At 37.5% G+C, this 60,948-nt stretch overlaps 1 protein-coding gene across 2 annotated transcripts; it reads right to left on the bottom strand.

Annotated features, from left to right (window-relative positions):
- Positions 1-513: 513 nt before the first annotated feature.
- On the bottom strand, positions 514-50,825 carry LOC108677890 (putative uncharacterized protein DDB_G0277255). 2 transcript variants are annotated; one of them, XM_047881156.1, is made up of 7 exons: positions 50,658-50,825; positions 11,832-12,016; positions 9,179-10,392; positions 7,743-7,825; positions 5,419-6,778; positions 4,398-4,550; positions 514-4,197 (listed from the first exon to the last, which is right to left on the bottom strand). In XM_047881156.1, the coding sequence occupies exons 3-6, from the start codon at positions 9,212-9,214 to the stop codon at positions 4,398-4,400; spliced, it is 1,632 nt and encodes a 543-aa protein (XP_047737112.1). In that variant the 5' UTR covers positions 9,215-10,392; positions 11,832-12,016; positions 50,658-50,825; the 3' UTR covers positions 514-4,197. The 2 variants fall into 2 exon arrangements, with proteins under 2 accessions (XP_047737112.1, XP_018021683.1); XM_018166194.2 differs by having other exon boundaries at positions 514-4,550.
- Between the last annotated feature and the right edge of the window lie 10,123 nt (positions 50,826-60,948).

Raw genomic sequence — 60,948 nt, 5'->3', positions numbered from 1 at the left:
ATTTTAAACAATTACGTCACAATTTAATCATCTTTGTTGAACTTGAAATAGAGTATATATGCTGGTTTGAGCACTCGCTCTTTTTGAGTTTCTTCGTCACTTTGCTTGTCACTGTGTTAAGCAATCACACGCAATGCAAGGGACCTAAATTACAACTTTAATTGATTTAACTCTAAGAAATTAGCACAGATAATCTAGAGTTTGTTGGATTAGTTGATAAAATCTCTTCTCTTTCATCTACGTTTGGAGCTATGAACCGTTAAAAGTCGATATTCAATGTTCGTGTTGATTTAGCTTCAAACTTTTTGGCAATTAAAGCAATTATGAACAATCAAGTCCCATTTTACAAGCGTATTGTGGACAATATTATCAATCAATTGAGTTCGTTGTAAGGCGACGCGTGCACTCTTAGTTTGGCAAAGCTTCGCATTTACAAAAATTCTCTAATTAAAAAAAATTTGATAGACCAACCAATTGAATTCCGCCATATAGTTAGGGTATTTATAGTAAAAAGTTGATTTAGGTTTAATAGAGAATCATCGAGCAAAAAAAATGTTATGCTTTTAAAGGCTTAAATCTAGTTTAAAAGCTAAAACGATTCTCAACTGCCAGATATACAGAACATAAATGTACAAGTTTCTTAGCACGACCTCGATATACAGAGGATGTCAGAGGGCTCGTTTAGTTAAGCTTAAATTAAGCCTACAGTATTGCGTTGAAACTATGATTTTATACGAGCAAGAGCACCAGTAAATCTCGTTGCTAATATTAAATGCTACTCACAATCTAATGAGAGCATCGTAACAATAGTCGGTTATTTATAAAATATTTTCTAGCAATAATATAATATTAATGTTTTAGAATAGAGGCAACGATTGTGCATAACTAATTTTGTTCATTTACTAATAAATTCTATGGAATTTCTGAGAATATATCGAGTTTTTGAATTTCTGTTGCGCCACGCGAGGAAAAATGGACAGCCTGAGATGAACAGAGGATGATTGTCTATTTGTCAGCATAAGAGGTGGCAAAATCCTATGTATTAGCGATTGCAGCTAATATGATCATGAATAGCGATGGACCGAAATTACAAGTAACATAAAGAATTTGTCTTTGGCCTCTAAGAACACACCTGTGCAGAGTAAAGGCAAGAAGTGAAGCCAATAAGGTAATCAGCATCACTAACATCGACAATTATTTCTGAGGAAGGTAATTGTCTGAGGAAGGTAGAGCATCAATTTGATTGCTTTTCAAGCCAGGGCACGGAGAATTGGCAGTAATTAAAAATTGTAAAAACAGGGAGAGAAGATGAAACGAAACAAGTATTACATATATCTTATTTATTTTGATCATTTCAAAACTAAATATTCGGCTGTACTAAAATCAAGCTTATGTTGCCCTCTAGTTATCCTGCCAAAATGTATAATAAGAATCTACTTTACGTTGCCGATAAGTGTAGAAGTAAACTTAATGAGATTTCAATAAAGACTCTAAAGGTAAAGTAAGGTCGAAGCGAACAGAATTATTCCCCATTCTGTAAAAATATGCTAAAATCAAAAGTATATTCAAATAATTATTTAGACGATTTTTATGTTTAAAAATTAGAAATTACCAACAAAATTCTTATCAAAAACTCTGTGATTATCGCTGGAGTTTCTTAAAAACAATGTTGGTCATATAAATGAGGCAGGAGCATTGAGGTAGACATGGTGAAGCTAGAACTGAGTCAAACTTAGTACCCGGAGGATGAACATCAGACGTTCAGAACCAACCGTCTTGTTGAGAAGTTTTATTTGTCGCTCGTATCTTCGGATGGAGCAGACTGAATGTACCTTGAAACCATACTTTTAAACTAAGAAGTCAAAGAAACTACCAACATTAACTCTTTTGAGATATTACAGTTTCGTGATAGCCTGGCTATCGTCTGCATCATCTTATGTCGTCTGCACTATCGTCCGTCGCCTGTGCTACCGTTAGTTGCCTGCACAGATACTATCGTCTACGCCGTCACCGATTGTCAATGATTTTCTGTAAATTAAGTTCAGCTCTGCTTTGATACAGAGCGATTCACGGAAATTTCCTATTTTAAATTTGACGCCAAGCAGTCAAATGTTGTAGGAAAAGGACGAAAAATATTTCGTCTGAGAGGCAAGGTTATGACGTTTGTGTCCTACCTAGACAGTTGCCAATATGCATTGGACAAGTGAGCAGCGTGCGTTTGCTGTCGAGGCATACTTTCTTGTGGCCATTCCATTATCGCTACTCAACGAGCATTCCGCATTCGATTCCGTCTTCGTCTTTCAGGTCGGGTTCCTGATCGGAAATCGAGGAAATCGATTGTTAAGTGGGTGAACACATTTAAGGGCAAGTGAAGTGTGAACGCAAGAGGATCTGGAGGTCATCGGACTGCCACAACACTCGAAAACGTAGAGAGAATTAGAGAGGCGTTTCTGCGTTCTCCACACCGTTAAGCACATGAACACGCTTTTATTCACCTTATCTCCTTGAGAGGCGACTCTTCATTGGCCGGCCCGATACCCCGATTGGGCTACATGTGATTTTTTAAAGGGTTATCTTAAAATAATTGTTTATAATGACTGTCTAAGGACCCTACCTCATTTGAGAAACAGAATATGCCAAGCCATCGCCAACATACCCGTCAAAAAGCTACGGCGAATTGAACGAAACTTCATAAATCGACTAACTAAATGCATCAACAATGTGGGCCATCATCTGACCGTTGTCATTTTTAGAACTTAGTGATACAAATTTTATTTAATGTATTTTTTAACAAAGTTCATATCGAAAAGATATCTTTACAACGAGTAGTTCTTTTCTTATTGTGTTTTCAAATTAGGAAGTTACCGTGAATCACTATATAGTAAGCTAAGTATTTGTCAGCGCGGGAATTCTTTTTCAACGTTAGACAAATTACTGATTGTATCCCGTCCTTTCTATGCGGCCTGCAATGGCTTTTCGATGCCTTGCCACCGCTTCTCCAAGCGCGCCCTGCGGTTTGTATATAAAAATAAAATGCTTCTTAAATACCATTAACTTGTGCAATATTTCAACTCAAAGTTGTTTATCAAGTTCATAAGAGTTGTCATGTACGAGTTGAATTGAAATTTCGGTCACTCAAGTTAACATTGCCTCCCATTTTTCTCCGTGTGTAAGTTTGTAAGCGGCCACAACTTCAAGTTGTGGGCTTGGAAGTTTTTATTGCGTCTCTGGAATTAAACTAGAGCGCTTGTGTTACCAACATTACTACCAAGTGAATGAGTGAAATTTTTAATCAATTATTTTGAGAAATATAGTTCCAATTCAGTGAATTTGCTAATTCGTTTAACATGGTTTTCGTCCACAGGTTGTAATGTGACAGTTCGAATTATTACCGAAATGAGTGCAGTGTACACATGGAAGTGCTATCCTGCTGGTTTAAAGCTTCCAGTATTGATACAAATTAGACGTACATTTAAGGTAAATTAAAAGAATTCGGCGCTGAAAAACACTCCTCACAACATATTACCTTCCATTAAACAAATCGAAAATTAATTCAATAAAAAACTGAATTTTTGTAGCTAGGAAAAAATACAATTTTCCAATAACTTCCACCCGAATAGTTACCATTCAGGAGAAATCAAATACAATAGTAAAGTGAGTTAAAAATTTGGTGGCATTATTACAAGGGCAAGAAAAATCAGCCACATAACCCTCAAATAAAATCAAAATGTGATAAGTTAGTGACATGAAGCAGATTCACGCGCTATGTCAAGAAACGTGGTGCCAATTTTGTTATACCCATGGTCAAATATTGTATTCAAAATCCAAAACCCTGTTATTGTTATAAGTGTCAAACGAGGGCTTGTAAATTTTTTTACGTAATATGAACGTGTTTCAAGAATAAAGTACATTTCCTTGAGAGATTGCTTCAAGTAAATAAATGCATAGTATAAACGGTACACATATCTTTGGTCAACATGGACTATAAGATTGAACCGTTTACTTCCTAATGCACCTCTCAGTTTAACATCAGAATTTCTGAGGATTAACAGATATAGCGTTTCCATTGAATATCTGCATATATTCCTCAGAGCGTATGATAAGAAATCAATCACCTATTACCACGTAAATGGTCTTGCTTTAATATAATAACCATTTGCAGTCATAATAATGAGATTATTCAGACGTTGATTGCACTTAGTTTCTTGCAAGTGCCGAGGCGGAGTGATTCCTGGCGCTTGTCAACAGATACTGTATATCGTTTCCGTTGAATATCTGTATTATTCCTCAGAGTGTATGATAAGAAATCAATCACCTATTACCGCGTAATTGGTTTTGATTCAATACAATAAAGATAGGCAGTCATAATAATGAGATTATTCAGACGTTGGTTGCACTTAGTTTCTTGCAAGTGCCGAGGCGGAGTTATTCCTGGCGCCAGAGTCTCTGTCGGGGCTGGCGTCGAGGCTGACCTGACAGGAGCAGCCGCTGCTCACCTCTACGTAGTCCAGCGACCAGTCGTCGGTCGTGGCGTAGCGGCGCACCAACGCCTGAAAACGTCATAACGTTATCATTAAAATGGTATAAACCAGTGGCTACAAATATTTATTTAATCCATGATAAAAAAGATGAGTCGCCCTATAGTATAGTGGACAGTTGTCTGTTGTATCCGTAGCGGCGCACCAACGCCTGAAAATGTCATGACGTTATCATTAAAATGGTATAAACCACTGTCTACATATATTTTTTTATTCCATGATAAAAAGATGAGTCGCCCTATAGTATGGTGGACAGTTGTCTGTTGTATCCGTAGCGTCGCACCAGCGCTTGAAAACGTCATAACGCCATCATAAAAGTGGGCCAGTGGCATATATACTCGTACTATCGGCTGCAAACTTTTTAATTAATGACATTCTATGATGACGACAATAAGTCTCCATATAGTGTAGTGACCTGTTTTTGTTTTGCGTTTTTGAGGTGTAGCATCACACCAACGATTGAAAACATCATAACGGTCCAATAAAAAAATTCACTCTTTCAGCCAGCGGTTTGTGATCCCATTCAATAATCAGTAACAATGTTTAACACCACGTGGTTACAAGAACTGCCATCGGTCGTGGCGAAACGAAACTTTGATACCGTGATGAGTCATCAAATAGTATAGCGACAAGTCGTCTTTTCTACGCACCGTCGCACCAATACCAGTAAATGTTATGATGCTACGTGAATAAAATAGTCGCATCTAGCTTTCAGCTATTTTAGTTCAAGCTAATATTGAAATTAATAAGAAAATCTAGTTATAAAATTCAACAAGAAACCTAATTATGCTGAAAACTTAAAATATTTGACAGTCAGTCCATTTAGCTGTTGTGAACACAATGCAACGAAAACTGTCTCTGAATACATCACATGACTCACTTGTGAATATGAATATGTTGGAGCGCAGCGAGTTTTAACCCAGGATTTGACGGCTCTGGAAGGAAAAATACATTCCGAGCCTTCAAATTGATCTAAACAGACGCGTTCGTAGAAGTATTGAGAGTCGGGATGCAGCTCGACTGCATGGTTGTCCCGTGCTTTGCCCACTTGCTTCTCCACGACCACCAATTTAGAAGGGCAGCAATCCAGGAAAGATTCTCCTTCCACGTCGTGTATTGTCAAACTGTGCTCTTTTATTAACGCCTCCAATCGCCTTCGATTTCCTTTCTTCTTCTTTCTCTTTTGGTTTCGATTTCGCTGGTTTCGGTTTCTGTTCTTTTTAGACTTATCTCTCCTGTGATGCCTTCCTTTATTCGCCGGTTGTTCTTCTCTTTGGCTGGTCTGGCGATCTAGAGTTGATGTCAGCGCAGTTTCGAGTTCATCTGCTCGACTATTTCTATTTGAATTTGAGGAAGACGATTTCTGCACAACTCCTGCATCGAGCCCATTAATTTTTCGGGAGACATCAGTTTCCCCATTAGAAATCTCACGCGTTTTGCTTTGTCTGGACTGGATAATCTCATCTATTCTGCGAGTTAGAGTGTCCTCGTCTTCCATTGTTGGATCCGAGTTGGACTTTTGCTGCTCAATTCTCGTATCGGTTAGATGAGGAGAGTTAGAGACTAGAGGAGAAGATTGACTTTGCAAGTTGTGCGATAAATTATTTTGGACATATTGATTTCTATTGCTATTGCTAAAATTGTGTGAGGAGCGCCCGTCGGGCTTATCTAATACTGAACTTCCATCTCGGTGGAGATCAGGCCTCGTTAAAGGTGATGCTACTCGAGGGCTGCCATAGGGTGAACTTGATGAGGAATAATGTGGTCGAGTTCTGATTCTCGAATAAGGCTCATTAATAACTGAATGACGGCTTCTTCCTAAATCTGCCACTTCCTGGCGGTTTTGACTGTTATGTCGAGAACCTTCATCAGCTGGGCTTCGCGCAACGCTTGAAGTTCTATGGTGAAAATTATTATGAGATGGATGGAACGAAGATGAGTTCAAGTATTGACTTGCCGAGGGCTGCCATCTTGAATTAAGCTCAGCTCTATTCGTTCTTTCATCTCGTTCGTTTCCGTCTCTCCTCGTCGAAGAGACTCGTTTCGAATGTTCTACGTCGGTAGCGCTCTGGCTATAAGTATTGTGTATACGATTTGCCCGTAAGCTGTAGTCCGCGGTAGAGCCGCCGTACCGCTGTAAGTGACCCTCGTGTCGCAAGCGCATTACGTTCGTACTGAGATGTGAGGTCGGATCGGCGCTGAGATCTCTTGCTGGCTTGTTTGGTGAACGGTCCACGATCCTGCACAATTATTTCAAGTCGGTATGACATAAAATAATGATAATGGGGACCAGTATCTTATCGGAGAAAGTTGTGATCATATCAGCGGTTTGCATAATTTAAAGTGATAAATATCCGTAAAGTATTGCCAATTAATTTTTCAGATCCACATTGCAGTTGTTGTATTTAAAATAAAAGTCATAAAATAAATAAGATAAAATAAATTTCAGTGGTTTTAAAATAAAAATCTTAAAAACACTCATACATTAAAGAGACTCGAGTCTGTAACACATCGTACAACGGTCCCAAGAATGCTGTCATACACTGTTAGAAAAAACGGTGAAAAAACGGCCCCCCTGGCGTTCTAGTGGCCGGTCGCACCGTGGAAATAAACTGTTTCGCCGTTTTTATCAGATGTTTTACGGATTTCTAGTGTCAAATTAGAATAAAAACGGCGACATGGCGTTTCTTTTCACGTGCCGACCGGCCACTGAAACGCCGGTAATACCGTTAACGGTAATTTTTCTAACAGTGTATTTATCCAAGATTTTAATCAGGAAAAATGTCCCTTATGCTAGTTGTCTAGAAGCTGCTGCTTGATTTACTGATTTCACAAGCATGGGGAAAAAGAAATTTCAAACTGCAATACTTAATTGGATGCTTTGAACATTAATAATTTAATAAGTCAACGATAAATTTAATCAATATATATAATAAAATGACCTGATTAAATAATAAACTTGCACTGAAACTGTTTTATTTTTCTCTTCTTTGAAACTCCCGTCAGTAATTGGTTTCACACATTTAACGTCATCTAAGAATATTTGCATGCGCGAATTGCACAAATGGCACATTATTTTTAAATATTTGATCTGATGATTTAATTTTGAAAATCATCATTTATCATCTTTATTCTTAAATTACGATCATCATGTCATGAACAAAGCTCAATATTTACGTTAAAATTTCATGATAGTTAACTTACTGTCGCATATGTTGATCACTTCTTAGGGCATCACTTCTCTGTGTCTGACTAGCGTCAGTGAGGAGCAGCAAGAGCAGCGCCACCTGTAAGGTTTAATTACAACTGCACAACTTGGATTAAATTTAATTACAATTTAATCTCAAATAAGGATAAAAAATATAACTCAGTACTCACTGCAGTGAGTGACAGAGGGCGCATTTTCTCGTCGACGAAAACGTGAAGTCACGGACGGACGGACGGACGGACGGACGGACAGACAGACGGACATGGCGAGCATAATAATGCATTTTTTCCATAAATGAGAAAATGCGCTAAAAATGTCATATCGGAGAAGCGAGAAATGAGTCAAGTCTTATATATGATTCAAGTTTATATTTTACAATTTGAATTCAAAATTCTGGTTTGTAATTCTATTCTGGTTCGAGGTTTCAATTCTGCACAAATTCTGGTTTGAAGTCAGTACGAAAATAGTAGAAAATATTAAGATAAAAATATTCATTTTATAATTAAATCAATTTCTGATCATAATATTTCAACAGAAAATATCTTAGCAGAGTTTCAAAGGGTTTTGAGTCTCGCAAAACTTTTTGATTATGTGTCTACACTGCCCTATTATATGATTATTTGCATGCAGCATCAAACAAATTTTATGTTTGCACATTAAAAGTTTCAGACGCAGCTTTGCTAAGAATTCGATCTCGATATCTTTCAATAATGAAATATTTAGTGAATTATAACCTATCACATTTGCGAGTCACTGGTAAGAATTCAATAATATTGATTAATATTCAGTGGCATTGATTAATTTGCAAAACTATTTTAATGATATATTTTTGTTGAGAAAGAACGTATAAATTCGCACACTCGAAATAACTGAACTAAATGATCTTGGTGAATTCAAAGTTAAAAAAAATTCTCGAACAAGTAACGCAAATAATTACAGAACATAACTTTGCAACTCATACTCCAAACTGCAGCTGCCAGCTTTCATATCATTCTTTCATGTATTTTGTGGATTTTTTCATAAAATGAACTTCCGTTCTATTAAGAACTTCCTTTTGCTCAATAATTAAAAAAGTTATTCTGAGCTGAAGACCGAATTGTTCCCATATCAGTATTCGGTATTCATTCATTAATTTATTACACCAAATTCTTTATTCATTGAACTCAGTGTAATTGTGAGTGTAAAGATTAAATTTTATGAGGAAAGATACGAAGTGGCAATGCCATATTAATTTGCATTGTTTTGCGAAATAAATTCTGTGTGGTAAACACGCTGGACGGGTTGAGCAAATTTAAAACTCATTACGTAGAAAAATTAATACACTATAGCAATCACCCGGCAAAAGAATATAGCTTAATGCTTCTTGCTTATCATGTCATGTATCAATATTAAGTATTAATATACATTATAAATATATTAATAATATGTTTACTATAGCGAGTCGGGAAGTAGGCAGGCTCCGCAGCATACTCGGCAGCCCAGCGGGCCCAGCCGTGCACAGCTGGGGCCAGACGACAAGACGGGCCCAGCAGTGCAGAGTCCCAGTCAGCTGAGGGACCCAGTCTTCTGAAGACCCAGTCAGCTGAAGGACCCAGGCTTCTGAAGACCCAGTCAGCTGGGGGACCCAGTCTTCTGAAGACCCAGTCAGTTGTAGACCCAGTCAGTTGGAGACCCAGTCAGTTGGAGATCCAGTTAGTTGGAGACCCAATTAGTTGGAGACCCTATCAGTTGGAGACCCAGGCAGTTGGAGACCCAGTCAGTTGGAGACCCAGGCAGTTGGAGACCCAGTCAGTTGGAGACCCAGGCAGTTGGTGACCCAGTCAGTTGGAGACCCAGTCAGCTGGAGACCCAGGCAGTTGGAGACCCAGTCAGTTGTAGACCCCGGTCAGTTGGAGACCAAAGCAGTTGGAGACCCAGTCAGTTGGAGACCCAGTCAGTTGGAGACCCAGTCAGCTGGAGACCCAGTCAGTTGGAGGCCCAGTCAGTTGGAGACCCAGTCAGCTGGAGACCAAGTCAGCTGGAGACCCAGTCAGTTGGAGACCCAGTTAGCTGGAGACCCAGTCAGTTGGAGATCCAGTCAGTTGGAGGCCCAGTCAGTTGAAGACCCAGTCAGTTGGAGACCCAGTCAGTTGGAGGCCCAGTCAGTTGGAGGCCCAGTCAGTTGGAGACCCAGTCACTTGGAGACCCAGTCAGTTAGAGACCCGTGTAGTTGGAGGCCCAGTCAGCTGGAGACCCAGTCAGTTGGAGACCAAAGCAGTTGGAGACCCAGTCAGTTGGAGACCAAAGCAGTTGGAGACCCAGTCAGTTGGAGACCCAGTCAGTTGGAGATCCAGTTAGCTGGAGACCCAGTCAGTTAAAGACCCAGTCAGCAGGAGACCCAGTCAGTTGGAGACCCAGTTAGCTGGAGACCAAGTCAGTTGGAGACCCAGTCAGCTGGAGACCTAGTCAGTTGGAGACCCAGTTAGCTAAAGTCCCAGTCAGTTGGAGACCCAGTCAGCTGGCGACCCAGTTAGTTGGAGACCCAGTCAGCTGGAGACCCAGTTAGCTGGAGACCCAGTCAGTTGGAGACCCAGTCAGCTAAGCAACCAGCAGCAGTTCAGGCCGCGGCGCACCAGCATTCCATCAGCGACAAAACTCTCGGCGCAGCTGATGGGAAGAAACAAAATCATGACTAAATTATTCATACATCATGCAAAATTAAGTTCAAAATATTTCACGAGCTATTATAAAGTCAATCGTTTTAGTTCTTATTTATAGCTTATGTTACGATCGGAGTCCGGCGTTGGGCGGGATGGATATAACACCCTGTTAAAATTGCTACATTTTCCATGGGATTGAAATGCGATCTTCAAGCAATGTTAATTAACGATAGACCTAAATATTTGCCGACTAAAATCGTTAACTCATTTCTGAAATTGGATTGAAATTGTAAAGCATCTTTTGTGAATAAAGTTTTAGAATGTAAGTTCGTCTATTTATTATTTATCCATCTGTCAGTAAACCCCTCGTTAAACAATGTCATCACATAATATCAAAATACACCGCCGGCCAATATCCGATCGGCAGTGCGGATAGCCGCTCGATCAGTCTTATTTATTCCGAGGGTCAGAATTCGTAAACCTCGTAAGCCCACGCAAAAAAAAACATAAATACATAGTATATACTAACAAGCCATGTATTGCCCTGTTCAGATAATCCCTATAATATAAGAATCCCCATTAGTTTGAATCCGCCATCCCGAATCCCGTTTTCCTAAGACCGCCAACCTGAATACCGTTATTGTGAATCCATTTAACAATTTCAAAAAGGGGATACTTTAAAAACGCATTAAAACTCACATTTATAACGGACCTGCAATTTCACTCATGTTATTTTGCTAATGTATAAGCAACACTAATTGTTTACTCTGATGAAATTTACACTTGCCGAAAATAATCATATTTAGATGTTTAAATCTAACTTTGACCCCATTCTCAATGTTTGACCCATTTTTTCCACAGTAAAAAATTGTTCACAGGTAAATTCTGACGGGATAAATATCATAGACCTGAACGTACAGACCCTAAACGCGTTTACAGTGCCATGCTTCGAACAAATAAACTATCACAATCTTAAATATATTTGTCAAGGTTGTCTGAATGTTTTTTGGTGTGTGTTTCTTAGAAGAATTAAGTGGTCTAATTTTATAATTCCGAGGAATTTTTTTATTGGTCCTCTTTCGTACGAATATTTTTTACTTAAAAATTTAATTAGCAGATCAAATAATCACATGATTGCTTGCAACAATAAATTAACGTAATAAATTGAAGTAGGAGACCATATGGAACCTCAAATACTCAAGGGAAAACTCTCCTCTACAAACTCTCCTCATTGACAACGTCATATGCGTCAATCGATGAATAATATTTATGAATCAATGCAAACATTTACTAAGTAAAATGCTTATGCCTTGATCGTGAGACAAGCTCTGTTTGCATTGAAATAAATACAATTATTGGAGCTACCTGAGAGTTAAACACAATATCTCAGAAAACGTTCACTTCTAGCATATGTACATGTCACCTGCAGAGGCATAATCTTCGTACCTCTTTCTGTTCCGTTCGATTAATTTGTTCGTGTCTCCCGCAACTCCGGCAAGTGTGAAAATTTTCGAAATTCGAAAATTTTCAAAATTTTCGGTGGCGTGCAAATTTCGATTTTCCGCTGCAGCAGAAGCGACTCCGGCGTCATCACGTCCGGCAGCCTCAGCCCGTAATGTGCGACTCAAGCTCTGAAATATTTTACAATTTTAATACCTCAATTGAATATTAAATGAAATTAATATACGTATCTTTAAAAATGCATCATTTTATTTAACTTATAAATAATTTAAATCGTTAGTTAGTGGCTAAGGAGGTTTTTTACTTCAAACTCCTAGCAAAAAAAAACTCGTGAGCCTTCATTGCGGTTGGGTCCTTTCCTGTCGACAATTTCCAATGCTGGAAAGTGAAAGTTAAATGAAATTGAAAGATAGCAACGAGAATCAGAGTTACACAAAAAATTAAAACTCAGTACTCACTGCAGTGAGTGACAGAGCGCATTTTCTAGTCGACGAAACCATGAATTCACGGACGGACGGACGGACGGACGGACAGACATGACGAGCACAATAGCGCCTTTTTAGCGCATTTTCTCATTTATGGAAAAATGCCCTATTGTGCTCGTCATGTCCGTCTGTCTGTCCGTCTGTCTGTCCGTCTGTCTGTCTGTGCGTGACCACGTTTTCGACGACGAGAAAATGCGCTCTCTGTCACTCACTGCAGTGAGTACTGAGTTATATTTTTTTAATAATTAAGAAAATGCGGCGCTAAAAAGTAAGCCTTAAAATAATTATCCTTGCAAAATAAATTTGTATAAATGGTTAATTGGAGAGATTTAGGCATTTATAAGTAGTAAAGTAGACAAACCAAATCAATTATTAAAATCTTGTCGGATACGCAGGACCCTAGGAAAATTATTTCCGGTCAACTTATATTTAATTTACGTGCGTTTAGCTGCACATATTATATATTTGCATGATCTCTCCCACCAAAAGGCTACACGACATTTACTAATAATTTCTTGTTGTAATATTTATTTCAATTAACCGAAAAAATAACCACGAGACAAATAAAATAGCTAATTCTTTACTTCTAACACACTGGGTAAAATAACAATTTAAATGTTTGAATGGCTTTTATGAACTTTTTTACTCACCAGCCGATAACATGAATAAATTTCTTTGCGTGACAGAATTTATCGCATGCAAAACAGTTGAGGAAATTGCCGCATTGTGGCTGAAATTTTCTAAACGAAGTAACATCCTTACGTTTTATTTCCAGTTGACGAGTATGTACCTTATCTTAACTATTCATAAGTTTTAACAGAACATTCCATTGTTAATTTTACAACAATACGGTATTAATTACTGATTCACTCCATTTCCTTGTAGCCAATTGTAAGCCTCTTATGAACTATTCATGCCTTTATTTATACAAAAATTCCCACAGTTAACAGTGCGAATTTTCATTTATGACCAGACCTCCCACTCCCAATCAACGCCGTGTACAAATGACCGTGCAAAGAGAATCAATTATCTCTGTGGTTTCACAAATTTGTGTTGTTCATGGGCCCGTTTCGAGCGTAGCTGTAAAATTTAAAACAGAATAAACACTTTATGAGACCGTTAGGCAGGCAAAATCAACAGAAATCATCAATAAATATTCATTGTCAACTTTACATTCGCATATGAGGAAATAGCTAAAATTTTTAATAAAGCATAATAGATATAGCGATAGATTGACTCCACCAAATGCGACTCTAACGCTACAAAAATTCAAGAAAATCAATACCTACAAAAAAATATAAAAAATTGTCCGGTGAGAAACATTTCCCACTTTTAACAAAGCCAATTAAGCCTTCCACGAAACATCACAAGCATTATATAAACCTCGACTTCTGGAACACCAAGGAAAATGTGGCCTCGAATCCACATTTTTCACGCTCTCACTTTGAGGCCAAACACGAGGCTCGCCTGGCACAACTGAGGCCAAACATGCGGCCCGTCTGGCACTCATTAGCATGAAGTTGTTTAGGCGCGTGCCGACAGATTTCCACCTGCACGAGGCTTTACCGGCGCCACGAAAGCGCAAACTTTGCCTTCAGATCACGGGACCCATGAAGATGCAAGCATAAATTCAACTACCACATCACCTGATCACGAGTAAACATCGGAGAGATTTTTGTCGCTCAAAATCATCAGAGGTTCCAAGAGATTCTTTTTTTAGCATCAGAGATTAAAACAGAAAGATTGAGAACTCTTTAATTAAGACTTTAATTGTGCTTAGGTTTCATTGGTTTATGTTACTCTTCTAATGGGAAAACCCAGGATATATGAAAGTAAGAAAGAATGAGTCCGAACCTTTCTAGTATCGGGAAAGCTATGCATGATTGCAAAAAGCGATCACGATATCGATGTTGATCTATATTTAGCAGGCCATGAAGGTCACCCAACAGCAAATTTACCCTAATGGCATGCAATCATATCGACGCTCAATCGCGTCTTTAGCAACTCATGCACTCATGAGAGGCGCTCAAGGAATGGATACAAACAAGCCAACGCTATGTTGAACTTTGCGTCGAGCTTGGTAACTCCGACCGCTCTCACAAGGTATGACTCAATAATGAGAGGTCGAGGCGCGCGTGATGCCTGGCACGTGCGCGTTCTAGATCATCCATTGAAATGCAACCCACATCACGTAGGCAGTGTGAACGTTCTCTACTGATAACAAATCTATGCTGTTCCTATGACTGATGCATTTAGATGTTCACTGAGATCATCGTTAAGCGGGACCGGTTGCTGCGTGTCATCGTCACGCTAGCTGAATCATCTGATAACCAAATAAATTCTAATCTATCAATGACACACGCGGAAGTGACTAAAATTCATAGAATCAAATTACTGCTGTCCATTTATTATATATTGAAGGCGATAACGATCTCTAACTCACGATATGGACTAAATTTTGCCAAATTAATCAGATAATTATTTGGGTAAGAAATGAAATCGTGAGAATGTAATTCGATCGTCTGTAAGCAAAGCCTAGTTTATGAACAAGATCCCACGTAACCCAAATGACAGAAATCATAACAAAAGTAGATTTAAACAAAGTCAAATCTACTACAATCAAACTAGTGTTTTATTGTGCTTGAGGCTAGAAAAAGAATAAAATATATAAAAAATCTCTGACTCCCGAAGACACGTTTCTGGTTTCTCAACGGTTGAATGCCTTTCCCTTTCTTCCTATGAAATGCATCGTCAAGACACAACATAGTCATTACAAGTTTATATCATGTCCTAAAAACTATGGCCGAAAATAAATATGAATATAACATGGCTCGCGATTACATTCTCTTGGTAATTCTCACTTGTCGCTAGAAGTTGATAAAAATCCATCCATTCAAATTACTAAAAAAAATGACGCTTTAAATTACTCAAAGGATAATAACGTTTCAAGGAGCTGAAGTATTATCTTTGATTCTAAAACATTGCTCTCGATTTCGGCTGCCATGAGGTAGCGAAGCCTTGAAAAAAAACGGAATGTATTCCCTCGTTAATGACTGTTGACGCGTCGTGAGCGAAGTCTTATGGCCAGTTTTCATTAACGTGATCTCCGGCGCACTAACATATCAGTGGCAGACGTGATAAAAGGCCAGAGAGCATCGGCGTAGCATTTAACAGCTGTGCAAATCGTGCCATAGCTCTAGCAGCTGTAAAAGCATCTTCTTCGCCCTGCCAATGTCAAGACGAAGGCAAAAACTCGGTGAAGACAACACTTTTGGTGCCATTCGAACGCGGGCGAGCGTGGGCCTGTGACAGGTCAGTATTGCTGTACTAGACGATCTCGACGTGACGCCTCTAGGGATTTTCTCTTGAAGAAATTTCTAAAATAGGTAACAAGCGATTTAATAATAGGGTGTTTTCATACATTTGGTTTTCATATTGATGAAGAAACTGATGTTAAGTTAAATTCAGTATTCAGTAGTTTGTCTGTATTTTAACAGGCTAAATGAAATTTTTTACTCAAAGCATGGTAACATTCTGCTGTTAAAATATTAATTATTAAATGTGGAATCGAAAAAGACCATGATAAATTTAAGTTGAGTGAGTTGTCAGCTCAATTAATGGATATTTATGGGGGTTAATTGTAGGGTGGGTTATAAATGATTTTCTTGCAAGCTCAATTAATGGATATTTATGTGGGTTAATTGGAAGATGGGTTATAAATGATTTTATTGAAATGTTTTTATGCGTTTATCGACTGATGGTAAGAAGCAAGCTCGTCTGAAGCGTCTGCTATCTTGAGTAAACGCTCCCATATGAACGCACCGATATGGAAGGATTGATTTTATCTCTAATGGGGACCAATTTTTAAACGAACAAATAAATTTTCTCATAAAAAAGGCTAACTAGCAATCAAACAAATGGAAGGTTGCGGGTGAATGAACACTGACAAATAAAAGTCTGTTATTCAAAATGATATTTGACGTTCTTAAGCCTACATGCGTAAAAGACAATATATTACGCGAGTAAAAGAAAAATGTTCGCCACAAGAGGAATTGCTTGATTTTTTAATTGAAATACCGAGAACATTATGCGACTCATTCACAAATTTAGACGAAAAATCATCAAAATATTAGATTCAATTTCTTACAAATCCTAATAAGAACATATGGTTTATATACTAACTGAATAAGAACTGAGTATAAAGATAGTTAGAACAAGATAACTAACTAATGGTTAACTAATATAATATAATAATACAAATGAATAGAATCAGGAATGTGTATACAGTATAAGGAAATTTTAGCATCAAAGTTACCTGAACTTTTCTAATTCATACAATTCTAATGTAATTGTTAACTCACGGCAAGCGAAAAGAGCTTCTGTTGCTCTGATTAAAACACCTAACTTGCATTCAGCGAACTGAATCATCAGCTTAACATAAATTTCTGTGAACTCATTGGAAGATCATAGGTAAGTATTATGAGCGTTGACAACAATGGACAGAATATCGAGGTGAACATTTGTAAATCAAATGTAATGATGTAGCGTTTAAAAACTAATATGAATTCACGCATCAATCGTCATTATCAGAAGTTGGGCATTTACAATTAGAAAAAATCTCATTTAGCTGAAATGAAAATTTTGATATTTGCAGCACGCTAAATGAATGAATATCTTTACATCATGGAGTGTGATAATCCTGAGTGTGATATTCTCTTTGTCAGTCTTCTTTGAGTGAAGCGATCAACTTGCTTCCAATAACCGGATGATATTGCATCATGCCTATAGTGACGCAATAATTCAAAATGGCTGATACTTTAATCAAGCAGCATCATTTCTAACGGATCTGTTTTTAGCGTAAAGGTTTCGCATGAGCATCACTTCTCATCCATTACAGCTGTCAAAAAAGTCCATTTATAAGTTCAAAAAGTTTTAATTTATTAAACATTTACAGAATATCAGAAGGAAATAAATCTTCATTTATCTACTAACCGTGCAATAACCGTTTTACATCCAGCCTGCAGTATATGAAATTATCCCCGTTAAGAAACTGGATAAACGAATCGAAATCTTTAACAAACACAAAAATTTTGTACAAATTTTCTTGGTGAATACGGATATTACGAACTATTTTCAGTATATATCAATGTTTAATCTGCAAACAGCATCGCAGGTAGTAAAAATTTCAATGTTCACGCCAGAAATTTCATCGATATAAGGATATAAAAACAATTTTGAGAACAAAGTACTCAAGCTTTATGGGACGCACACTTGACCTGACCGAGCTGTGGACATCGGTCAACATCATCGGTTGGATCTCGACGGGATCGAGTCGGTAGTTGTTATATTGTGATTTGTTCCAAAAAATTCCATGAGAAAACCATCGGAACATCTGCGTGACTCCATGTTTAACCCTAATGGTCAAAGGTTGATCACGCACCACTGAATGCAAGATTATCACAGATTAGATTGTCGAACCGAAACAAAACACATCACAGGTTATCACCTCAGCGCGAATTTGATGCAGGACAGAACACGTAGCACAGCCACCGATGCAGGCGCTAGGATAAGACAGTCACAGGGGACAGTTCGAGACACTCTGCTAGACGTCATTAGCGCACGAGCTTATTTGGATGAGTGTCACGAGGCTGAGCTCTAATGTGTGTGGTGGAGCGCGTGCAACACTTCCTCTTCCCACCTACAACAACTTCATCTTATTCTTTTGTGTTATAACTTTCGTTCTAGCTTGCATGCGCTTCTTTTTGCTTCCACTTAAATGATTTATGAGCAGTTTAAATTTGATAAAATTCTCTTATGCGTGCATTTGTTACTAAGCTTGCATGCGGAATGTGTTTTTTGTATCTCTTCCTTGTACGACTTTATTTCCGTTATAAAAATGTCAAGCCTCAATTTAAAAAAAGTAAGACATGTATTGTACTACATTATTCAGGATCAAAGTCATTGTGTCTTCAAATTCCAGCTGAGGTTAAAATCGGATAAATAAAAATAAATAAGATAAATACTGTTGAAGTAAGACTTTTATGCTGTGAGTGAGAAACGTGGATCTGTCGAAATAAACTTTCAACAATATGTTACTGGCCAACTGAAGCTGGCAAATAATGAATTATACCACATTCATAAAATTATTTCCTCAATATCATGTTGAAATCTATCCGATATATGATGACTGTATGAAGAGAAATGAAAAGAGAGCGGTGATGGATTGAACCTTTCAACCACATTTCATAATATATTAAACAATTAATGTAGTTGAATTTCATTTTTCAGCAATTAGGCTGCTTTGAGGGCGTACGGTGTATGTACCCAAAGCTGACCGACTTCTTTTCTTTTTTTATTGACACTTAAGTCTATTTTCTTTATAAAGCCGACAGCCAGCTTCTAATTAGAATTCAAATTAGTCTGATTGTCGATCCATTTAAATATCGAAGAACCTATACGATTGCATTAGCCGAATAATTTACAAAAGAGTATACAGGAACTAGTATATGGCAATGCTAAACTTTTAATTTATCGATCACAGGTTTCAATTTTTTCGGAAAAATGTCTTCAATCGAGTACGGGATGGAAAATTTGATTATTTTATTAGTGCGAAGCGAAAGTACTAACGAAAGGGACGCTATATAAAATTTCATACTGTATAAATCATACCATTTAAAATCACCGTCTATGAAAAACTGGCTTGCACATTATCGAAAAAAATAGATAGCTTTACCTTGGGCTTCAGTCAGGTTTGTCAAACAATGTCGGTTGACGGAAAAAAGGACCGTATTGATGAAGGACCCAATGATGGGACCGTCTATACCGAGAAATGCGAGTGTTGTACATACATAGTATATATAAATGGAATTGCTAGAAAGGGTCTCGAGAGAAGGCGCTCTTTACAGACCTCTTTGCAGCGCTCTTTATAAGGTGTGTCAGGCAATCTAGCACAGAAATTAGAGACTGGCAGCTTGGCAGACGCAGGTTCTTTGACCTGAAGGCATGTAGCAACGGCCTCCTTTGACTCCCATCATGTATCAAAAGACCTGCTAAATTGAGTGATTATATATTCGAAGTTTTGTTCATGAATAACTGGTCTCGGGATCATGAGGAATGCATATAAGGACGCATGAATGTTTGTGACAATTGCAAGTCCTTGAATATACAATTGATTTGGCCTTCTAATCAGCCTGTTCTTTAATCAAAGCAATTTCGTTTTTGCATCCCTCGTCAATTGGCGATGGAAACAGAAAAATAATGTGGCAGCATTTCAATAATTTTATAAAACCATAAAATGGAAATGATTTAGATGCCTAAAATGCATTAAATTCTCCAATGTGCGCAATGAGGAATAGAGCAAACTTTACTCTTACATTTTTTATTATGTATTTATTTTTATTTATTATCATGCAATGTGGAAACGTTCGTTCGTACTATAATTGAAACTTCAGTCAAACAACTTAGCCTCACTTGAATATTTATCTTCAAAAAATACGCCAACCAATATTAATGAATGTTTCAATACCATATGAAAAATATAACAATTTTAGCTTTTTCGCGCAATTAACGCTTCAGTTAGTGATTCCAAATCTAAGCCCATGGCTGGGACTCGAAATGAATGTATCGAAATGAAGTTGAAGAGCCAGATTCTACCCGGGAAATCGTACAGCTAAGTGCGAGATCACGACGCGGTGCCTTTCTTTCACCCAACATTCCATCTTTCTTCGTGACCGTCACTCAACCACAGTACAAATTAAGGCTGGTTCTGACCAGAGCTCGTTCAGCGTCCTTGCTGCTAACGTTTTACTCTGTAACTTACGTTCGGTACTGTGGCAAAAAATTAAACGCCCAGGAGCCATTATACTTTCAAAACTCGCTTAATGAACGTAATTACTTACGCTCTATTTTCTTGTCTAGGATTGGTGAATTTTGCTTGGAAGGCCGTCAATGATTGGCTGATGAACTTGCGATCTCTTAACTTTTTTGAGAGTATATGCCCAGGAGTATAATATGTTATTCCTGCAATTTTCATAAGGGTCTGTTTGATAATAAACTTAGATTCTCGCTCAACTATCAAATGAGGTACAAATATTTTTTTTCGCAAAATTAAAATTCGAACAATTTATTTACAGTCTACGTGAATAAGAAAGGGTGAAAGTCAGAATTTCAGTATATTTGATTTATGAATCGAGCGTCTGCCTCACAAATGACATATTATGTCAATAACATCGGCCAGCATCTTCAATTGCATAAAATTGAGCAAATCGCCATATGGAATCACTAGGTGCAGAATATGAAAGGCAGGTGGAAATCAACTTGCATCTCATTTGCTTAATCTGATTTAAAACAAATGCAAATAAAAAATTATTTTTCTTCATACATTTGGATGTCTGCATACAAATTTTCGCTTTTGCAAACTTAATATTTTTCAGTAGAAAAGCATGAACTAATTGATTAGTGAGACTGTGTAGCCTTGTACGACGTCTGGACGTCCAGTTCTTGTTACATTAGGAAGATTTTATACCAATTTTCGCTTTTACAAACTTAATATTTTTCAGTAGAAAACCATAAACTAATTGATTACTGAGACTGTGTAGCCTTGTACGACGTCTGGACGTCCAGAAGCATATAAGGTTCAGGCGGCGCTAATACATCGCGCACACACACAACATTTATAGAGTCATGCTTCTACACCTCAGCCAGCGACTCGGTGCACACAGCTTCTTCACAGCCTCCGCTCTACGTGCAACTTCACAACAGCGGCTTCTTTTTCTTGTTATTTTGTTTGTGTTTCTACTTATTCTCCTCGTATAATTTGAGCTTCTCGGCAAGTGCCTGGGAATAACATGATGACAATGTCAATAATTTTTTTTTTGTTTTCAGGACATGTGCGCGTAACTTTAACTTTTTAATTTATTTAACTTTTGTAAATAACATGTGCTTAAAAGGAGCAAGAGTTGCATGGCTTGCGACAGATGATGACGTGATAATGAAGAAGTTATTAGGTTTTCGGTATACCGTTCAATATTTGTGAATAGTTTTCTTCTCATCTACGAAAATCTACTAGAAAAAGTTTCTTTTGAAGGCTCCATTTTGTTAACAAAATATGCGCTGTGAAAATTGCCGCAGATCATTTATATCCGCACTTGCATATGTTTTTCTGTAGTACTTTTGGTGGCATGACTCAACATTTCTCATGACTTCTATCGTAACGATAATTATTTTTCTAGCAGAAACCATTACTAATCGAACGATAGATCAGTGGTCGCTGATACAGGTTTACTGTAAACCTGATCAATTTTGCTAATAAAAAATGCGCTCGATGCAAAACGCTTCACTGCGTGATTCACTGCGTCCTCTTTCACTGCCTTGTAATGTTTCTAAATGACATCGAACTTTCAAAAACTTGTTCATTCAATCTTACGAAGCAACCATAGCTTGTTACTTTCATATAATTGCTTAACACTTTTGCTTGCAGTTAAAGCTGCAACGTCATGTATCGCATTTTACTAACAGTCAATTAAGTTTGGAAATATGGTAAAGAAATGTAGTATGATTTATTTCTATAATGCATTTCTTCTCATATGGCTACAACACTTCAATTCTTTGATTACGATCAAGACTCGTTAAGTTATTATAGTTAATATAGTAGTTCGTCAAGGAACGCGAACTATTGTTAGATATTTACTACAATAGCTTCACGAAAAATTAGGCAGGAAATTTTCTCTTTCAATTCTCAATTTTTAAGACAAATCCGTCCTGTTTTCGCTACGGCATATAAATCGATCAAATTTGTTTAATAATCTTAAACAAGCAAAAATTACATCCTTACAGCAGATCATATCATTGTCGGCATCATTGACAGACCGATAATAAATGAATATAACTAAATATAATAAATAATTCAACTTTTTGCCTCTGTTATTGTCTAACGTGCAAGGTCAACCGAATTAATAACTCAATTACAATCTATTTTATTGATTTTCCAATGCCGTCATTGAATGTTCCTCACGCCATATTATCAAACATTAAATTTCCAATTAAAAAATTGTTACTCTAGTATTCATTTTTATTCGAATATCTCCCAATATTATTGTATCCGGACTGAGCTTCCTGGAGAACAGAATTTGTTCCTGGTTTAAAACCAACAAATTCTATATTGCATTATAATTTCGAGTTGTCTTAATCCTGACTCGTTTTAACCACTGAGCTAAGTAACCTCGAAGTGTTACCAATACCAATTATGAGATCCCTAATTGATGCCCTGTACTTCTCTTCTTAATCACTTGAGCAACTAACTATTCAAAGTTAGCTTAGCAACTATACTCCTATATAATCCTGACTCGTTTTAACCACTGAGCTAAGTAACCTCGAAGTGTTACCAATACCAATTATGAGATCCCTAATTGATGCCCTGTACTTCTCTTCTTAATCACTTGAGCAACTAACTATTCAAAGTTAGCTTAGCAACTATACTCCTATATATAGGCAAGAGGTTCTGGCACATCCGCACGATGGAAATTCTCGTTGATATATCAACACTAAAAATTAATGTCCATAGTTAAACTCACGTTCTAGAAACATGCAATAACGTTATAATCTCATATATTTTGATGAGTTGGCATTCAACATATTTTAGACACAAAGTGAATAGGCCGACATGGTACCAAATATCAGCACGCATACATTTAAATCTTTTGCTAAAAGATATTGACGAATGCTCAGCTTAGAAAAACTTTATTGAGGTTATGATACAATTGTGTTATGGAAATTTCTGCCAATGATTCAACCCTAGAAAAATTCTAATTTGAATGCTTCAACACAAGCTTCCTATCTTCACTGAGAAGAAACATGATGCTGTCTGAAGTATGAAGTTTCTCAAGTATACTCCGGTGAAATTTTGTCCTGCAATACTTTAGTGTAAGCGTAAGTCCATATTTCACAATGCTCTTGCCTTCTGTATTCCTTTTGGAACGAAATCTATGGTGTTCCGTTTTATTTCTTAACGATCTGTAATACATACTGAAAATCTTGATTACGTTCATCTCACCAGTTAAAATCGCTTATAGCCGCTTTAATCGCTCTAAAACGACACTGAACACTAACCCGAAGTCTTTTCAAGAGCCTTTTCTAGTCTGCGAAACTTGTCAGACAGATGCAAAAATATCAGACATCTAAATCAGACACATATCAAGACTGATGGGCGCGGTGTTTACTGCCTCAAGATATGCTAACATGGAAGCCGGGCTGGTCTCATCGCTCAGTTATGACAGTCGAGACGAATACAGCTTGCCATACACCAAGACCTATCATGTCTTGACCATCGAATACCATTAAAAATAATTTAAATACATATGCTCTGCACAGAATTTTTTATTTTATTATAAATATTATCTCATCGCAATTATATAAATAATGTTACGTGATTACAATAGAGGAACTTTTTCGCCAGTTGTTGTTTATTTGCTCACGCTTCGAGAAATATTTCTGCCAAAATGCCACCATGCCAAGCAATTTGGACCATCGTATAATTTGATACTTTTTCTATTAGTTTGATGTAACATCATTCCCGGCCTTATTGACGTAATTGTTTAAAGACTGCATCATTAACTGCTGCCTTTACTGATGAAAATATCGTCGTATCCTGAAGATTACGACAACGTTTGCATGGCAATCCATCATCAGATATTCATTGGTTGTTGACACACGACCTCTTGACGCACGTGATACCAGGTCTTTGAGCGCTGTACTCGCACGCTGATAGTGAAGAAAAATTTGGGCGAATCATCGGTAAATATCTAGCGGGGGAATAAGCGAGGCTGCCACCCTCTTACCAGCCCATCTTTTATAATGGGGATATGAGCCTGCATGATCAAGGGTCTCTTCTCTTTAAATTTTAAATTCAGCGATGTTTGTTCACAGTGGGCATCGCGAGCCAACGCTACGTTCCCACTGAGCCTTCGAGGAAGTCAAGGTTTAATCGAACGTGGATCTGCATACGGTATTTTTGAACGCTTATCAGAAAAATATGCGTGTATTCGAAGCATTTTTTGTGTAACAGTTAGAACGCGATTGCACCCGTCTTTTTCCTGAAAGGTCATAATATAATATTTAGAAATTACGGAGCTTTGAATAGCAGGATCAAAATTAGAATGAAGTTAATATTAAATCCCCTCCCAAATCTACTTCATCGAGTTTCGCTTTCACCAATACCCCCGCAGTCATCTGTAGATTCTCTTACTGGCCCCATGGCAATCGGGGCAAATATTTGCTTGTCTGGGGCATATTTTTAAAGCTGAACCGATCTTCTCCGGCTTTTTAAATCTAGTGTCGGCGCTACCCGATGGGTATACATTTACTGTCAGTGCAGAGTCGTCTGACAATCGTTTGTAGGTCCAACTCTTTTTTCATGCCTTGAGAGCAAAGACTTATTTCTGGGACTTTCAACACATCATTTCTCCCAGTCACATGTCCAAGAAATTCTCCTGAATTTTTTACCAACCTAACAAATATAATATATAATATGATTCACAGCTTCTTTAATGAGTGACCAATGACAATGTATAAAGTCTAGTTTCGATTTAATAATAAAGGAAGAGAGATGCTTTTATAAAAAGTTGCATGTTTTTTGAAATTTTTAGAAGTCGATGTGAATATTTTATGTCATTGTGTAGTGAAACTAGATTTTCTTTGAATTTTTCTGTTTCGTGAGTCGTTTTTTTTTCTATACACAATTGTGGGTATGATGAATTTTAGTTCTTTGTGCAATTACGAAATATATCAAGTAATCGAGCAGTTAGAGCGTACCATTTCTCAATGGTAATCTCAAATCATAGGAAAAGTGAAAGCATAAAGAGCAGCATGAATTTAGAGATGCTTAATTCCAACATTCGATAAACTAAATGCAAATACTATCTCCTCGCGAGCTAACGAAAATTTTTGAGAATCTATTGACAGCATCAAAGGTTTTTTTCAAACTCACTTGGATCGAAATGTGAGTATATAAACCGTAGAGTTCTGGTCTCAGTCCCTGCTATTTGCAAATACTTTCTAACTGCTTGCAAATGTTGCAAAACTCGGCGCTTATTTATCTTTATTTCTCATGCGGCAGCAAAAAAAAATTCTCTGAGATTCCGAGACTCCCGTTTCAATAATGCATGTAAGATTTATGAATTAATGGAAGGTATATCTTTATTGAGAAGGGTGTGTTCGAATAATTCAAATATAAATGACACAAGGGATAAAATAGGACGAGTATATTAAGGATATCTCGCTTATTTATGTTCGCATGTTTAAGTTTAAACATGGATAAAGATATCTATAGAAATGAATGGGATGTATCTCGGGGCTGCACTCATATTAAACGACATTTTACACTTCCAATTTGTATGCAAGAACTTGAGCAAAATGCCAGATATTCAGCGCGTATATATTTTTTAACATGACCCAAGTGCTTTTGCTTTTCAACGAATCCTCTCATACAACAAGTATCTACAGGCTAAAATTGTAATCCTATTCAGGAAGTATAGACACAGTTGTAAGCTGAGCAGTGATCACAGTGACGTCTTGTGTCCAGATACTTTGTTTACATGCATAAGTTGCACAGTCGAGAGGATGTGTGTGTTCAGCATGAGAAAGTGTCGCATACAAACTCATCTGTCGTCTTGTGGCCTTGCCCACCGCTACACTAATCCATTCAGCCTCTAGAGTTCATCCGTTTTACGAGTCAAAAAGTGCGTTGAAATAAGTATGAACTGACTTGTTGTGATTCTATACGTGATGAAAAACCGTTTCATTCTTTGTCTTGACTCTGTTTCAATTATAGTAAGATTAAATTTGCGATTTCAGGGGATATTTTACGTTGAGGTTCAAAGTATACCCATAATTTTTTACGTTGGCACGGCAAGGTTTTATACTTAAAAAAATGGTGTAAATTTCAGTAGCCTTGTTTACGCCATGACAGAGAACAACTGTGAGTAAATATGAACGTATTCACACCGTAATATCGTTCAAAAATGGTAAGTTCTAATTGGTTAACATGCAACATTTACCATTTTATTGCGTTTGGTCTACTAGTTACTGAAATGTGTTCCCAAGCATATTTAAATTATAAAACCGTGCAGTCTTCTACATTGTAATGGACGAAATTATTTATATGTATTTCGAAACCTCGACCAAATTATGTGAACTCATTTTTGTGTATGCATACCGTAAATATCATTGTAAATTATCAAATTGTGCTTCACCGAAGCATTACAATTTTTAATCTTGATAAATTGAACGAACTGTTACACGTGCATCGATCGTTCATCAACCAACCACCCAAGACTTCCATACTTCTTCCCTGCAGAGAAACATTTTCCTATGAAGAGGTAAGACGCTGCAGGTAAATCCTGCAAACACTGCAACTCTGTAAACATGCACTGTAAACAGTTTACCTTCAGCTCATTCTGTACTCCGGCGACTTCGCTACCTCACTCTTCTTCAAATTCCATTCTTAATGCAACAAATATATTAAATGAATTTTTTTAATTTGGTCGAAAGAAGGCTAGTTTTTTTTAGTTATTGATATCGAATGATAATTCAAATAAACCTAGAAATTTTAAAATTTGTTAGTTTATTGAAAATTCAAAATCTCCTATACTGTATTTCAAACACAAGTACTATAACTAATGATTGACTGAAAACGTCATCAAAACAGATTGCTAATGACAACTCAATCCAATCTACGCCACTATGAAATCGTAGTATCTTTCAACTTGAATCCAGGTTGAAAAAGTGCAAAGTATTCAAAATATGCCAGGCAACGAAATAAATAAAATTATTTATGCTTAACAAATGAATCCTTCTATCGTTGTACGCATTTGACCGTGACTCAAATTTATTAACTAAATAATATTTTTTTTCAAACTGTGGCTCCTCTGGTATTGCATCAACGTTTATTCATACGGTGACGAGTTTGTTTTAACCATCACATGTTGATTTATCAGTGACGTTTAATGCTTGTCACGATTACAAGAAAGCGTATCTAACCGATAACAGGGCAAGCAAATTATTAGTCTTAGGCTACATATTAGTCCATAAACTTAATTGTATCATCATGGAATAAACAGACTCCAGATCATCGTCAGAGTTCTTCAGAATCCAACGAAACCTCAGAGTCAACTTTAAACCAACATTGGTCATCATTCATTGGAATTAAGTCGTTGAATGGCTAACCTCTAAGCAAAGGACTTATGTCGCCTGCTTTCATTAATTAATAATAATAATTGTTTCTAATTATAAAAGGACTTATGTCACCTGCTTTCAACGAAAGCATTTTTTTATATAGAAAACTGAACGACAACTTTATAATGATGTCGAAACAGCTTCTTAGTTTTAATGTGAAAATCTAAAATTTTAAATTGAAGTTATGACCAATATTAAAATTTATTACGATACTCGAATTAAATAAAGTAATTGCTAAGTGGCCACTCATGTGAAAGCCAGAAATTCCCTATTCAAGAATTTAACAACTAAAAAGTAGCGACATTAACAACAATTTAATACATATTAAAAATTACATATTTTTAAATATGTAATATTTATTATTACATATTATTCAATACACTTATTAAATTTAAATATTTCTAGGCATGTATGGTGGGGCGCCAGCAGGCATGTATGGTGAGGGCGCCAGCAGGCATGTATGGTGAGGGCGCCAGCAGGCATGTATGGTGAGGGCGCCAGAGTTGAATTTCACTCTTTTAGTCGCACGTGCTCTGATCACATGGCGTGTAGCGGACATCTGCGATATGTTTCGCCGGTGCCTCGCTGACCTACATTGACCATTACACGATGTATCAACTTGAGCCTTATGCATTGCAATAAATCTGTATTGTCAACCTATTATAAGCGCTGGTAACTGGCGTAAGTAATAGCGCTGTAAGTCGTCGTTCATCCTAAGGTTTTTTCATTTATTTTTACATGGTTTATAATCAATCATACGATGAGTTAAGGCCTAGTGATATGAATGGCCTCAATAACCGTTTTTTTTTTGTCTTACTGTAGTAATAGGACTTACAAAAGAACCCAAGCATTGAGTTAAATTTACCGCGCTACATGAAATTTCCGTAACAAATTGGTCATAAATTGTTAGCAAACTCAAATCGTTGACAATTTTGTATATACACGCATTAATTGCGACAAAAAACATTGCGCATTAATTGCGGCAATTATCAAAAACTCGAAGTAAAATATGAGACTCTAAATGCATCATTTGAAGTTTCAAATAGTAAAATTGGTGATCCAAAGCTGCAATTATTTTGGATTTCGGGCTCTTCGAATGAATAGATTAAATGTCATTTTACTACGCATGTTGATGATAAAAAATCAAAAGCCAGGCACTAATATGACATATAATTGCTTATTCAGCTTCGTGTGCTGCAATGAGCGAAAAGACAGTTTTTTTAAGAATTTTTATGAAGTGTGTAAACATTATACGAAGAAACGGTCTATTTTGCAAATAATAATATACAGCTAAAACTAGTGTTGTGTATTAAGAGCAGAATCAATATAAATTTTTTATGAATGCTACCAGATTTGTTAATTTTTTCATAGGTAATGGAAAGAGCAAAATTTTTCCGAATATCACAATGCTGAATTATTTACCATTTCACTCAGATTATTGTCAGCACTGTAGAGAAAACCAAACATGCTTGCATTCTCAAATTTTACGCACCATTTCCCTCGTTTATTTTTTCAATTTAACTGCGGTTAATGTAAGCAGATAATAATAAAAAAATTTATAATCATTCATCGCTAATTCAAGCCATTAATTTCAATGCTCACGACGCTAGAAGTGTTTGGAAACGAGAAACCACTTAGCACTCTTCTAAAATTCCAAAAGTCTCAGACTGTCAGTTAATATGAAAGCTTCGATTAAAAACATCAAGCGAACACCTTTTGACTTTTATTTTGTAATAAACTCTTACCCTACCAGCTAGCATGGATACCGAACATATTTCCCGTTCTTGAGTGAGTACTAAACTTCTGCTTGGCATCCTCGAGTCTCAGTGTGTGGCACGAACTCTAACCTTCAGCATCCACAGCACGACCATGATGTTCACCTCCTATATATTCCAATGAGGAGTTCTTTTCTTCCTGCATTTGTCTGCATGATTCATAGTGGAGAGGTTGATGATGAGAAGGTTTTTGTTTTAGTGTCGAAGGCCAATACACGTATCGTCTCCGGCCCAACACCAGTACCAAAAGCCCCACTAATCGGCTGAGCAGGCTCCTCTACTTAAGCCATCCTCAAGCGATGTTTATGAGATAAGCAAAACCCACAAAACATGGCTCATGGAGCCTCGGGACCATCTTGTCGACAGCTAAATTACAGGTGGAGGGCTCGCGCTGGTGGCCCATCGCCGACCAGGGTAAGGGGAGGGGGGTTGAGGGGATTTGGAGAGGGGGTAGGAGACCAGACGTTGCAATAGATGAGGAAATTGCGGGCTTGATAAAGAATTCCAGAACAATACTTGACCACGAGATTAACTAGGCCATATATTGAGCAAGGCAAGTAGAAGTGGAAAATTGTTGAGCTGCGGCTAAGATGATGATTATGAACTGGTGCTTGCGTGAGTGTGCAGTAGTATAGTGTTCTAATGATGAAATATTGAATATGAATTAGAGACAATATACTCATACAAACGCAGCTGGAATCAAATAATGAGCATCACTAGAAAGCTTTTTTGTTCAGATACGAAGGTGGTAAATTTTCTAGGAATGTAGCAAATGGAAATATGCAATTTCAAGTTACCTGTGTCTTCCCGTGGAATCCTAGAGTCAGAACCTTACATAGTTTATGACAAACTTCGTCATTTACTCTTAGAATTTTTTACTCTATTCACCAGAAGTGAATAGGAAAAACGTGCAACCTTACGCTGCCTTCAAGCCCATCATATTCATTATAGATTTTTAACGCAATAATAACATTGTAATATCAATACATAATATCTCATTATAAAATTACATGAAAAGGTATATTATGCGCCTAAATTAACACATACGCAGAGGACAGGATGCAAGCACAGGATAAGGTGTGGAGATGCCTGGGAAACTGAAGGTGAGGTCACTGATAACAGCGAACGAGATCGCTGTTAACGCGCACTGATAACAGCAAACGAGACCGCTGTTAACGCGCACTGATAACAGCAAACGAGATAACGAGATCGCTGTTAACGCGCACTGATAACAGCAAACGAGATCGCTGTTAACGCGCACTGATAACAGCAAACGAGACCCCTGTTAACGCGCACTGATAACAGCAAACGAGATCGCTGTTACATACGCGTGAGCGTGATTGCTATTAGCTTGAAAGATTTCAATAATATTTCTGCTTTATATTATTGCACAATATTGAATTATATTATTGCACATTATACGCTTTGCACGAAAAAATCTTATGTGCCTCCGACATGACAATTAGCTTAAATTTTTCAAATAATATTTTCAAATTTATCAATGTAATAATTATCAATGTATCATAGCCAATAGGGACAGCGTTTTTGCTTGCATTTTTGAACGGCCATTCATAAACTTGTAGTGATAATTTGTTAGTGATTCAGGTGCCATTCGAAAAAGTTATACAAATGACCTATTATTAAAAGTTATAAGGTTTAATATCAATTATTCGCCTACGTGAGTACAAAAATAATAAGTGCATTGCTCTAGACAGGCACTTAAGAGTGGGCTAAAATGATTTACTCTTGTGCTATAATGGGCTACATTATTGCCTATAATTTGGTATAAAGAATCTTATGATGAGTTTAATGGAGAGACTAGAAAACTTTCACTTCACTTCAACAATATGACGGACCTGAAGACATTTCTTCTTTTATACACTAAGGGAATGTGTGTCGCATTATTCAGTTGACCTTATAAGACTCGCTTTGCTATTCTACGTATTGAAATAAATGCTCCGCACTCGTTATTAACCAGAATGTTCCCTTACCCCCTACATTTTAATTTCAATATCAATAAACTAAACACTCTTACATCCCACGATGTCTTATACAATGTGCTCAAGCAGCGTCTTCCATTAAGGTGCGACTTGGCGTCAGGGACCCAACCTCAAACTGCGTGTAACAGGGTAAAAACATAAAACATTTACCCTCGTAACACCCCCGAGAGATAATATAAGTATCTAAAATGACGGTGTCAATACCAATACGCGTAGTAGCGCGGAAAAACGGGGGCTTGCGCCCCATTCCGTTTTTTTCATTTTGGGCAACTAGCTTTAATAAAGTAAAATTTAGTATGTATGTTATTACTTCACGAACAACTAAAATAATTTTTTTAAAGAAGCAAAATTCACAATGATTTTTTTAAAGCCGATGTTATGTTAAGAAACGCTGTTCCTATAATTTAATTGCATGACCATGTCCTATTAGAAATAAATTTGACCATGTCCTATTAGAAAAAATATGAAATGTTATAACAACGTTTAACTGAGATATTGGTTAAAATAATTTCATACCTAAGACTTTCATTCACTTGACACTCAAATTTTCAGCTTATTTCAAATTTTACATTAAAATCATATATGTCATTTTTGTTACCGTCGAGCGACAAATCAGTCAATAAATAATATATTATTTTGTTATTTTTAGCGCATTTTCTCATTTATGGAAAAAATGCGCTATTGTGCTCGTCATGCCCGTCCGTTTGTCCGTCTGTCTGTCTGTCCGTCTGTCCGTCCGTCTGTGACCACGTTTTCGTCGACGAGAAAATGCGCTCTCTGTCACTCACTGCAGTGAGTACTGAGTTATATTTGTTTATAATGGTTGCCATGGAAATGCTTTCGTTAATTACCTGTTTATAAATTTAAATATTTATTATATATTCTAAATTTTAACAATTGCAGAACGAATCAGATAACAGAGTCTATTGAGCTCTAACATGTCCATCGTCACGGATATAAAGTCGCTGACATCAGTTCAAGATGACCGCTTAGTCCTCAATGAAATTGTAAACAAAACCTGGCACAATAAATTCCCACGCTAAAAATAGGAAGTCTAATATTCAATAAATATGAGATATTGAACATTGATCTTCAACAACCATTCTCATATTCGATATTGTATACATATTCGATATCTCCATGAAATTTAAACATTTAAAAATTAATTTATTATGAATAGCTTTTTTAACTTAACAAAACTGCTGAATGGACAAAACTTTGAACGCACGAGTATGCATAAAATGAATGGCAGTCAAGCGGATGTCGTACGAGATATAGGAAGGTTCAACGCTCACCTGCTCGATCTTACGATTTGATTTGTTCTCATTTGCTGAATTTCTGGCGTTGGTAGAGCCAAGTTTTCAATTGTTTAAAAACAAATTGAGATTAATAAATGAAATAATTTGGTTGTTAAGGAGGCCCTCAAGCTATTTTTTACGATTGCTATAGAAGATGTAGCTCCACTGGGATGTTTTAAGTTGCAGAAACATTAATATGAGTCCAAATGAAAACATTGTATTTCAAATACACCAAAATATTTATGATCTGTACAAAAAAATGGTATGATGCAGTTTATGGACCATCGTGCTACCTGGGTTCCCTATTATAAATTTCCCTAACATCCGAACTATTGTTACATTTTTTTCCTGGTTTCCATTTTACCACACTTCTATTTAACTTCATTTCTTGTTGTTTACCTGTCTGCTACAAATCTTATAATCGATACTTAATTCACTTCTACCTGTCCAATCGATCCCAAATTTTGCACACTTTCGTAAAATCGGAGACAATGCATGAATCAATTAATTGACAGAATAAAAATATAATTAAAACATTTTTTGACTATCTAAAAATAGAATAAGGAATTAATTGTGCATGTGTAACATCGGAGACACCGGCCTCTGTACAAGTGTCATCTTTAAAAGGTACTTTTTAAAGGCATATTATTACTTACCTAAATAAAACCCTCATCGTCGCCGCACAACCTTTTTGGGCAATTAAAACCTTCCATGTAGTTACAGCCTTGATACTCGGAGTCAGAAATGCAATCAAGTAACACAATTCGCTATTTATCTTTCCTTTATTTTAAACGGTTTTTTTTAAATGGTTGCTATAGCGAAAATTTAGTAGGTTAGAAAAATAAACAATATAATACTATAGATTCTTGCGTATTAGTTTCAAGTGAATTTAATTAAATAGTGTTTGTTGTACGGGCTCTGCAAATGGTGCCACCCTTGCTCCAAAAAAATAATATTAAATATTTCATTCAACCGCAAAAAACACAAGTTTTATCGTCTCATGCATGCATTGGCACTTGGTCATGGAATATTTTATTGCTGCACTCAACTAAACTCCAAGACCATTGCATTCACACAAAATTCGTACTAGCATAAAAAAATATACCCCCAGCCTAATAACCATTATTTCTTAAGCTAAATTCGGAGAGATATTATAGCTACGAGTGCAGGATGAAGCCATTAAATTGGTACGAGGGCGCCACGCTGGAAGTGCCTCGAGCTTCAGCGTTTTTCTGACCGCAGTTTCTGCGCGGCCTTCACTTCACATGATTTTTTGAGGCGCCATCTTGGCGTCGGCTGATCATACTTTACACGCACGCAATTCTTGTTCTGCTGCACAACAATTTGTCAATTTATGCCAGAAAATGTTGACCGCGAAATAATCGCGATGGAGAATTTTGTTAGTTTATAATTTTTTGAATTATATAAAATAATAAAATAGGTAATTTAGAAATCATGATACATTGTCCATTGAAGTATTTACGATTCAAATTGCGCAAATTGAATTTAGTTTTTACGATAAATTATGTTTTGATATGCACGTGCTGGAAGCAATAATATGATCATCAGAACTATAATTTCCGTGAGCAAACCTTAACAACCAATCAAGGGATTATTCGGTCAGTTTGTTTGTGATCTGGTGATTCCAAAGTGAACAGATCGTCCTTAGCTTTATGATGAAGAACAAGAAAGAGAATGAAGTATCGATGATATCATCTAGGTGAGATTATATCATCGATGTTGGATGATATTATCGATGTGGGATTTGTCCCTAGCCTAATAATCAAGAACAAGCAAGAGAATGAAGTATCGATATCATCATCGATGTGGGATGATGTCATTGTAATCGGTAATGTAAGTATTTATCCACCTCTAAATTTTAATTGCGGCTTTACTTGTCCGATTAGTGTACAAAAAATACTAAAATAGAAGTTTAGTTCATTTACAAATTTGCTCAACTTTGCAGATAAATTCAACAATTGGATTGCAAGTTTTTTTAAATGTGTTTCGTAAACGAAGTATATCTGTCAATTGCTTCCACATACTCATTTAGACACACGAATACATCAACTTTCCTGGATCTTTGTCAGTAATTTAAATTAAAAAATTTAAAGAGAACGACTGAACACGACTATATATTAGAAGAAAAAAAATTAATCGAGCTTTTGAAGCTCTTTAACTAAATCTTTTTTTTTAATAATAAAACTATAAAATCACTTAAAAATTCTCTCATCCAACATGGTAAAAGTAAATGTTTTGAGATAATTATAGAGATTCAAAACGAACTAAATGAACGATGATTTCTAAATAGGCACTGTAGATATTTTCGTAACCGGAAAATTAGTAGAATCTGAATGTGAATTTCGATTTCGACAGAAAATACAGTACAATTCCAGTCGCGTTAAACCCGAACTTCGCAGCGATTATGAGAGATTTTTTGGCCACAAATTTTTATAGTGACATCCTGTTTCCTGGACCGTTTCCGTTGTTCTTCTTTATATATTTTTAACTCTTTTACAAAGAGCCCGACACGGCATGGCGCTAAGACAATGGACGGCCTGCAATACGAAGAAGTTTCCATTCCAGCGATGAAAAGAAATGACTCTAAATATCATTGGGCTCCGTTTTAACTTAATATCAACTATAATTTATAGGTTCTTACTACCTGAAACTATAGTGGCTGAAACGTCTACAATAAATAAGTGATTAATCCACAAAATTTGACACGCCTTGCCAGCTCCCGATTGCTGATACTATTTCATTTATTATTTAATTATTCCACTGCTACCTCGTTAGCTAGGATCTTATTTTGGGTATTCAAATTTTGAACAAAGCAAATATTTCTCGACCAAACTTTTTTAATCAGTCTCTATAACCTTCATCAACATACATAGAAACTTTAATTTTTTTCTATTTTACTGGGCTTAAATTGAGAGGTTCACACGGATATTCTGCAAGAAAGTGCTCGAAAAAATTGCTGCAGAAACTTTACAACTAAAACTGCGCGCACATTGCAATTGATGATTCACTTCTTCATCAACCATTTGGCGGCTATAAACCATCGCATATAAATTAGCCATTTTGTGACAACGATTATTTTCTGACATTAATTCCTATATAAATTCAACCTTCCATCAGAATTCAACGAGAGGTCGAAGATATCAACAACAAGGCATCTACCAAGCTTGAAGATGTCTTGTACAAACCATTGCATATAAATTAGCCATTATGTGGCAACAATTATCTTCTGACATTAATTATTTTAATTAATCAACAATCCATCAGAATTCAACAAAAAGTCGAAGATATCAACAACAAGGCATCTACCAAGCTTGAAGACGTCTTGAGCCAAGCCAGCCGGATTTAAGCCAAGATGTCTCAGACGTTTCCGGGCAGCGCAGACGAGGCAGTATTTAGTGATCGTCCTGTGCGGGCGCGGTATCAACGAGACTGCGCGGCCCTTATCTCAGCTGGCGCACGCAACCCGACAACAGCCAGCGATGTCCCTACAACATTCAACTCTCAAACTACTTCAAACGACGCCGACTCTACAATGGAGGAAGCGAAAAAATAACGAAAAATTAAAACCATTTTTAGCGCATTTTCTCATTTATGAAAAAATGTCCTATTGTGCTCGTCATGTCCGTCCGTCTGTCCGTCTGTCTGTCCGTCTGTCTGTCCGTTCGTCTGTCCGTCTGTCAATCCGTGACTTCACATTTTCGTTGACGAGAAAACGCGCTTCTGTTACTCACTGCAGTGAGTCCTGATTACATTTTTTTATAACTCCAATTTGACTTGAATTTAAAAGGCATATAAGGGAGGCAAATCTGTTCAAAAGTGTCTAGTGTCGCCTTAAAAATTTGCAGTCATTCATTTACTGCCTTGGACACTCACCGTAAAATCTGATTGAAAACTGCTTGATTTGTAGTTCCAAACTTGCGGCTGTTTCTTGTATCAAGAAATGAGTGTATCATAGCAAGCTCCCGCACCATTTGGGTAAAAATATCCAGCCACGAAGATAACTTTAGATATTGAAATTCTCAATCCAGATTGAATCAAGTGCAGCTGCAATTATTGCAGGAAATTCATTACATCTCATCGGCGTAACCTGCCCATTGCACATTATGCAAATACTTAAAAGTTTAATTACTTGTATTTCAATGAGCTTATCAAAAGGACATCAGGCATCTTTATTGGCATCAAGAAGCTGCCTCTTTCTAATAATAAGCAAAATTTTAAAAAATTACGCAGAAGCACACCAAAAATCTGCTATAGCGAACATTACTGAAGCTTAAGATATCTTTCCTCGTTGTGATTTTTTATTTTAGTTTTTTCGTTATTATACATTCATCATAGAAAACAGAAAAAATTTTAACCAATAGCGCAAACAATTTCCAATAGATGGAGATATATTATTTTTCGGTAAGGAAACCGTCATAATGATCCTTCGTTAGGATAGAAGAATTGTTGGATGCACAAACAGTAATTTCCCAAATATATGATCGTTTACCATGGTTGCAACTTGACTTTGAACCTTTTTTGCACCTAATTTCCAATAATATTCGTCTCCTGGCTCATAAGAGGAATTTCTCGGTCTCCATCGCGGTGTCGCAAACCACCACAGAAGTGACCTCGAGGAGGCGAGAGTTCAAGTTCTTCTCAGAGTCGTCATGCTATGGCAAATTCACTGGTCGGACGTGTAGAAGTTTGGGTGTAGATCAAATGACACGTCACCACTGAAAATCAAAGAGAAACTTTCCAGAAGAAAAAACATTCACCAGCACCCATGAATTTAAATTTTTCGAGCACAGCAGCTATATCCACATGCCATGTTGATGTCCGCGTCTCGGCTTCGTTAGGCGCTTGTAGACGGATGAAATCTAAAGCACTTTGGAGGACATGGGACATAGATTTGGCGGACAAACTGCTTCATTTATGATCGAATTTTTTTCGATCATAAATGATCGAAAAAAATTTGGTCACCGCTGGAGCGGTGACCATTTTTTGGCCGCCCTCGGCAATTTCAAATGACCCTACGTAGTTTGAAGTACTAGATGATCCGTTAGACCGAAGCTAGGCGCGCTGTAAGAATTGATGCTCAAGATATTCGAATCGTATATTTTTCATTGATAATTTAAGTGCATGCAAAGTTTTGATTGTTAAATGAATTATCTAAGGTAAAAAGTCTATTTTGAAATCAATTTTTCGAGAGTATGGCTAATGAAAGCCATGAACAATTAAAATGGGAAGAATTTAATATATGGTAAATGTTAAGCATTTAAATAATTCTGTTAATAATACGTGATATGTACAGTTTTAAATTAATATTTTCATTCTGTACCGAGTAGTGCTATTCCTCCGCGTAGGTGGAATTTATTACCTCATCCCGAGTCAGAATTTAGTCTCTAAACGAATTGGACTTTAGTCCCGTACCTGATTTAACATTTTTTCCCACTCCATTAATTCCTCCATCCCGATTCCGAATTTATTAGCCAATTCCGAGTCGGAATTTATACATTCACCCCGAGTCTAAATGTAGCATCCACTCCCAAGTCTCCCAAATCTGAATTAGGCCCACTAACAAGTATGCATTAAGAATCCCCACCCGAGTTAGAATTTGCTTCCTCACGAGTCGTAATTTAGTCCCTTCTCTGAGTCGGATTTGGGTCTCCAAACGAGTCGGAATTTAGTCCCTTGCCCAATTCAGCATTTTGTCCCTCTCCAGAGAGAATATTTAGTCCCTCATACTGAGGCAGAATATAGTTCCCTTCCCCGAGTCGGAATTTTGTCCTCTTTATCGGATCGGATTTTATTTCACCCTTTCCCTAGTCGCAATTTAGTCGCCCCTCCTGAGTCTGAATTTGGTACCCTCTTCCGAGTTTTTATTTTATCCCCTTCTTCTGAGTAGGAATTTAGACCCCTACCCCGAGTCAGGATTATCATCCCCAACCCGAGTCGGGATTGTCGTCCCAACCCGAGTCGGGATTTTCGTCCCCAACCCGAGTCGGGATTGTCGTCCCAACCCGAGTCGGGATTTTCGTCCCCAACCCGAGTCGGGATTGTCGTCCCAACCCGAATCAGGATTGTCGTCCCAACCCGAGTCGGGATTGTCGTCCCAACCCAAGTCGGGATTTTCGTCCCCAACCCGAGACGGGATTGTCGTCCCAACCCGAGTCGGGATTGTCGTCCCAACCCGAGTCGGGATTGTCGTCCCAACCCGAGTCGGGATTGTCGTCGCAACCCGAGTCGGGATTGTCGTCCCAACCCGAGTCGGGATTGTCGTCCCTAGCGCGAGTCGGGATTGCCGTCCCCAACCCGAATCGGGATTGTCGTCCCAACCCAAGTCGGGATTTTCGTCCCCAACCCGAGTCGGGATTGTCGTCCCTAGCGCGAGTCGGGATTGCCGTCCCCAACCCGAATCGGGATTGTCGTCCCAACCCGAGTCGGGATTGTCGTCCCAACCCGAGTCGGGATTGTCGTCCCCAACCCGAGTCGGAATTGTCGTCCCAACCCGAGTCGGGATTGTTGTCCCAACCCGAGTCGGGATTGTTGTCCCCAACCCGAGTCGGGATTGTCGTCCCCAACCCGAGTCGGGATTGTCGTCCCCAACCCGAGTCGAAAAAATCCCCCTCCCGAGCCTGAATTTCCCCTCCCCCTGAAGACGTCCGTCTAGGCGGTTCGCTCTCGCTTATCGCCGCTCCATTACCAAGCCGCGGAGAAAGCGGCCGGACGGCTTCACTGTACACCGATGAAGACATAACTCGCTTTGTTCAATATTGCCCGCCGATATGCGTCGCCCAATTTAGATACTCACTCGAGTAACCCGACCATCATCGCCCTAATTGCATGCCAGGTCCAGAGTTCATGCTAGGCTTACCATTTGCCTCGTATGAATACGAAAGATACGAAACTCGACACTTACACTTAACGATAACTGATAATGATCCTGAAGTCATATAGGACATAATGACAGTCGCGGTGAAGGTTAAAGTTATTTTGGCACCGCATCTTGCATGGCGATGGGCATGAAACTTATCCGGCATTTGAAGTAAGCGATAAGAAATAACACAATTATTGGATCCCTTGTTGCATTGCTTTCATTTGGTTAGGACATTCAAAAGATAGACCTTAATTCTGTCGACGGGCTGTTGTGAAATAAGTAATACTTGGCAATTCAAGCTTTACTCAAACAAATGTCTGGTTACCTGAAAAGAGAGTAACCGACATTAAATACTAATCAACATAACAAACATAACAACAACAACAAACAATTAAACGGCAGATTCAAAGTCAGCATGTACGTGGTAGAAAACTTACATCACATTACGGCGGTAGTTAGAACGCGTCAGCTCGACGGGTACATTGAGACTGATACGGTATAGGTAGTGAAGCCAGACCATGTAACATCAGATAGTCATCTTATTATGAACTTTATTCATATAGAAATCAGGACTATATTACAACACGGGCGTTGACTATAAGCCCAGGGGTTATAAAATAATTGACGACGGTTGATATATCAGGTTATGTATGATAGGTTATATATCACGTTATATATCAGGTTATATATATGATAGGTTAGTCTTTGCACTGCAGGACCATATATAAACATATGGTTGAATTTGTCCTCGCTCAAGAATATGATTAATTCCTAATTAATTTTGCTGAACTGGCACTACTTCTATTCAATATTCAAATAACCCTCATGCTGCAGATGAAGAGAGTTCACTCGAGTGAAATGTTGAAATTTTAGACATGATTTCATTCAGATAAACCTCAAAGCCATACAATGTTTGGTAATAAGCTCATATTGCACTATTGGATCAGAGTTATTCAAGCGATCTCCAAATGAGATGAATTATTATCCCGAATTGCAATTAATCTCTGAGATGATTTCTGTCTGCGAATAAAATGTTATAAACCTAAAACTACACAAGAACTTCATTGCTCTCACTCAATACGATCTTCCTGGAATCGGAAGAGACCAAACGACAAGTAAGACTAACTATTGAAGAAAAGTTCAGGCTAACCGATGGCCGACCAACAGCCGTTCAGCCGCCGATACGCCGGCTCCAATGCCGGCATCTGAGTCCCTCAGCCTGTGTTTGTCTAACAGAAACCTTACATGTTTACACCGGTCATCTGGCATTCGTTTTGGTCATTGTTAGAGTTTTTGTTGTATCTAATGAAGTCAGTGGACATGCATCTTCATTTCCTGTGCACCTCAAAAGATTTTAGAATTCAGTCCATTCACCACTACTACCATCGCAAGTTTAGCGATGGCCGAAACGTTGAATTTGAATAAGGTCTTTTTATAAACTTCCCATTAGTGTTCTTAAGTAAAAATTTATCTTCGCACATATTTAGGGGCATATACTTAAAGCCGGATAAGAAAGTTCATAAACAACTGGATTTTACCGAACTAAAGTATTCATCATTCAAATTACTAAACATAAAACTCGAACTCAATGATTCTGTAAGAGAAATACGCTTGTGTCTTGCCGCTGCCCGATTGATATTTATAAGTGATAAATTCAAATGTTTATTCTCCATAAGGCAATCACTCAAGAATGTTGGAATTAATTGAAAGGCTGCTTGTGCATTTCACGCTAAGCGTGGATAATAATGCAAATTTTTTACCGAGATTGCCAGATCTGCTCGTCGAAACTAAGCTAAATTTTAAAAAATCATCGTATCACTTTTCACCGATGTTAAAATGGAGAATTTTTTCAGAGCTTCATCACGTGTTCCTCCGCTAACAAGAAGACGCGATCACTTGTACGTTCAAAATGTTTTCTGATGAGTTTATAGCGAAAGTAGGCAGTTTCTTTTATTTTTCATTCAATCTTTTTCATTCTGTTCGAATAGGCCAAAAAGCAGTGAAATTCGGATTAAGAATAATTACATAAAGTAAGATTTTTTCGAAGATTCCTTCCTCGATCTTGTGATATTTTTATGTGCACAAACATGAATTTTCATAGTCAAATAATTTTTAATTTTTATGCTAACCCAACTCGACAAACAACCTCTTCTAAAGGAAGTTGAATAACTCACGGCTTTATTCATGATGTCTTTTTACGCCAGACTGTCTGGTGACTCTGTCAAACCGAATCAAGTATTCTGCTCAGCGTTTTGCTTGTTTTCAGTCCTCGACCCGATGCCCGATGACTAAATATATGGAACCTAAACTGCAATTAATGTACGCAGAAGGTCTTAGACTTTCACATCAATTCAGTGTTCAACAAACTCAAGTGAAGAACACCGAGGCTGGATGGATTCATGGGCAGGACAGTCTTGAGTGTCGCGTAATATATTTGCATTCAAGTAAGAGTGCTACGGTGAGATGGACTAGCCGAACGGCAACCTCTTTGTGCTTTGAGACGGTGCGTGTGAACGTATGTTCAGCACGAACACGGTTCAAGACTTGAGACGGTGCGTGTGTTCAGTAGGTTCGAACACGGTTCAAGACTTGAGACGGTGCGTGTGTTCAGTAGGTTCGAACACGGTTCAAGACTTGAGGCGGTGCGTGTGTTCAGTAGGTTCGGGCACGGTTCAAGACTTGAGACGGTGCGTGTGTTCAGCAGGTTCGAACACGGTTCAAGACTTGAGACGGTGCGTGTGAACGCAATACGTGCCTGCCAACGCGTCAAAAATCATCATGCTTAAAAGTCCTGCGGCCCAACATGTAAGCGCACACGTAGGCCGTACATGTGCGCCGTACATGTTAAGCCGTACATGTTCATGCAGGAACGTAAATTGTTCTGTGAGATGAGCGCGCATGCAAAATAATACATTCTGTAGAAAATTTTCCGCGACTGAAGAAAATTGGAACTTAATTTTCAAATTCACGTAGATGATCTTGACAGGAATTGGAGAACACTTTCTTATTTCTTAATATAGCACCAAATAATAAGGCAGGAATGTTATCGAGTTCAACGAATAAACTATGCATATAATTTTCCGTGTTAAAACGATACCAGTTTTGCGCAGCAAGTAACCTGCACTACAAAATGCAATTCTGAAACGGATCAAAATATACTCTATTAAAAATACTCTAGCAATAAGTATTACCATAGATCCTGTACAGGATGTAGGAAGTTATATAAGAATTTTAGCATGCCTTAAGTTCTGTATTTTCTAAAGTAAATGATAAGGGAGAGTGAGGCAGCAGCATACCAAGGAGCAAAGCTACGGGCAAATAACCCTAGATGCTAGCTTACTTTTAGTAAGAATCCTCAAAAGGAATTTCATGACAACTCAAAAATTATTCATGTAATAAATTACTCCTCCTATTGTCGGCGTCAAAAGAGAGAAAGCAGCTGACCAACAAATATGACTACAATCAAACATATTGGGGACAGCAAATATGAGGGACTTTCAACGCAGCGTTCCAACACTTTGGTAAAAATTATAATTATATTGTGGCTATTATATTTTAATAGCATGACTATTACTATAACTTTAAAAGAGATTCAGCTCAATCGTGTATTCCGGTAGATTAACTCCGATCGAAATTTATAACGTGACGCAAACTGAACTATCGTTCAGGCTCACTCTTCAAAGACGCGTTCGCATCATGAATGGAACAAATAATGCAAAAATTATACATGAATTCTACAAAAAACAGCTCTCAACTTAGCGCTACCTCGAGAAGCCATCAGGTACATATTAGCAGGACAAGCCTGTTAATTTATTCACTTTATACTGACAGGCGCATCGAGTGTATGAATTTCAGAAGGATCTCTAGCACACTTACGCACAAACACTCCAGCGCTTCATCAAGAATTGAATTAACGCATCCATTGAAAGTGAATATAACGAGTTTCACGTAAAATTAGTTCTGAAATTTTTATAATAAAATCTATTAATTTCCTGGGGTAGGCTCTCTCGTATTCAAATTTCCATCAATTCCTCTAACCCGTCTTTGTAGCTAACTAATAATAAAACAAATTAATTCACAACTAACCTCAAAATGTTAGTATAAAGTCAATGTTTACTATTAGCCTCATGACCCATTTCCAATCCCTTACTAAATATTAGGACATTTTTTAGTGTTGCTTTAATGGTACTTTGTACCAAATTTTTCAACTATTTAATTTTCAATCTTCCTATCAAATTATGGCGAATTTCCCTTAAATGATTACATGAACAGTAATAATCGAATATTATGTGTATTATCACAAAATTACTTTGTTCCGCTGTACTCCTGCTATAACGAGATGAAAACTTTTATAGTTGTTAGTATTTTTATGATTAGAAATGTATTTCAAGGAAGAAAACTTGAAACCCATTAACCTGAATTTTGAATCATATGTATCATTGAAAATCTATCAAAGTAAACCTCACAGTAATTGAATTTTCCCGCGTATAAATTCTTCCCCACCTGTATAATTATTAAATATCATTATTGTAGGATGATGAAACTATGCGTATAACATCATTCTAGTAATTCCTTATCGTCCTATGACGTCACTCTGCAGAGAATTCCGACTGGATTTGAGCTCGTCAAAAGTGGAATTGATTGACTTTCAATGATTGAATAATTTTTCTCGCTAACTCAAAATATAAACTATTCTCCGATAAACATAAATAAAAATTTGACTCGTTTCTACTATGTCTGCATGCGCAGTATTGCGAAATAGTATAACGATCACACGTTTTGACTTCAATTAATGAAAGATACGAGTATCAATGGTTACGTGCTTTTACATATGCTTCCTTAAAAATTGCATTTTTAGCGCATTTTCTCATTTATGGAAAAAAGGCGCTATTGTGCTCGTGATGTCCGTCTGTCTGTCCGTCCGTCTGTAAGTGACTTCACGTTTTCGTCGACGAGAAAATGCGCTCTCTGTCACTCACTGTGAACGTGCGCAATATTTTGCAATAGGAAATCACTACACAATGAAATCAGTCGAAATATCCAAGGTCTGCATCGTTAATAAATCTAAATCATAATAAATCAAGTTAAAGATCAAAGAAGACATGGAACATTTCTCCGTGCCTCTTTATAGTGGTCAGCGAGCGTCGCCTCAATATTACTACCATAATAACCAAGCACGTCTAGCTGTCATGGCGGAGCTGGACACATCCACCTGTCATGTCAATGCTGGGCAGCTCATGAATAAATTGAGTGGTGGAACATAGCTTGTGAGACCTATGGAAGATTTATATTTATAGTCTTGGTGGCTCCGACGTCACCTCCATACCTAAATAAAAATCTAGGCAGATCGAGTGATAGGTATATATACAAGCCGCTCAAGGTCGACAGCAATATAGATCATTTAAATGTTGACTTCTTCTTGGCCGGCTTATGAAGGCTGGCTGTTCATCAAGTATGATTATTGATATCATCCTATAATATTAATGCAGAGCTCAAGGCTCTATAGGCAACGATACAAATCTACCATTGGTCCTGAATTAGCAAGCGTCGCTGGGAGCTATTCTTAAATCCTCGACTGGTATTCGTGCTGGCCTGCACGGTAGATACAGGATGCGCCAGGATAACTGAGATGGAACTTCCGTGTCCAAAAAACGCTGATGGACCAAATGTAACTCAAATTTTCTGCACAAAACAACACATGCGTATTTTTTTAATTATTCTATGTTTTCGAAGATGCAGAATGTTGACAGGCATTTTCTAACGAGCAAACTTTTAGTTTATGTCCCTCAAGTGAGATCAATCTTAGTTATATTGATGGGAAATAGTGCGTTTATGCCGCAATAGAAAATTTTGTTTCCCATTATTAAGTAATAATGACAAAGCAACGAGTTCGAGAGTCTTAGTTTGAAATTAGAAGGATCGATTAATTATTGTTGATAATAACTGATATTTTGATGCACGTTTAAACACCTGTGTAATCTAGAATGAATATACAAGTCAAGTAAAACTTTAACATTCGACCGTTATTTCGACTTAAGCAAATCTGGGAGATTCGCCCAACATCATTTTCAGAATCACTATTAATTGAAAAAATCTAACTTTTACACCTGTTAGCCCGCTCCCTCAACCTGCCATGGATTGAAACAGACCAAGGAGACCTGAAACGCGACTGACCGATAAGCGTCCACACTCCAGACCTGAAACGCCCCGAAAAACTGGCGTAAGAAGAAAACCGCTCCTACGACGGCCTCTCACTTCCTTAGCGATGCGTAATGATGGTTCTTATACTCGCGAAAATGAGTCTACTTATGATCCAACCTCGCTTTACTGGAGCGCATAGTTGAATTGAACGTTCCTTGAATAATCTATTGATCGGCTGTAACAATTGTCGTTAATGGTGACTTTTATGAACGTTTTCCAAGTTGCATAGCTACGTAGCAGCCAGAATTTAGCTAAAACAGGAAATAATCTTAATGTAATCACTAATTAGTCTTCAATGTTAATAAACATTCATTTTTTTCCGACTAATTTTGAATCAAATAGTTTTTTTCAATAGCTTCTTTGACGTTTTAGTTTTTAAATATGATGAAATAATTAGCGTAAGTTTTGATGACCGTCCTAACTTGAATACGTTACGAACGTACGACTCATTCACGCTTAATAATGGTCACCAAAAGTTTACACTCTGCTATTTGTGATCTATTTAGATTATAAACGAGCTAGTATTCGATTAATATTGATAGAAGCACATCTTCCTAATGGATTAACTGCAACCCTATAGCTCCTCTATAGCTCGATCAATAAAATAAATTATTTGTTACATTCGTGCGCATTTACGGAACTATTTGTGTGCTTTCCGATCATATCCAAATTATTTCTGAAAATAAAAATTTTAAATTCTATGATTGCACATTCGTGGATTTATCAAAAATCCGTCATTTAGCTTTGGTCTAAACCGTTGAGATTCACATTATATAAAATAACTATAAATATATTAATATAATTTATAACTATATAATACATAATATAAAATATGCAAAGTACAGATGATTCGCAATAGGAGCGTAAGTTTGCATAAATAAATAAAGTGAACAAATGAGACTGCGCTTTCAACAATACAACATCACATATCTTAATTTTATTACAGTGCCAAACACAAGAAACCAATTTGCCTCTCCTTGTTTGGGACTCCGTTTTGGTTGCGTTTTCATTTCTAGCCTGCAAAAAAAATTAAAATAAAATTGCCGTATCTAGGAAACCTCAATGATAAAAAGGAACCAAGTTTAAATTTTCAGAACAACAAGTAATCTTAAATTCGAGTTCCCTTCAAAAGGAGGTTACAGATTTACATGACATACCAAATTGCTGCGGTAGCTTGAATACGATCGAACTTAGCTCATCTGGCGTCGTGACGGTTAAAAGAGAAAATTTGCAGTTCTTGCGTTTGAAAATTATTTCTGTGAAAGAAGGCCGAAGGTGGAATATAGTTCCAAAAGTGCTTTAGTTTTTGAAAACTTGAACTCGGTCAACGCTTTCGTCACTTCAATCATCCCAAAACCAAGCCCCCGATAGAAGAACCGAAATTTCATCCAGCAAGAGTTCGACTGAATGCCGCCTCAATGGCAGTGACAAAAGAAGAGAAAGTATGCTTCTTGATTATCCTCATCTTAATACTACTGAATTTGTTGCAGTTATCGTTGTCCTGGACCAATTTGCTGCAGTCGTACCAGCAGCAATCTAAAGCTAATGGCGATATGAAAGAAGTTTGTTCATTGTAGGGAGTGTGGCACACTCCACTTAGCCGTCTAAATCATTCGTTTCCAGCTGGTCCAACTCAACGAACCTAAATTTCGGTTGCCAGTGTGCGAGGAAACACCTCGACATCAAATGAAGTTGTGGAAAATAATTTGATGCTCCAGAAATCCGGGTAACGAGATCAGGCTGCCAGCGTCCAAAATTTGGAACTTCAGCTGAAAGATGAAGAATTGAAGAAACGAGTAACTTTAGTCGTCACTAGGAACTACGACAGATTCACGAACGTTTACGATTATGAAGTAGCATTATTCATCTTTGAAACTTCACTTCGGGGCATCTACCGTACTAAATAGAGTTTTGTATCAACCGTCGCCTTGAACTTACAGAATGAAGAAAATTAGCTCACACTATCAACATTAGTATTCATGAAGTGTGTGCAAAAAGAATAAAAGGGTATAGTTTACCTTTTGTTTCCGTCAATACCATCGGCAAATAGTGAAGGCTTCTACCTTGAGCTCATACCCGTGCCCGAAACTCCGCCTGCTACAGCGAAGAACTCTTTCATGAAGGTGAAGCCCTAAACACAAGGCGCCATGACTCACGAAACCATGAGTATTTTGGCTGAGAAGAACACGACGCTTAATGCCACCGATCAATAGGTTAGTTAAAATGCTAATTTGACCTAAAAGCCAGCCTCATAATTCTGGCTTGATTCTTTGGACGAGTGGTAAGAGGATCCCGAAATTTCCACCCACGTATCGAAGAGTGATCCCAAAACTATCGTGACAAATATAAATAATTAAGTCACCGTCGACGGGGCGCTCAAGAACAAGACAATTCGAGAGACACCACTGAAACATGGAGGCGAGAAAATTTAAGCCAAAACATTGACGATACTAAAAGACGGCGGAGAAAAATTTAAAAAGCAAACCTTGATTGCAAGTCCCAATAAGAATCTCACTCGAATCAAAGAAATTAAGAGCATCAATGGAGTGACGACTCAGAAGGAAAATAAAACCGAAGCGAAAATAACTCCAATCGGGAATGTCACTAAGTAAGTTCAATCCAAAATAAAAGAATCGCCAGGCCTGAAAAAATTCGCTCTCAACAAAACGGCAACAATAATTGGAGAAAACAGTAAAAAACTAAAGGAAGAGAGTATAAAAGAAGAACATAAAAGCAAGAAAACTGAAAATGAATCTAAAACGTCGTCAACATTCGTAAAAGAAACTTCTTCTGAAAGCGAGTCGACTGGTGAAAAAATTAAGGCTTCGTCTGACGATCGACATTCCAGAAAACGAAAACATAGAAAACGCCGTTCGAGAATGAAAAATCCCTTCAATGGATAAGAAGGAAGGATGCCCAATATAAATCCGATTGTTTAACGTGGAACCGAGGCCTTGGATGAGAATACTGAAATGAATCCTTCAGGATAAAAGTCGACTAGCAAAGTCTTTGCAAAGTCCTTACCTCCAACAAATCACCGTCCTGAAAATCCCCCTGGTACTTCAAACTTCACGACCAAATTTACGTAACCTGTACACAATTTTTTCAGCAGACTGCGAAACGCAGCCCGTAGGCGATTTACATCAAACAATGAAACACAAGCTCGACGGAATACGATGAAGCGAAGCCTAAAATGGAACTGAAAATTTCCAGGAAATTGCTGTTGTCTCACTTGGATTGCTGAAGTGTGTAAATGATCAAATTCATGACTTTTAAAATTTTAATTTTTAAGTGCACATTTGAAAGCCATTCGAAGTTGAGGTACCTGATCGTTGACTGAAATTTTGTGAATAACTTATTTATGCAAGGATTTTCTTGAATTAATTATTTGGATGGCGAAAAACGGTTTCAAATTCCCCAGTATTATAGATTGGTTAGCGTGCGCTCGCACTCTCCACCCGCCATCACATTAATGCAGGCACACGTACGACTTCTCCTTTTCTGCTGACGCCGCGGAAATGTTCTTCCTTCAAACGGTCAACCTCTGACTTGCAAGTGTGATACGGCAAGAAATTTATTAAGGATGGTTAAAAGAATTAAGTAGCTATAGATGATTTTAGAATTTTATTTTTATGTACATGTATTATGTATTTTATGTTTTTTTAGAATTTTATGTATATAAATGAATAAATTAGTTCGTTAGTATACTTTCTGTGAAAATTGTGTTTTTTTTTTCTGCTGGACGCTATTTCAGTAGAGTGCGCACATTATTTGATTCGGAAATATAATCTTACTGTCAACTACGGCTTAATTACATCCTCGTGTTATTATAATAAATTATAATAATCTATCGTCAATTGTGTCGAAGATGTGATATTTCGTTCCTGTAATTCTTTGATATGCAGAAGTACTTCGGAGACTTCAATGTATGTTATTGAAGCTTTGAAACACGTACGTGAGTCCGTGACTTGCGAAAAATATCATGCAAAACGCCGACCATTGACTACAATGTGCGGTGCAACGCGAGCTATATGTTAATAATATATTAACTTTAAAGACTACTCATAAAAAATTAATTCAGAGAAAATTAAATATTTGTACTAGAATATTCGAGTGGAGAAAGTTGCTCTCATTTCATTGGTTAGACAGTGAAATTTTTTTATTAAATTGGTGATGCATACACAGTTCGCTATGAAGCAAGTAATATTCAAAATTGGAAATAAAAATATTAAAAAATTGTTCAGTTATCCTCACCGTTAAAAAAGTCTTGCTACACATAACATAATAAAATATCAATTTTTTAATTTCATTAACGAACTCTCAGAAGCAACATTAATTCGAATAGAAGCCAAGTTTTCGAAGAATTAGAAGTATAATTATGTATATTTCACCCGTTATTTAAATATTCAATATACGTATCATGAGAGTGAGCAAGATCGATGCCTTGGGTTCAGGTGCGTCGCAAAACGTTGTCAAAGAAACTTTATGTGCGAATTGAGAATCTCTGAGTAAACCCCGTAGGCTTGTAAAAGTTTCTTTTTTCCTAATGCGTGTTGAAATTTCGGCTACTTGTTCAGAGTTCCAAAAAACTGTTTAAATTATTCGCATTATCAATGGAATGCTGCTCACAAATGAATTGTTTCAACGATTATGAAAGATAGGTATATTTCATCTGATAACGAGCGCCAAATAGTTCATGCAAACGATTTTGGTTCCAGTGCGCCAAATCAACTCTACAGGGACACAAAACATAATTTGTTGTCAATCTCAAAGTTTGATTCAAAATCTAAAATTAATACACATATTTCCAAATAATTAAATATGATTAAATCATCACATCAATCCATTATAACCAGCACGTGACAAGACACAGTTATAACTTAAAATTCACCTTCTTTTCGAATTGAAACTATCATGGAATCGACGGTGTTCATTTCCACTCACCATGAACTGTGCTCTGTCGAGTGGAGTGCTGATACTGAGTGGGAATTATATCGTCCAATAAGAGTGGGGAGTGTTGATACTGAGTGGGATTTATAGCGTGCAATAAGACACCCTAAGCATGGCAGGTGCGAGACGAGCTAGCGACACAGCAGGGCACTTATCACCAGACTGCCATGAGCGAGACTGGCCGCGCGCGTGACATGAGACCGGAGTGATGTGGCGGTACCTTACAGTGTGGCATGACCGCGCTGTGTGGCGGTACCTTACAGTGTGGCATGACCGCGCTGTATGGTGGTACCTTACAGTGTAGCATGACCGCGCTGTGTGGCGGTACCTTACAGTGTGGCATGACCGCGCTGTATGGTGGTACCTTACAGTGTGTGGCGTACATTATTTGCGTACTTCACTGAGATGTGCCAGTATAGCTCATCTGTACCCAGTATGATGTCGGTTGCAGAAGTAGTTTGTATGGTAACCTGCCACTATGCGGTTATTCATAATGTGGCATTATAATGCCACATATAATAATGCCACATTATGCATAGTGGCATTAAACCTCGGTCCCAGTAAATGGTGTAGTGTAGTTGAACTAAACAATTCCACCTGCACGCTGACCAAAACTCCAATAATCAAGATTATCAAGCGGCGGTAAATGCCCAACGTGTTGTCAACATATGTGGAAATCTCACCTTCAATATTAAAATGGGATTATTTTACAACTGAATGAGGGCTTAAGCGGTCATTCCAACTGCTACTGCTGGTTTTGTCAATCATTCGACAATCAACATCCGCCCGTGTACAGTAGCCTCTAAAAATGTAATTCCCTGCGTGAAATAGGAAAAAAATAAAACTAATTTTCATCCACTCAAGCTTGATAACGATCATCTTCATCTCAATGAGATATTTAGATAGATAATTTCTGCTCAAAATAAATAACTAACATGTTTCATGTGATGCACCCTAAGCGAAAATAAAAGAATTTGTGTGAGTTTTCGCCATAACGATTGTTTATTTGTAATTTGTTAGCAGAAACAAGCTCTGAGATGGATGAACCTAAATGAAAAACAGTGCGCACGTCGGCACCCCAGGCATAGTGAAAATAGATCACTTGACTGGCAAAAAAATATTTCTGACCATGCATTTTTCCGTGAATTTTTAAACATGATATTATTTGCCACTTGAATATCTACTACCGTGCATACTCAAATGAGAAATATGAAATAATAATAATTAGGCCCACACTTTTTTGTGGACTAACATGATGCTTGCCACTTTTCCACTAGAAAAGCACTGCAGTGGCAATCTAAAAAGTGGAACTATTTGATGAGTAACGAAACCCACACACAAAATGAAAATTAAGAATTCTGATTTTTACATTATTATCTTTACTAATTACTGAATTTTAAAATACTAATCCGAGGGGAAAGTCCATCCCATATACACCACAGTTTGAAATAGCGGTGAAAAATCGGTCTGACCGGTATTCAAGTGGCCTACGGCCAAGTCAAACTAAATAAATGATTTCGCCATTTTTTTCAAATTTAGTACGGTTTTCCTTCGTTAAATGGTAAAAAAATATAACTCAGTACTCACTGCAGTGAGTGACAGAGAGCGCATTTTCTCATCGACGAAAACATAAAGTCACGGACGGACAGACAGACGGACAGACGGACGGACATGGCGAGCACAATAGTGCATTTTTTTTCATAAATGAGAAAATGCGCTAAAAACGGCTACACGGTGTTTCTTTTCACATCCGGCTGGCCAATAAAATGCCGGTCATCGTTTTACGGCAATTTTTCTAAAAAGATAGGTGAGTATGGCAAGATTTACGTACGGCATTGAGGTCTTCAATGAAACATTCCCAAAAATTTCCTTTTTTAAGCCCAAATAAAAGTAATTAATGACGTCAGATTTTTCATATATAAAAGTAGTTCACGTTACAACCCATGCATAAACTATAGTTATTTGATATATCCTTTGTACGAGAGTATTTGTAAGTGGAATATCTACAACTATTACAGACATCTACACATGCTCCGTTATGATCACTTTACAAAATTGCACAAAATAAAGTGAGAAATACATCAAATTATATTTAAAGACATTTTGAGAATCATCAAATTTTGTCTGAGCTGCTATTAAATTTAAAAATGCTATATGCACTGAAATAATTCATAAATCTCTTAGAAATTAATTGAGTCATGCGTTTAAGTTTTTTGTTGGGCCAAACAGGGTCGGGAAAATATACGCGAGGAGTATATTTACATCAGGGTGTTCAGTGACAGCATTTTGTTGGCCGGCGGGAATTAATGCTGTATAGGCAAAACAAAAAAATATAACTCAGTACTCACTGCAGTGAGTGACTGAGAGCGCATTTTCTCGTCGACCAAAACGTGAAGTCACGGACGGACAGACAGACGGACATGACGAGCACAATAGCGCATTTTTTCATAAATGAGAAAATGCGTTAATAAGAAGAATTCATTAACAGCGCTGACCTGGGGAATGCTCGATATAGAAGCCAGCTCTGCAGAGGTGCTAACGCTTGATGCCATGGACTCTTGTTAGATTAATTCCCTACCTGAACTGTGGGGCTGAAGTCAACAAACTGCATGCAAAAATTAAATTAAATAAATTAAAAGTACAAAATTCAACACAAACGTTACCGATGATAATAATGCCCTAATCTATCACAGCTTCTTGATCCAATTAACCAAATGGAGTTTAAAGATGGAAACATAAATCAGCGAGGTTAGAGGAAAAGATTAAATCAGAGTCCCGTCCATGAGCACCATAATTGTCAAACGTTTCCAAACTCATTCACTTCTAATTTAGATATTATCTGCATACTCTTTCCATGTCTGTTGACAATTTCACCTTGTCAATGTCTCATTAAGAGAGCTAATAAAAACGCGCAACTATTTCTTCTTTCTCTGCAACAGATTTAGTGCTCATTTAGTGCTGTATTTTCTGGCGCGCATCTCATTTGAGGTCGCGTAAGTCAGTAATTATTTACCATGGGTGTCGGAGATAAAGCTCTTGTCGCATACCAATCGCATGCTCATTTTTTCACGAGTCCATTACCGGTCGTTGCTCAGGAGGTCGTCAGGCAGCGCGCGGCAGACACCGACGGGATCCGACGCTTGGCGCGCTCATCGGTCCGCTCGTCTGTTACACCCGAGACGAATTTGTTTGCAATCTTCACGAAACGCCAGACAATTTTAACGGAGACATTGTTGCTTAGTTTTAGCGCATTTTCTCATTTATGGAAAAAATGCCTTATTGTGCTCGTCATGTCCGTCCGTCTGTCTGTCCGTACGTGACTTCACGTTTTCGTCGACGAGAAAATGCGCTCTCTGTCACTCACTGCAGTGAGTACTGAGTTATATTTTTTAACCTTACGAGGGTTTGAGACAAATTTATTCACCTGCAAATGATGTCCATTTTGCAGAAGTTAGTTCGCGATAATTAGATTAGATATGGCGTGTTTTGAGTCTATTTTCGACAATAATTGCCAATTGATTCGAGTTCTCTGAATTGTAACTCATCTCCAAGGAGCTTCGTGAATAATCCGACGATTTATAAATGCAAATAAACAAATATAATCAAAATGTATACATGGTTGTTTGAGCATAAATATCTCAATCGAACGCATTTCTATATAACTATGAATATGTCTGTAGATATGGCGCATTTTAAGTCTATTGGGCATACTTATACTTACTTACTTATACTTACTTATAAATGATTCCTGCTATATAGACTCAAGCTAGGAGTCTGAAGCAAACACGGCGAGAATCTAAACTTTCACACAAGCTCTGCAATGACCAACTTCCTCTTCAAACGAGAGAAATAAAATGATGCCTAGTAAAGACTTGATGCCTAGTAAAGACTTGGAAGATTGATAAAAGTTTGGGAATGCGACAGAAGTAGATTGAAATTTGACAACGTCATTTTTGACCTAAATTTGCATTTTATTTATTGATTTATGGCACTTAAACCCATCAGCAAAAAATTCACAGCAAAAACTATCAGTTTTTTAATTCCAAGGCAATAATCTGCTGAGAATTACTTTAGTCCAGTGGATTGAATATAATGTGGGAATATAATATTTCTCATATCATCTAAAATTGTTATGATTATTCAGGCAATTTCATTTCCACAGCTGCATACCGACGCTGTAATACAGCAATGCGCACGCTAATTTTGAGTTCCATTGATATGGTTTAAAAAATAGAACGAACAAAATACGAATAATACTATGACCATTATTAAAATATATGGAATACGGTAATGAAAGAAAATCGTAGTTTTAAAATAAACTCTATAATCGTAACAAAAATAATAGATTTTTTAAAACAAATACATTTGATGTTTGATGAACTGTTTCACATAAAAAATATAACTCAGTACTCACTGCAGTGAACGACAGAGAGAGCATTTCGCCGTCAACGAAAACGTGAAGTCACGGACGGACAGACGGATGGACAGACGGACGAACGGACAGACGGACATGGCGAGCACAATAGTGCATTTTTTCCATAAATGAGAAAATGCGCCAAAAATAATAATCTCTAAAATTATTCCAACGCAGGAGTCAGCTCTAAACTCAAATCAGGATGGAATTATTTCATTTGTAGTTCTTTATAGTTTTGTATATAACATGACCCACTTTTTTGCCTCAGAGATACATGTTACATTTCTCGACTCTGTGATGGTAACAGCTGAAATCAAGTGAGTAAAAAATGTCCCCAGCATTGATTAATTATGGTACAACCCTTTCAAACCTCTGACATTATATTGATAAATACTATTCACTCCGCAACAGAGTGCCAAGCGAAATAATGTGTACATTTTGAACACAAGTTAGATAATTTAGATAGAGTTTTGAATGAAATCAAAAGCATTCGTCCATTAGAACTGCTCTGGCTTCTTTCACTATCACGTTGAAGCAAAGATTGGCATAATCAGCTTCACATTTAATTAAGTTACAGTACCACGAGAGAAGTGAGCATAGTTTAAAAAATAGAGAGAACTAAAAAAATAGGTTCTATCAAAAACACTAGATTTAAACTCGTGTTCACAGTCCCACCAGAACTTTGACCAGATCTTAACCACCCAATAAATGCATTGAGTTTCTCATTGAATTGTTGGATATTATTGAAATGTAGCGTTTCACTTGCGAGTTAAATTAGATAGGAGAGCTATCTTATTCAGCTGAGAACTATCCTTCTCACCCTTAACACCTCAACTATCCTGCTCACCATCACCTCAACTATCCTAATCACAATCAACACCTCAACTATCCTACTCACCATTAACACCTCATGCAACAATCTTACTCACCAATACCTCAACTATCCTACTCACCATCAACACTTCAACTATCCTATACTCACCATCAACACCTCAACTATCCTACTCACCATTAACACCTCAACTATCCAACTCACCATTAACACCTCAACTATCCTACTCACCATCAACACCTCAACTATCCTACTCACCAATACCTCAACTATCCTACTCACCATTAACACCTCAACTATCACTTCACTACGGGATAATGAAAGCCGCCCAGGAATGCTCCCTAAAGGCCCTTTTGCATATTATTGCAGATGAAATCCAGTAAAGTCTATGATTGCAATCTCCATTACTATGTATTAGAGTTTAATTAGAACGAGGCGCACTTGCATACAGACGAGGCCACCACTAGCCAAATGCGATGACTTCCTGCCATTCGTCTTCCCTGTTGAAATTTTAAGCAACATGTGCACCACTCGAAAGTTGGCCGACAGTCGGGCGACCGTGGGGCGACCGTCGGGCGAACGTGGGGCGACCGCTCACCGACTACCTGCTGTGGAAAATATATACAAATTCGGTGTAGTACAGACAATATTGGCCGAGGGATCTTTTGGACAAATTTAAAAATCTACAGCCTATCTAAGCGCTTGCAGAACTAGACTCTAGCTCCCAAAATGAGAGACTAAATTTTTTATTATCGATGCACCGACATTTTTTTATGTGTGTTTGTTTATTTCTCGCGCAATTTATGCATTATAATATATGAACAAACTTGACCCCAATATTCGATAACATGCGAAATTAGAAATTATCAATTTTAGATATAAAACCTCAGCCATTCCTGAATTCATTTGGTATTCATTCATACATCGCGATAGAATAAAAATCACCTACAAAAAATAATGCAATACTCAACCATAGCTAAACCTCAATTCGATTCGGTCTAAACAGCTGCATATCATTCTTGTCTTTGCATAATAATCCTATGCATCGTTAGGCAACAATTAATATTAAACCGAAAACCGAAATGTAGATGAAGTATTGCTTGCAATCGTTCTGAAGCTTATCCAAACTAAAAAAAATATATATCAAATTAAATATTACGTCATAGTGAAACATATTTAATATTCTGTGCATAAGAGTCATGTTTCCCGCTGTACCGTGGAAGCATGAAAGAAACATTCTCGAATTATGTGAAGTTTATGACAAGGAGGCAGTGTTTGATAAATGTTTTCATTCAACATTCAATATCATTTTTCAAGCATTACAAGTACTAACGCAGTCGGTTTTTTGGCCAGTAATCCTTTGGAATACATTACGTCGTTTCAAATTTATATCAACACCGTCCAAGACTCTTTACTCGTGTTTTCCCTTGAACTTAATTGATATTTCTCTATGTCCTTTGTAATTCTTAAATGATTTAACCGCCATAAGTGACTCAGGTAAGAATTAAAGAATACATTGGGCCTACTAAATTCTTATCCTCTAAAAGAATTTATATTAAATAAAGGGAGCACCGATATAGATCGATTGAAAAAAATAAAGTGGCTCTTAGCTCTTGTTATTGAAAACCCGCTTGTAGATGTAAGATTCGATCGCTGGTTATCGAGATCTGAGTTTGGCTTGAGGTGAGCTGCAAAATTATGAGGTAGTCAAAATAACTTATCCAGGATAAGTGCCAAGTCTTTTCAGCTAGAGGCCTCTTCATGCAGCTGATGGTTCATGTTTTTTATTTATTTATAAGGCTGAGCTGCTGCTTCTGATTCAGTCGGAGCGCTTCAAGAAGCGATAGTCTTGGCCGCGTGCGGCGACAATAGCCATGACTAATGGCGGTGCCCATCATAAATGCTACGCTTGTTTTTACCTCCTCAACAACATGATGAGCAACCCTGCGACTAAAGACTAGAAAATAACTGAGTTTTTCCAGTGTGGACAAGCGATAAGAAATCGCTGCGTTGATTGGGGACGCAATTGTATACCAAATCTCATCAATTAGGCATAAGTTCCTTATGGGATCGCCTAATTTGTAGCTGATCCAGTACGGTTCGGCGCGTAGTAGAGCAAAGCTTAATTGATACCTTGGATCTCTTATCAGATGCAACTGCTCCATAAGTATGCAGACTGAATTGGAGTCCGTCTTTATCGAAATACTTCAAACGCAAAAAACGAGAAGTAGTGATCATCCGTAACAAAAATTTGACTATTATACATCAGCGCCAAGAAAATATTCGCTTGAGAAGATGTGCGAGCCATTTAATTACTAAAATTTAGATAAATAATTGTGCCCACAATATTTAAACTTTTCTCTGCGATCAAGGTAAAAAATAAGAAAATGAATTAGCAGCGATGTGGATTCATCTAACTAAAGGCAGTGATTCGTTTTAAACGAGTAATGCTTCCTGTTCGCGAAGCATTATGATACAAACTATATCGGATTCCAAATAAATTTAAATATTTAGAATCTTATAAAGATGAAGCTCTGTTCTGTTGTTGCTCCAATAATATTGATCGCAGTCGATACGTTTGAGTGCTGAATTGTGTCGACACAAAGTCCGTTAAACTCGGCCTTAAACACCTAAGCTTTCAGAAGCTTCGTTTAGAAGTGCATTGATAGTCCGAGCATCGCTCACTTGCGACTGTTTGTATGGGAGCTAGAGACGCCTGGTGATCAAGGTAGTCGCAGGTGATCAAAGAAGTCGCAGGTGATCAAGGAAGCCGCAGGTGATCAAGGCAGCTGCAGGTGATCAAAGAAGCCGCAGGTGATCAAAGAAGCCACAGGTGATCAAGGAAGACTTTGGTGATCAAGGAAGACGTTGGTGATCAAGGATGCCGCAGGTGATAGAGGAAGACGTTGGTGACCTGGGCAGCCACAGGTGATCAAAGAAGCCGCAGTTGATCAGGTCAGGTGCAGGTGATCGGAGAAGCCGTCGTTGACCAAGGCGGGCTCAAATGATCAGAGCAGCCAATGAAAATGTACTTTGACGTCGAAGGGATATGATGCGTTATGAAAATAAAACAACCCTGTGTAACCGCAGCTTAGATGCATTTATTGTAGCATTTGTTCATCTGAGTAGTTTTCGGTGTCGCTACGTCACAGAGTTTCACTTTTGCTATCTGCACAGACCCAGTACGCTACAGTGCGGAGACGCTGATCGTTTGTCATATTATTAGTTGTCTGACTTCATTCTTTTAGGATTTCTCACTATACGTAATGATATTTTAATCTTTTGCAGCCATATCCAAAATAATTAAATAATTCCCACCAAAGGCATTAGAACCATAAATGTTATAGTGGCTTGGGGCGTGTTTTTTCTAACACCTATTTTGTAAACTGGAATTAAACTCTTCTGTGTTTGCTCAAGCTTCATTGGCCATGCCTTTGTATGAATTGCCAGTGCAGTAAACGTGAAGACCATTCCCTAGGATGGTCAGTGACTCTTTAGGGTGAAGTATGAATTCGGCGGTTACATTCTATTTGTCTCGTTATATTGCGCTTTTGCCGCAATCACTTGGTCATAGGATTTATTTTTTAGTGTCACCATGCATGTTCCGAAAGATAATCGATATTTCACAATGCAAGAATGAAATTGATGTAGAGTAATCCTCGCAATATCACACTTCATATACCGCTGAAAAGAATCATTTGCGGATCTTCGCCGGTTTGCTAGCTTTTTAGGAAACCGATTAGCAGTAAGAATGTGGAATGGTTTCCAAACAATTACAATATAAATACTTAAATACTTATTATATACTCCATCTATTCCTCATCACGGACTCGCTTATCGCGAACAAGGTCTGGAACACAGCATTTGTAATGCTGGTGATGGCTTACTGAATAACTGAAAACTCTCTTCCCTGTTCGTTCGCCTCAAACAAGTAAACTTGTTAAACTCTTAACCGCCTGACATGAGTAACCGGAGCAATATTGTCATAAGCCTACTTGCCAAAAGGAGCGCAAGACAAAAGTAAGCGCAAAATGACTTGCACTGATGGTTGCCGCCACGTACGACAACTTTAAAATGTTCTCTGTTACGTACAAACGTCCTCAGGTTGCTACACTCAATAGTTTACGTGTGATTTAAGTTGAAAGTTACGTATGTTCCCGGAGAGTGACATACGGCGGTAGAGGGTCGACCATAATGTTTGTTCATTCACTATGAATTAGCTGTGAATCATTTATTTAGTTGCATGTCATTTATTTATTCAGTTATGTGCCAGTTTTATTCATCAGTCTCGACATTAAATTTTGAGATTTCAGAAATCGGAATTAATTATTGTATCAGCTGAGCTGCCACAGCTGCGATCACGCATCAAACGTAAAATAATCATTTTCTTCTAACTATATATTATATGAATGCAATTACTATTATTTTAACTAACGCTTTCCCTAAATGCGAAAATATTTCGATCAAAACTATATTCGAAAAAACTATCTTTATCTATCTATGATCTTTATCTATCTTTATCTATCTACTTTATGACTACTTGTCTTTAGGCAAGCCCTGGCGATTTTTGGTTTTTCTTCTGCAAAGCGTACCTGTTTATTTCTTAATTTTCACCGTGATCTTAATTTCAATGGAGCAGTTGGGCTATGTTTAACAATTCTGTTCTCAAACCGCCTACTGAAGCCATTAATTAGAAGGACCTTTCTTTAATATACATGTAGTGCGTTGGATAAACATTCCTGAACTCTTTCTGGTAATTTAAAGGTTAAAAGTTTAACACTTCCCAATAATTTTGCGTGTTCGCTTACATATTTTGTCGCACAAACTTCAGGGCTGTATTAATTTCAATTTTTATTCCCGCAAATTTTGCATAATTGTGCCAAGCAAATGTGTAAACAGGCCATATATATACGGGTGTTATTCACTTGAATTCTATTCTGCAGCTGGACTAACGTTTGTGTTGTATGCGACAGGGCTGATAAATTTAGTTCGCGCGTATACTTGTCAAGGCTTATATTCTATAGACGTCATTCGATTAT

Source organism: Hyalella azteca, unplaced genomic scaffold, assembly GCF_000764305.2.
Source record: "Hyalella azteca isolate HAZT.00-mixed unplaced genomic scaffold, Hazt_2.0.2 contig7219, whole genome shotgun sequence".
NCBI lineage: Eukaryota > Metazoa > Arthropoda > Malacostraca > Amphipoda > Hyalellidae > Hyalella > Hyalella azteca.
This window is presented reverse-complemented; position numbering and strand designations above follow the sequence as displayed.

Coding starts and splice junctions, on each gene's coding strand:
- LOC108677890 (XM_018166194.2), bottom strand. CDS start 9,214: ATGCTGCGGAGCCTGCCTACTTCCCGACTCGCTATA. Junction 7,826..9,178: donor CTACTTCCCGACTCGCTATA/GTAAACATATTA, acceptor TAAACCTTACAG/GTGGCGCTGCTCTTGCTGCT. Junction 4,551..5,418: donor CAACATATTCATATTCACAA/GTGAGTCATGTG, acceptor TGACGTTTTCAG/GCGTTGGTGCGCCGCTACGC.